The following is a 72089-nucleotide window of genomic DNA, read 5'->3' as shown; positions in this document are numbered from 1 at the left end:
CATTTTAACGTTGAGAGCTTTGGAGGTTTTTGAGGTTTGTTTTTCCTAGCATCCTTGGTATGGGCTATTGGATTTTAAAACAAGAAATAACACGTTCACTATACAATTCAAGATGTTCTCAATCACATGAAATAAAGAGATTTCCACATGAAATAGCAACTACCTATAAATATCATGAAAGATGGTGACTAGACAAAGACTCAAGACACTAGAAGACTTGTTGTGTAGCCCGACCAAGCTTGTTGTGTAGCCCGACCAAGCTTGTAGCAGCTTACAAGATTCTCTAAATAGCAATGATACTAGCCACAAAGGCCTTTGATACAGGACCAAAACTCGTCGGCTGTAGAAAATGATAGAGAGATATTTGTAGAAAGACCGACCCATAGTCTAGAGGTCTCCACACAGACGATGATATAGATACTGTGACAGATGTAACTCAATCAAGATATAGTTGCACTAGAACACTATGAAGATGACTGGTAACTGAGCAACAACAACGCCAACACACACAGCCTAGAGTAAGTGATGAACACACAGTCACTCCACTAATATGTAATTAGACAAAATCGCCCAACATCGATATGTCTCTAGATTGCTTCCAAGAGTTGTGCGTCCCGACTCTCATGGGAGCCACAAGCTCATACACCACCCGAGAGCAACTCATCCAAATCTTGGAGAAGTTGCCTCATCACATGGAAGTTTGCATGGAGTGCCATGTAGAGCCACCACTCTAAAACCTTAGAGAAAGCACAATCTCCTACGAGGTTTACCACAAACACTACCATGTGCCTCCATTTTGGCCTCAATCTTTGCATCCTATTTTTAGGATTCTTCCATTTTGGCACATATCTTAGTGTGCATGTTTTTAAATTCCTCCCTGACCAGCCCATGGATGGCTTCATCTCATCAAAAAATTGTTTCAAATCTGGCCTTAGTGCATCTTGTAGGATGGGATCCAGGGTTCCAACCCTTCCCTTTTGAAACTTTTACACCTCTCTCTCAAGTGCTTTGAGCCTAGGATGTTGCTCCTCAATGTCTTCTTATGATTTCATTGTCTTTCCTTGTGGCTTCCAATGCATCCATGAGCCTGTCCATCTTATCATGCACATCAGAATGCACTTTTCATCATGGTAGTCCCTCTCACTGCAATAGTGGGGCATCCAGTCATATTCTTCCAAATATTTAATGGTTCCATTCTATTTTGCACACCATATCATCCTACAATAGACTACCCCCAAGTGTAGAATTGTGAGAAAAATGAAAATGTATCTGGTGGTTTTTTCCTTCAAAGAGAAAAAGATTAAGAGAAACTGCTAGTTTCTATGTATAGTTTATCCTTCTAATTGTGGTGAAAGGATTGTAGACATCAATCCATCTGCAAGAATGCTAACTATCCATCATTGGAGGTCTTTGTGATATATACGGATGCATCTAATCTTGGCATGTTTAAATTAAAAGATGGATCTCTCTATAGGAGATCTCAAACATATATTGAAAGTCTTTTAATACTTCATGAGTCTATTCATATCTTAATTTGGAATCTTTGATCTTGAGACTGCATTTGTTTTAGAGTTTGATGATCTAGCTCACCTTTCATATTTCTTCATAGATTCATCCATGTTTATGGTGACATCTCAATAGAAAAATATTTTTGTGATTTTTTGGAGAGGTCACTGTCATAGTGACATATTTTTTACTATGTTTTATGCTTGTATCCTCATTGGCATTTTGATGAAACATGCCTATGCATTATGTCTCTACATTTTGTAAAAGAGTAGACACTACCCTTAACCTTTGTGAAAGGCAAGTAGTAAAACCCTCTTTCCTTATTTTACCATCACTCAAGAGGATTTCCCTCAGGGACGTACAAAGAAGGCGTTGCTATCCTCTTGGATAAGTGGGCATATGGTATCAAGAGAAATCCCAAGCATGTTTGTGGAAGCTAAGTATATCCTTATGCAAATCACTTGATCATTGTGTGAGGATGATGCATATAGAATTCAAGGAGATCAAGCAAATTCATAGAGTCAATCAACCTATACTTTACGTATGTAGTGTGTTGTGTCAAATTAACACCATTTCTTCTATTATCCAAAACTGTGTAATAAGCTTAAGAAAAAGGCTTCTCCCATAGCTTATGACTAGATGATAGTGTAGTGTATTTCATCTATTTTGTATTGAGGGAGTATTGATATTTGTACATCAAGATCATTGGAGTATGGTGATATACATCAATGTGATTGGAGGATGTATTTGTTAAATAGGATTTGGATTGGGTGATTGGAGTATGTTGATCTACATCAATGTGATTGGAGGATGTATTTCTTGGATAGGATTTGGATTGGGTGATGAGGGCTTGGTAGCCTGTAAAATAGGTGGTACCTATGTGGTTTGTGTGGATCATATTGTAGCCTTTCATTTGATAAGGTGCATAGCTAATATGAGATCTTCATGTGTTCGCTCTATCTTGTTGTGTGGTCCTCCATATTCTTCTCTCCTTCTCCCACCTTGCGAACTCTTCTCCATTTGTGCATTCTCTCTTATTTTGTAACACTGACTTAGAACTCTCATACAACTTTTTGCTCTACAAGTACCTTTCTTATTACGTCCACTCTTTGAGTATATTGACACATGATGTTTGGAAATTGGTTGCCATAATGTCCCTTCTGTTTACATGCCCTACATAGTACTACAGTATTAGGTATATTTGGATTGCTCCTCCCTTGCTATGTTATGTGCTTTATTTTAGATATTCATATCCATAGCCAAGGACTAGAATCTCTCATGAATATTCTACTAAAAATTTGTGATCATATTCTTAAAATTCATCAAAAAATTTATCCAATGAGAGGATAGGATAATATTTCCAAGCTTTGCACATAATGGGATTAACAATTTTTTATGAGCGAGATAGGTGTTGGCACTAGAGTTATTGTCTTGCTTCGATCACCAACTCCCATGGTGAGATTATAATGTCGTTGTTTTTGATTGCTCTAGCAATCACATCAATGAGTATTTAAGGATTATCTCTTCAAATTAAAATAAAAAATTGCTTTTTTAATCCCTTAATAAAAAGATCTAGTTGTAGCCACTATAATTTACAATTCCATGTGGCATCTTCATATTATCTTGGCACGTGTAAATTAAAACATGGATCTCTTTATAGGAAATCTCAAACATATGTTAAAAGTCATATCTTAATGGGGAAACTTTAATCATGAGAGTGCATTTGTTTTAGAGTTTGATGATCGAATCTTTCATTTTTCTTCATAGGCTCCTCAATAGAAAAATGTTACTAGGATCTTTTAGAGAGGTCACTATCATATTAACACATTTTTAAACTATATTTTATGCTTGTATCTTCATGGGCATTTTGATGCAACATGCCTATGTATTATTTCTCTACATTTTGTAAAGGAGTAGACACTGCCCTTAACCTTTGTGAAAGCAAGCGGTAAGATCCTCCTTCCTTATTTACTTCTGCCATCACTAAAGATGATTTTGCCCATGGCGATACAAAGGAGGTGTTTCTATCCTCTTTTGATAAGTGGGCATACAATATGAAGAGAAATCCCAAGCATGTTTGTGGAAGCTATGTTGAGAATTGTGGTGCCATAAGCACATATGTAGAGGCAAAGGTATGAATAAAGGGCATACTGTTGTATGGCATGGAGGAGATATCCCACATGTAAGGAAGCACATGGATGTATGTGCCCACTCTTATAAAAGCAAGGTTCATATGAAATAATGTGAATCAAGTACTTTGCACTCACTCAAGATTCTTTTTATGAGTCCAAGCTAGTCTGGCTTGGAACCTAATTGACTTGAGTTATAAGTCATGAGCACTCTCTTCATCCTATTTGTCCATAGGTTTCATCTGCTGTAGACTAGTTTATATGCTCACATAGATCTTTAGGTATTCCTCTTGCTAGTAAGAGAGCTCGATCCGTGCTAGTGTTTTCACATGGTATCAACAGAGCTTAGGTCTAACTCTCCCATATTAGTTTTAGATTGAGAGTTCCTTTGAGTGTTCTTCATGAGACTTCACTTCCATTTCCTTAAGAGAAATTTGTCTATGTTTTTGAAAGATTTCCATTGAAAGATATTTCATTCTTAATAGCAAGATAGTTAGCATCCTATCCTACTTTCACTGAGAGTTTGTTCATGAGAGATTTCCTTTTAGTGAGAGAGGTGATAGCGGAATGGGGTGAGTGTGTGTGTGTGTGTGTGTGTGTGTGTGTGTGTGTGTGTGTGTGTGTGTGTGAGAGAGAGAGAGAGAGAGAGGAGTGCACTAGAGGTAGCTAACTTTACAGTAGCACACTAGTACACTGTGTTGTATTGAACATGAGCATGAATATATACATGAGAACCCCTTAGGGTTAGGGTCAGGGTTTGCCCCTAATGCCCTATGTAGATAGTGCAATTTACACTATCCTCAACACCCCCTCTTAAATTACACTGGGTAAGTAGAGGGTGCGTGTACAAGACCTATTTGTGGATTTCGTTGGTCCATGAGGTAGCATCCAAAACTAAAAAGAAATCGAAGGAGTATGTGCATGTGCGAGCACAGTGACTACGTAGCAGAAGCATGTACAATGAGCACAACTTACTAGATCTTGTACATAACTGCATTTCCCCGTCTTAAGTTGTAGGTCAACCTTCACCTTTGGGAATAAAAGCCAAAAGATAGGCTGAAGGGAAGAGAAGGGAAATCTGCAAAAAGTAAAGTCCGGCTAGATCAAAGACTGGTTGATTAAAAGACGACTACATGAAGAACGGTGTGTATGGCTGCATCAAACATGTCAAAGCTGAACATGTCATAAGTCGATGTAGACTGTGCAGGTGCTCTGTAGAAGAGGCATCTGGATATGATGCTAGTCGATGTAGCTGTGAATAAGGAATCCGACAAGTTGTGACATACAAGGGTGTAACCAACCCAAGAGAACTGACAACAACGTGCAAGGTATGCTACAGTAGAACTATGATCTTTGTCGAAAAAGACCGCATAGTCGATATGGACAGAGTGATCCAGGGGCTACAAAGAAGCTGGGGCCATAGGTGCAAGTATGATACTCTGCTTTGGTGGAAAAGAGGCCCAAAAAACTGATAAGGCATAGGAACCTGTCCAACCTCTATGCTCAACTGTCATGAGCTGAAGGTGATTTGATATGTGCTTGGCTACACATCTGCTAGCATGGGATGTAGCATCTATCTCATAGGCTCAAGGTGGAGCTGACCGTGGAAAGGCCTAGAAGCATGAAATACAACAGAAAAGGCCTAAGATGTCCCTAAGGAATATGAGGTGCCGAATGCTGATGTAGGGACTGATCTGAAATCCTGAATCCAACCACTAATCTGCATCAAGTATGGACAATATACTACAGCCATAAGTGCATGATGAAAGACTGAGTCTCCCCAGGTTGCGCTATGGCTGAACCTGATGATGTCCACTATACTGGGACAGGGTTGCACTGATGCATAAATGTCCTCGTACTAAGGAATGATCTGTTGATCTAAGGTGGTGATAACTGGATCTAAACATGATGCAATGTGGCATGACTGAGCAGATGCTGTAGTATCCTAAACACTGATATGCTCATCACTGCTAGTGGACACTATGTCTAAAGTAAGCTCTATGTTAGGGGTGAAAGCATCAATGGATGCTGGAATGGAATAACCTGAAGAGTTGAATGCACTATGCCATGTGAGAGCCTCATACCGAGGACTTACCTGCTATAAAACTGCATGATCATAGCTGAACTCCTGCTATGTATCTGAATCTGGTAGGGTAGTAGATGGAGTCGGATCCATGCATAAAGGTGATGGCTGTACATCACTGGAAGCAGACTGTGCTACTATGGATTGCAGTGCCTCATATCGAGGGCTTGCTGTCAAGGGGGCCTTGTGTTGAGGACACACTGTCAAATGTGCATGATCAGAATCTATGGGTTGACCCATGCTAATGTGTGAAGCATCTGCATCCGATCTATCAAGACCAATGAGGCATGAGTCATCATCGTACACTGGTACATACCCTTTGGCAATGATCATAGAAGACTCTCTTTCCACTCACGGATCTCATCCTGAGTCATGATTGGTATATCATTAACTGAGTGATGTGGGTAACTCCATGCTGGAGGTGGTCTGGTGCTCTGTACTAGAGGCTTACCCATGTACCGACGAGAGTGTCTACCCATGAGAACACTATATGAAGGTTGCCACTGGGGGCTTACGCTGGGGGCTTACGCTGCATCTGTCAAAACCAAGTCATGTGGAAGAATTACGTGTATGCCAAGGATCAATCCTGTAATAAAATATGAACACTACGTGTCTGGAGTAGCCAAGAGGCTGTACAAGGCTGATGTGTATGTGTGCGGGAACCAATGCCAAAAATAGTCAACAAATGTGACTGTACATGGGTGGCATGTGTGTGTGAGAAGTATGCAATCGTCTTGAATCCGAGGAAGATCTCTGCCCAGTGTCACTATGTACAGAATTGCCAAATGCCAAGAGTACTAAACTGGTGTCAGATGTGTGAATGTGTACGCCGATGATAGAACCGCTGATGGGACTGATGCCACTGGGAACTAATCAGGTAATGTAGCAATGGCTTGCTTGGCTTTTGTGGTGTTTAATCTCTTCTAAAGATGTGCTAGTCTAATCTAGACTACACGTTGAGGCATAAAATGTAGCAAATGAATTTTATCTTGATTCAGTTTTATGTGCTGGGTGGCTGCAATGGATCAGGTGGTTTCGATGATGAGGATTAATGATGTTGACATGTGGAAGAATCAAATTGCAGATCTGATGTGCTCAACACATGGATCATGATTTGGCGGTCATTTTTTCTTTTTATAGCACCTCCAAATTCCACCTGGTTCAAAAGTTATGGGCATTTGAAATTTTCACCACACTATGGGTCAAAAAATGATGATGTGGACGGAGGGTGATGTGGCAGCAGTTGTCACATGCTGCTTACAACTGTGCCTGTGTGGCACTGTGTGTTCATATGCAGATGTAATGCATGCCTATGAAGAGGCAACTGTGCCTAGCTGGTGGCACTTATGAGGTGTTACTTCTTATGTGGCACATGTGGGTGGCTTTGCTGACATGGCACCCGTGGATAAGCTGCCACTTGGATGCTGACAAGGCATGCTGGCACATGGCATGCTGATGTGGATCTGCTGATTGTGCTGTCCGCTGCTGACTTGGCACTTGTGGACAGGTGTGCCACGTGGGACAAGACTCCCCACTTACAAAGCCAAGGTTAGCTGGACCCTAACCTGAGCATGGGCTTATCTGCCACGTGTCACAGAAGGGCTTAGAGAGAGAAATGTAGAGAGCTCTTTTGTGCAGAGCGATGGCGATGGCGAGGAGACATCGCAGCGGCGGGACGGTCATGGTCATGCAGACTTGGCGGCGAATTGTAAAGGCGATGCCGACGACACGGCTGTGGCATTGTGATGAAGATGAAGAACGTATTTGGAACTTGCTTAGCATGCGCAGCCATCCGTGGCTTGCCGTGGAACAGCCTCGCTATGCTGAACAGCAGTATAGTGCACCTGCCTCGATCCTAAAAGATCTAGAAAAGCTTCTTTCTTGAGGTCGGTCGTCTCAGGCTGTGCGCCGCTCCTTTAGTTGCTCATCGTTGTAGATAGGAAGCTTGCTTGTTGCAGGTTGATTCGATGCTTGTCTCACTTTGTCGGGGTAGTCGGCTGTTGCTTTGAAGCGTCGTTGTTGGCCACTGCAAACAGTTCGTTGCTAGCCGCCTGTGGCTAGCTGCTTTGCTTGGAGCTGTTGCTTGCCAATCCCTTTGTGGACTGGGCGCCCGCTCCTCTGCATAGAGTTTGAGCTCTGGTCGGCTAACTGAAGGATGCGCTCATGGGAAACGACCCGTGGAGCAAAGTCTGATCGAGCTGAAGTTGTAGAAGCTGGCTGGTATACTCGGTGTCGGCCACCATTGTAAAAGCGGCACTGCTGTCTATTGTGCTGATGTACCAATCGTTTGTGGCTGTCTAGCTCTGCTTTGCACCGAGGAGCAAAAGAGAAAAAGGTGCATGGAAGCGAATTAAGGAGTTGCAACGCTGTGAAACAATTCGTTGAGTGCTCCAGCGGCCGCTGTGACTTTTGTTGAAGACCGTCGAAGATGTTGTTGCAGCTCGTTTTGCTTGGGGCTTCGAAAGAGAAGCTCATGCATCAATGTATGGATGAGGGAGTGGCCTTGACTAGGAGCAGAGGACCAAAAAACCAGGACGTAAACTCGAAATGGCTTCTAATGTATCATGAAATGAGCTTTCTCTAAAAACTGAAACCTGTCTCAAAGAATATGAGAGACCTTAGAGAGACCTACTCCAATCTCTCAAAACTCATGAAATGAACCTTGAAAATGAATCTCTCACACAATGAACAGCATGACTAAAAAGAGATATCTTGCTCTCAATAGCTCCCAATGAGAAGCTTTTTGAAGCAAATCGTAGAGAGAAGGAGCTCTACACGAAGAGCTAGAGATTGTGATGAAGGTGCCTCACGGGGAGGGCTTTGTTGCCTTGACTCGAGTAAGGACTTTTGCTATCTCACTCTATAAAATCATTGTGGATCTTGGGGCAAGAGTAAATATCCTAGCTAAATAACTCTATGATGAGTGGGGTTTGTCGCCCATGAGGGTGGCCCCGTTCAGCATAAGAGTGGCTCAATCATGCCAAAATGAAACCCTTGGGAATTGTAGTTGATGTATTGCCAAGATTGCCAAAGGAAGGCATACCTTGCAATTTACTATACTAGATCTTCCCAAAGGATTGATGGCATACCAAACTCTATTAACCATGGATAAGAGGAGCATAAGTGGTCCATGATTGAAGAGATGATAGGCTCACCATCCAAAGTAGTGACACCACTATCGAGATAAATTTGGGAACAAGAGAAATTAAATGAAAATTAAATATACTATACATGATAACACATCTTCTACCATAGGCACTAAGCAAGCATCCCTTCTAGTAACAAAGGAGCTCAAGCCAATAGAGGGTGACACCCAAAGTGACATCAACAATTGGATACAAATGATAATTATAAGACCATACATCCAAGGTTGCTAGAGGTAAATGCACAAATGATACAACTAAAACTACCAATTTGGGATGAACCAAAAGAGCTAAAAATCCCAATATTCATGATGACGATCATTGAATGGGAAGTTATCATGAAGAAACAATAGGGGAAGTCTATAGTGCAAACTTTCATTGGTACTTGGATATAGAAGAAAATAATGCTAGGTTATGCATATTAAAATGACTTAACAATTAATCAAAAAGAGTGCAAACAAGGATGGTGACTTATACTTGATTAGCCCTAATAGTAAGAAACACCACCAAATTTGGATTGGGACCCAAAGGGACTTAAAGCATCCACATTGTAAAAGACCCATTGTTGGGAACCCAACATCAATAGAAAATGGATCGCCTATGACAAATAGCAAGATATTCTATAAATTCAAGCCAAATGTAAGGAAGAAGATCGTCAACACAAAAAATTTGACAAATGAAAGGATTATGAACATGAAAACACTCCTACACCCAAGACAAATACAAACACGAATACTAAATATCTAAACCCATGGACAATAAAAGTCAACCAAGTACCTCACATTCTAACATAGATCTAAGAGAGCTACTTCATTATTTCAAAAACTTAACATAAGGCAGCACACCTAAAGCTATGCCTAAATCAATGAAAGAGTCTTAGGTTACTTGGGGAGCCCCCCAATATATGGAGTCTCTTCAAAGAAAAGAAAATTAAAACTTACATGGAATATGAGGAAGGAAACTTTGGTGAGAAGATCCCTCAAGATGAAAAAATGATTTAGAAGCATTGCTGGCGGAATAGAATGACTATCTAGCCCAAAGAAAGGAAAGGTATCTCCCAAAAGTAGAATTACACACCATACCATTTAGGGAACATGCCCACCCTAACATATGAAGATCCTACCAAACAAACCCAAGGTATTGCAGTTGTAAGAAAATAATAATGCGTTTGTGCTCAACAGATAACAGGATCTCGTATGCAAGAGAGAAAACAAGATAGTATGGAGAATCAAAAATTTGATTACTGTAGAACTGATACAATAGATGGCGCTGCCTCCCAACCATGCACTCCTGTGAAAGAAGCTTCGATGGCATGCTGGAAACAGTAGAAGACAGAGGCTAGATGCTAAGGAATCAGGATTGCTATAGCCAGTGATGAAATGGGCTTCACGGGCTTGCTCTTATATAGCCACTAGTCGTAGTCGGTTAGGCTCAATTGGGTGGCCGATCCAGTTCGCCCAAAACGGTCGACTGGGGGTCAATCCCGAAATAGGCCACCGACCATACGATAGAACTGGTGTGCAAAACAGAGCAACTTACCTACGGTTTCCGTTCGGCCCAGAGCCATTCGGGATCATCTGAGGCTCCAAACGGGCCCCGCAACCCAAGAGTGGGCTGCCCCCGAAAATGCTCCATCTACCCTCAATGCGGTCAGTCAAGGGATGCCTTCCCGCACTTGCATGTAGCCTAGTTGGCAGTGTGCCAACTCTATCTAAAGTCGTCCAGCCATCAGGCCACACATGGCCCCCATCTCGTGTCCAAACCAGGACCTACCGGATAACCGAGCTACCCAAATGCCTTCTCCTCATATGGGGGGGTTACAAGTAGAGTTAGCTGGTTCCCACGTAGTTACAAGAGAGTGGAACATTGATATCTAACACCCCCCCTCAATGTCCACCCGCAAGTGAACTTACTTTTTCGGCCCAATGCCAAGTCGATGAAGATGCCTCTCCAGCAAGTCTCTTCCAAGAGCCTTCGTGAAGATGTCCACAGCATTCTTTGTAGTCGGACAGTACACCAAGTCGACCTCTCCATCCATGATGAGCTCACGTACAAAGTGATATTGAATCTCAATGTGTTTTGTGCAAGCGTGGAACAACGGGTTCTTTGCAATCGCCATGCAACTCTGATTGTCACATGATAACTACGTAGGCTTGTTCTGCACTGCACCCATGTCCCCCAAAATCCTCCTCAACCACACTGCCTCGCAAGAAGCAAAGCATGCAGATTTGTACTCGGCCTCGATAGAAGAAAGAACAACTGTGGGTTGCTTCTTGCTGACCCATGACACAACTCCAGATCCAAGTGAGAAGCAGTACCCTGTCATTGATCTCCTGCTGTCCACGTCTCCTACCCAATCCCATGTGTTGCACAAGTAGATCAAGCTGCCCACAAGTCTTCTATACTTCGCTTCATCCACCAGTGGTGATGAATCCTTGCTTGAGAGCTTCACGTTAACCTCCATAGGGGTACCAACTGTCTTGCACTCAGCCATGCCAAATGCCTTCAGTATCTCTCCAGCATACTTCAGCTGTGAAATGAAGATCTGTTTCGGCTCTTGCCAAACTTCAATCCCCAAACAGAAATGCATCAGTCCGAGGTTTGTCATTTCAAACTCTCTTCCTAGCAAATGCTTCGTCTGCGAGATCTTCTCTTCATGGTTCTCTGTTATGACAAGGTCGTCCACATAAAGGACCACAATCATACACCTGCCTCCTTCTCTGAAGATATACAAATTTGCATCAGATGGGCTCGTCCTGAACCTGTTTTTTATAAAGTAGGCATCAATTCGCTGGTACCACGCTCGTGGGGCCTGTTTTAGCCCATAAGTGCCTTTTTCAATTTGTATACTTTACCCTCTGAACCGGGGATGTCAAAACCAGGTGGTTGTTCCACGTATACCTCCTCCTTGAGATCTCCATTCAGAAAGGCGGATTTCACATCCATCTGAAACACGGGCCAACTTCCCTGGGCAGCTAAAGCCAAAACACTGTGAATTGTGGTTAGTCAAGCTGTGGGAGCAAAAGTATCTTGATAATCAAAACCATGTACCTGTGCAAATCCTTTTGCCATGAGCCGAGCCTTATATTTATCCAACGTGCCATCGGACTTGTACTTGGTCTTGTACACCCACTTGGTTCCGATTACCTTACGTTTTGGTGTCAATCCACCAGGTCCCAAGTGTTGTTCTTCATTATGGAGCCATACTCTGACTGCATAGCCTCCATCCACCTATCATCACCCTGTGCCTCTTCAAGATACTTGGGTTCATCAGTATGAATCACTTCTGTCATCAAAGCATAGTTGACCAAGTGTTCCTGCGCCCTTCTTTGCTCCTCTAATCTCTTGGACCGGCGGTGTTTGGATGGTTCCTCCTCAATGGTTGGAGGTTCTCTGCCATCCAAAAGCTGCTTTACCCACTTCGGGAATGGCCGTTGCCGTTGTGGTTCTGCAGGCTCTTCTTAATCTTCTTTGTCTTGAATCCTCCCAAGCACCGTTGGGGGAGTTCGGTCTACTATTGGTGGCAGTACTAGATGGATATCCTGGTCCTGGTTGTCTGGGAAGGAAGCATCCTCCTCCAATTGATGCGGCTGTTCTGAGAAGACCACATCGCGACTTACAATTACCTTCTTGGTAACAGGGTTATAGAGACGGTAACCCTTCGCCTCTTCACTGTAGCCCAAGAAAATACACTTCCGGCTCTTCGGTTCCCATTTGGTCCTGGTAGCATCAGGGACATGCACAAAACAGTCACATCCAAAAACTCTGAAATGTGCATCTGAAGGTTTCTTATTAGAAAAGGCTTGCAGTGGAGTCATCCCACCGTTCACATCCTTCGTGTAGCTACGATTGAGGATTTAAACTACAGTGTTACATGCTTTAGCCCAGAAAGTCTTTAGCAAATCTTTCCCTTTCATCATACTCCAGCCCATTTCGCAAATGACATGAATCTTGCATTCTGCTACTCCATTTTGTTGTGATGTATGTGGCGGGGGTCTCTACCTCTTGATCTCGTGACTTTTGCAGTAATTTTTGAATTCAGTCGATGTGAACTCTCCACCTCTGTCTGATCTCAGCTTCTTCACCTTCCTCCTTGATTCTTTCTCGACCATTACATGCCATTCCTTGAACCTACTGAAAGCCTCAGCTTTCGTCTTCAAGAAGTATATCCATATCCTTCTACTGTAGTCGTCGATCAGCATCATGAAGTAGTAGGAACCACCCAAAGCTTCCGTCTCCATCTTTCCATAGAGGTCCGTGTGAACGAGCTCTAGAGGAGCCTTTGCCCTACTGGCCTCTTTAAGAAAGGGCTGCCAATGCTGCTTGCCCATCATGCAAACTTCACATACATCGGGCAGATCTAAAATTTCTGGTAGGTCTACAATCATTCCACTTTTATGCATCTCCTTCAAAGAACTAAGGTTTAGATGACCAAACCTCTCATGCCATAGCTTAGTGTTCTTCACATCCGCTCGAGCACTGAAAGCTGAGAGTTTGTAAATGTTGTTGCGCTGTGTACCTTTACCAATGACCTTTCCTTGAAGATCCAGGATCTGTGCACCATTCTTATCGAATTGGACTTTGAGGTCCTGATCCGTGATCGCAAAAACGCACAACAAGTTCCTCTTGATATTTGGCACATAAATAACATCGAACAACTGTTTTACAACTCCATCTGACTTGAGAGCAATCGTACCTTTTCCTTTTGCTGGACATTTTGCATCATTGCCGACTGCTACCATGATGTCATTCCCTACCTGCTGTAGAGAGGTATACCAATCCTTCTGACTGGTCATGTGGCACAATGTACCACTGTCAATGATCCAAGGTTCATCCGCAAGTACATGAACTGCCTCCGTCCAAATGGGCCCCGCAACCCGAGAGTGGGCTACCTCGGGAAATGCTCCATCTACCCTCAGTGTGGTTAGTCAAGGGATGCCTTCCCGCACTTGCATGTAGCCTAGTTGGCGGTGTGCCAACTCTATCTAAAGCCGTCCAGCCATCATGCTACACATGGCCCCCATCTGGTGTCCAAACTAGGACCTACCAGATAACCGAGCTACTCAAATGCCTTCTCCTCATATGGGGGGCTTACAAGTATAGTTAGCTGGTTCCCACATAGTTACAAGAGAGTGGAGCATTGATATCTAACAGCAGTATGTTGTATGAGGAGCTAGACAAATTGTTGGATGCTAGTCTCATTTATGAAATCCACTGGGTATCCACAATCGTCAGTGTGACATATAAGAAAAATAGAATATGCACAAATCAAAAAATATAAATTCCACCATGATCAAAGACCACTTTCCCCTACCACTAACAAAAACAATTTTGGAAAGGGTAGTAGGATTAGTAGTTTACAGCTTCTTAGATGGGTTCAATGGATACAATCAAGTGTATGGGTAACGTACATAACCTTTAATGCATTCCTCAACAAGTTCCTACAATTCTTGCTAGATGATTTATGTATACTTTCAAATAAAATCAATTGCTTGGAATGCCTTCAAAAAGTATCATTAAAATGCACAGAGTATATCTAGGACGCATAGTCTCTAGACATTGGATTGCTTTCAAGAAGTATCACTTGAAATGCCTTCAATAAGTATCAATAAACTGCATAGAGTACATCCCCTTAAAATATCTAAAGTATCGATTGTTGGTCACACATACAATGTTAAGGCATAAACAAGGGTTGTTTATGGATCCTTGCAAAGATACCTCGGGGTGCGAGGAGTTGCAATAGCCTTCCTATGTAGATGCAATGGTTGGAACCGCATCACACACTAGAACGACTCATACCCTTTGATACATGGACAAAGGCAATTGTAATCATTCAGTATTTAGAGAGATGCAATTGATTTTTCTTGACTATTCTATTGCTTCTTTGTGTATTGCAATTCATTTAAGTTTGCGTGATCATACAACATAGTTACGTAATTAGATATGTATAGTCCATGACCCCATAGTGAGGCTATGTCTTCTATATGGACCCACTACATTTTGGCGACGACCACAACTCAATGCATTTCCAAATGCTAGGTGTCTCACCCAAACCATGCCGAACGAGGACTACTCGCACTGTGGCAATATTCAACATGTGATTTCATGGGACACAGAACCCATTCCTCATGCAATTGTACTTCACCTTTAGTGCTTGCAGCAAAACATTCATCGCATGCAATCAAATATTCATCAAGTCCAAACAAATCTGTTGCATTCAGGATATGGAGAAGTTCCCCTGATGCACAAATTGCAATGCTTGTTGATCTGTGCCATATGTCATGAGATATGGTTGTTGAGCAACATCAACATGGAAAACCCCAGCAGGATGCATGTGCACACATTCATAATGATCAGCAGATCCATTGGTCCTACATTGGTGCAGAGGACGACATGACTACCACAGAGATGCCATTAGAACTTTGAGGAGGATGCTCCTGCACTGGAGGACCCTGATCAGCACCAAGAAGACCAGGATGGAACCGCAACGAGCACACCTTCATGATCTTGAAGGAGATCAATATCTTGTCCTCTAGTTCAAAAGAAGACACTACGTTGCACATCATTGAGTGCACCAAGTTCTCCAAGGAAACCGTTGTCGATCATTCACCAACTTTTTGCAACTCAACCTCCAACGGTACTAGTGAATCTCGGTTGTGGTTGCGATAGCAGGAGCCCAAGTGAAGTATACAAAGTTTGCGAGGAGATCAAAAGATGACAATGTCTATGCATTGAATTTCCAGGTGCGGTAATTCCAACATGAAAGGAAATAGTTTTTGAGTCAACTCTAGAAGGAAAGGCATCAAGATGGCTAGTGGCAAAGTATGCAGTGGAGCACTTCCCAACATATGATGAGATCAAGGAAGAATTCTTGAGGCATTATTGCAAGGAAAATACAATTCTGTAAACTCTAGAGGGATTGCAATGCCTCAATCCATAGGATCAAGACATGGAGGATTATGTGGCCCACTTTAGACAACACAGGTACAATAGCTACTTGTGGAGGGGTAAGTGTGCCAAGTAAGAGGCTGTGTGCCACATGGGAGATGATGTGACTACGATGTGGATGCTAATGTGGCAAGTGACATGGATGTTGATGTGGCATGGATGATGATGTGGATGCTAACATGGAAGTGTGATGTGATAGTGATGACATGGTAGATAGGGTGCCACATGGTGCAGGTGGGTAAGGTTGTGTGGACACATAGCAAAAGTTTGACCAAAGACCTAGCTTATCCTGATGTGCTTAAAACCTTGGATGGTTTGACAATGTGCAGTTCTGAGGGCAGCGGCAATCAATCGTTTTGATTTATCAATAGAAATGCTGTGTGCAGTTGGAATAAACCGTTGAATTGGCCAGCAGGGAGCAAAAATTGTTTTGGATCATAGCACCGCATGTTGCTCCACTGCTTGCCTTGGAGTTGTTGTGAATCATCGCGTAAGGCTATCAATTAACCTTCTTAACAAACACATTGCGCTAATGGGATCCTATTAATGAATGGATGAAAGAATCAGAATTATCCAACATATGCAAGTGCTCGACAATTCGTTTGCCGAGGACGGACTCTTGTGAAGCAAGTAGCTAAGCAAAACATTATCTAGAAACGCATCACAAATCCGTAGCCTCAAAGCATAGAAGGTCCTCAAATTCTCATTTGGAGTGAAACCAATCAAGCAGAAAATCTCAAAGCTTTTGAACAAATGATAGTTATGAAGAAGATGTTAAATCTCGTTGCCACGTCTGTTCAGTTCTGAAGAAGATGTTAAATCTTGTTGCCACCTACTAAATTTGCCTTTGTGTTGCACTGTGCATGTTGCCTACTGCTGCTTGTTAAAGCTTTGCATGGTCATTGATGCACTCGAGGAGGGCTCAATCTTGTTGTCATATGAAGTCTGTTGTAGAGTAGGAGCCTATAGTCCCTCCACCTTTGATAGCCACTCAGTCACCTAAACATAGGGTTTCTCTCTCAAAGTTCCCTCAAACAGACCTCTCTAAAACAATGGAAGCAAATCTTTCTCACAAAATGATCTAAAATCTCTCTCACAAGGAATCGAATAGAAATCATCATTAAGAAGCCTCAAAAAGAGATGAACGAAATAAGATCTCTAACAATCACTCAAGAGAAACAATGGAAATCTTGTGGGGTTAAAGGCCCCTGTGCTTGACTAACCTCGGTTATGTACACTATACTCAACACACACACACACACACACACACACACACACATATATACATATACACACACACACATACAGATTAGGGTGGTTGTGCACCCACCAAAACTTGTGTCTCTTGGGCTCCCTCTCCCTCTCAATTTTCGTTGTTTCCTCTCAACTGGTATCAGAGCTTTGGGATTCTTGGTCTCCTTCTTGAGCACGATGAAGAGATCGCATGAGCTTTCTGGTCAGCCATTCATGAGGCAATGAGCCAGGAGCAGCAGTTCTAGAATCGACAATGATATCCAAAGTTTGAGGTGGAATTTTGACCTGAAGTCTTGAATAATGTTGTAGAACACTTTAAGAGCTACATTTTTTCTTTTAACTTTGTCTCAAGCTCCCTATCAAAAGATATAGCTTTTGCAAAAACAAGCGCTAGAGAGGAGAAACGACACCTTTGTTCTCCGAGTGTCGGATCCAGAGATTGAGACCACCATTTGCAGTGCCATCAGTCCCATTGCATCCATGATGGTCTCAAACCTCTACCTACAAAGTTGCTTGCCATTTCAAGGTGGATTGACAGAGTTTTGAATCTCTATCTCAATGTTTTCTCTACTTCAACATTTTTCAACCCATGTGTTGGAATTCGAGTTTGAAGCAACCATTCGCAGATCTGTCAATTTTGGTGGACTCAAGGGGTCCTAAAACTTCTATGTTGCTCATCATTTGCATTCTAGTGGTGTTTACAAATAGATCGGTTTGCTAAAATGTTTTTTGGTCCGCGTATTGGACCCAGTGATTGGGACCACGGTTTCCAAAAACCCTCTATTCCATTGCATTTTGAAGGCCTAAAAACCCCTACCTATCAGCTCTTTTGTAATTTTATGGAGCTTTGAAGAATTTTTGTTTCTTTGAGACGTCGAATCGTCTGTTTCTCTGTCAAAAATTCATTCAAGGTTCAAACCTTTGATTTTTTAACATGTGGCATTTTTATTGAGCCTTAGGCTTCTAAGGTTTCATTTATAGGTCGATTGCAAGCTTTGACTTGGGTTTACTTCACATTTCGGGTGATTTTTTGAAGTATTCTTTGAGTTGCAAAATGCACAGGTCATGCCATGGATATCGTGTATGCAAAGATTGCAGAGATTGCAATGGTTTTGAGGCATTTTTCAATTTATTTGACAATAACGATTTATGTCATCTATGACGAGACATTGGGCATACCTTATGCAGATCACTCTAGTGCAGTTTGAGCCATGTGCACTCATTTGTGTTTTGTATTGGGTTGCATTGGATGGTTTACAGGCCATTTGGATGCATTATGGTCCTTGTTGGATGTGTTGATAGGCCTAGATTGCCTTCTGGGATGCTATATTGATGGATGTTTAGCACACGAATGCTATTTTATGCTGACGGATAGCTATGACATATTGCAGTGGATGACATGTCGTGCTATGATCTCTTGGATGAGATTTTGTTGATGCATATACTCATGGACAATGTTGTCTCTGTGCCAACATGGACTTAGGTAGAACAGAATGTGTGTATAGAGTAGCAGCAAAGCTCTGCTTGTACTTGCATAAGGCTAGAAATAATCCCTCTTAGAAATCCAACTTGCATGTTCTACATGCAAGTTCTACATACAATTCCTACATGCAACTCCTACATGCGAGTTCTACATGCAAGTTATACATACAATTCCTACATGTAACTCCTACATGCGAGTTCTACATGCGAGTTCTACATGTGAGTTCTACATGCGAGTTCTACATGTAACTCCTACATGCAACTCCTACATGTGAGTTCTACATGCGAGTTCTACATGCAAGTTCTACATGCGACTCCTACATGCGACTCCTACATGCGAGTTCTACATGCAACTCCTACATGGGAGTTCTACATGCAACTTCTATATGCAAGTTCTACATGTAGAGAGAGAATGTCTTACAATTCCTACATGCATAGAGAGAAGCTCTCCAACTTGTATAAATACCCCATAATGGAATGAAGCCCACACTCTTTGGGGCATTGTATTGAGTTCTACTTTGGTATTCCAAGCAATTGTCTCAAGTGTCCATGCTTCCTTGCACTCCACATCCAAAAGCATGTCCTAACTTGCAATTCCTCCTCCCCTCTCCTCCAACCTTGCAACCCATCCTCTCCCTCTCCTCCTCCCTCCTTCTTCTCCCTCTCCTCCTCCCTCTTCCTCCTCCTCCTCCCTCCTCCTCCCTTCTCCTCCTCCCTCCTCTTCCTCCTTCTCCTCCTCCCTCCTCTCTCTTATTTCCCCCATGCTCTTATACCTTCTTCCTCTCCCACTCCTATGCTCCCCCTAAACCCTTAGTTCCTCAACCCTTAATCTCCATGATCTATAAAGGAGATGAGTTCTCCACCATGTATCCTCCTCTAAACCTTGGAACCTCTCTCTAAACTCTAGAACCTCATTCTAAACTCTGGAACCTCTCTCTAAACCTTGGAACCTCCTTCTAAACTTTGGACCTCCTTCTAAACCTTGGAACTCCTTCTAACCCTACAACCTACTTCTAACCCTTAAACTCCTCCTAAACCCTGCAACCCCCAACGAAGATGAATGCCTTCATTACCTCAAGCATGATGATACATGTTCCTTTTACACATGCATGCACTATGTTTGCTTGCCACACTTAAGCCTACATCTCTCACCAGAACACGACTCGAGGTCCTAAGCTACACATATACTACAAACGACAACCCCGATATATCTGTAGGTGACAAAAAGCCTCGGAACCCTGCATACTAAGAAAACCCTACTCTTCCCGTGGAAGCCGTGGAAATGAGCCAACATTTGGCACCACTATCGAGGAGACTAGCATCTCAAGTAACAAGTAAACATATGTAGGTATGTGTAAAAAACAAACTACTTCGAACTTTCATGAACATATCACTCAAGGGCTAGGAGAGCTAAAAATTTTCCAACTCAAGTTAATAATAATAATAATTTCCTAGCTGAAACTCTTCATTACCGGTTTAGGAAAATGCATGTTTTCTAAAAAAATAGCACCTTAAGGAATAAATTACACCATGTGATGGTTGTCAAAGTGTAGAGCTTGAAATTTTGAACATTTCTTCTTTTTACAGAAGCACATTCTGACACAACCACCAAAAGTTATGGGCAATCGATGATTAAAGGTTCTAAATGCCATAACCCAAATTAAAACCACCTCCCTAGTCAAACTTGGACAAATTCAAAGGTGCACATGTGTTTGACTAAATCCACAGCTCCCCCTCCTTCCCTATAAAAGAGCACCAATCCCTCTCATACTTTTCTTTCACATCTTGCCTCCATCCTCTTCCCCATTCCAAGCCATGGTAAGTTACTTCAAGCTATAAAAGACACTCCTCCCTCTCCATCCTCTTCCCTATAAAAGACACTCCTCCCTCTCCATCGACTACCACCTTACTCCCATCCTCACATGGTAAGTTACTTCGAGCCCATCTCACAGCGATAACCTAGCCATCCACCCACTGTCCATTGGTCCTCAACAATCCCATTACATCGAGAAAGACTTGGAGAGCGTACAGGTGACCATCTCTTTCTCCCTTTGGATTTCTGTCCAAGTTTTCCGTCCATCAAGTTTTTTTTTTCCTTTTTTCTTTTTTCCCCTCCCCTCCTCCATCTCGCCCTCCACCCTCCCCTCCATCTTCACCACCCCTTTTCCCCCCTCCCTCCCTCCATCCCCCCCCCCCTTCCATCTCCTCCACCCCCCTCCACCACCACCCCTTTCTTCATCTTCCCCTCCACCCCCTCCATCTCCTCCACCAACCCCCCCTCCATCTCCCCCTCCATCCTCCCCTCCATCTCCACCACCCCTTTTCTCCCCTCCCTCCCTCCATTCCCCCCACCCCCTTCCATCTCCTCCACCCCCTCTACTACCACCCTTTCTTCCCCCCCCCCACCCCGTCCCTCCCTCCATTTCCCCCCCCATCCCCCCACCCCCCCACCCTCCCTCCATTTCCCCCCCCCTTCCTCTCCCTCCACCACCTCTCTCTCTCTCTCTCTCTCTCTCTCTCTCTCTCTTCTCTCTCTCTCTTCCCCCCCCCCTCTCTCTCTCTCTCTCTCTCTCTCTCTCTCTCTCTCTCTCTCTCTCTCTCTCTTTCCCCCTCTCTCTTTCTCTCTCTCTCTCTTTCCCTCTCTCTCTCACTCTCTATCTCTCTCTTTCCCCTCCCTCTTCTCTCTCTATCTCGCTCCCTCTCTCTCTCTCTCTACCCTCTGCTTGCACTCCCTAATCTAATGCAGCTTCAAGCCCTACTATACTAAAGGGCTTTAAGCTCTTGCCTTAAGGGCAAGGCAGCCTGCAAGCGCCCATGGTGATGCTTGCAGGGCCACCCAAGGCGGCGCAGCGCCCGCCATGCTAGCGACGACGCTCACCATCGCCATGTGCCCCGCCACCTCCTCCCCTCGCTACTGTGCTCACCACGCCTCCACCTCATGCCCCGTGACCCACATCCTCACCCTCCCCTCCACCTACCGCTGCGCCCTCTACCACCCGCCTGCCGACCTCACCACTCCCTCCACCCTCCCCTCCCCCCTCCCCTCTATGCGACCCCCCCCTCGGCTGCCGTGCGACACGCCCCCTAATGAATTTTTTAATTTTTAAAAATTATTTGTTTTAAAAAACCCTAACTTAACCCTTAATCTAACCTAGGTTAGGTTAGTCTTAGTTAGATTTACCCTAGGTTAGTTCAACTAACCTTTAGTTAGTAACTAACTGTAGTAAATAAAACTAATTAGGTTAACTTAGTTAATCTAACTGGAATTAACTTAGTTCAAACCCCTCAGTTGGACTTAAAGTCCATTCACACCACCCTTAAGACCCCCCCCAAAAAAAGCAAAATTTACCCCTACTTTAATCCCTCGTAACTCATCCATTTGGGACCCAAACTAGACCCCGTTTGAATCAAGATTTCACACATGGAAACATCATGCTATGAGGTATTTTGCCAGCCCATTGCACACCATTTCGGCATCCCAAGCACTCGCTCATTCGTGCCCCTGTGCAGGCCTCGTTTTGCACAAATTCGCTCGTATCTTCACACCGTGACCTCCAATTGATGATCCGTCTGCACGACACATTTCCCTACACATATAGGACAATCTTAGGCACATTATTAACATGACAATCCCTACACAAACTAACACCACTCTAACCCTCCCAACAAAACTACATCAACACCTGCACTTGCGACAGAGACACCCTTTGCAAATCTCGCCCAATCTGCATATAGCTATGTTTCAGCCAATGCCTCTGACTCCAACGCTCACCAAATCTGCATACAACTTCGCTGTAACCACTGCCCCCGACAATCCTCTACCCCTAATCCCCCCGTGAGATTCAATCAATTCCTTTAACTCCTCCACGCCACAACATGGCTGGATGCCGTTGCAACAATGATGGGGATATTGACCTTGATGCAAAGACTGACAATTTCTTTAATCGAAGAAATAATAGCACTCAAGGCAGACACCCCTTGGGAAAATTGGAACTTCCCAAATATAATGGTAGGGGAGATCTAGCCCGATTTCTCCAGCATTTTGATGCCGCATGCTGAGCAAGTGGAGATCAATCCCATGAAACCAAGGTGGCTTGGTTTCCCATGGCCTTAACTGATGAAACGTTTGAATAGTACCTAGACCTTCTAGTGGAAGAGCTTGCCACATGGGACTTGCTTCAAATAGAATTTAAAAGATGCTTTCAAACGGACGGGCTACAAGATGATCCCGCTCTCCAACTCAGCAAGATCGAATAAGGCCATTGAGAAGACATACGCATGTACCTGAGTAAGATGAAAAGATTAATCGCCAAATGTGACCCATGCCCTGATATAAAGTACCTCACGGCCTGGTTCGTTGCAGGATTAAGAAAGAAAATTCGAAAGGATATGAAAAAGATAAGCACCTATGAAACGTTCAGTGCTACTCATGCGGCAGCCATTGACATCAAGGATGGCATGACCGACTCAGACACTAGCAGTGATGATGGTAGATCTAGTACACGAGATAAGCACTCAAAAAAGGGCAAATCAAAGTCCACTTCCAACATCAAATGAAGATTGCCTCGAGGCCATGACCATAAAGCTGAAAGAAGACATGATGCAGGCCATGGAACAAAAACTTCACTTGTCTCAGCCGCCAACTCAAACACGTTAGACTTAAATTCACAAATCTAAGATTTGTAGGAGTTGGCCGTTTATAGCTCTTACTGAAGCGATGGTGAGGGTTAGGGGTACCTATAGCTTTTCCCATACCTCATGGGAGATGAAGTTGTGGCTCACTCTTGGATCTACGACTGCTTTGATGTGCATTCACGGAACCTGTAGTTGAACAAATAACCTAGCTAGCTCTACTACTAGTTTATCCGTTAGTTGCATCTGTTTAGTCATTGCCTTAGGTAGTGTCATTTGTTTATGCTGTCGGAGCTTAACGTTATGGGTTCTGGCTTGCTCAATGGCCTGGTGTTTCATTCTGGCCACCTCGGCTTTGAGTTCTTTTTCTCTATGCATGGCTTGAAGGGTGGAGAGAGTGAGTGGGCCGTAGTATCTTTTTAATTTGATCCCGTCAAGGTAGCCATCCAATTTTATCCCATCAAGGGTGGCTATTCGACATGACCCTTGGGGATGATCTCGGCCACACAATAGGGACCCATGCCTCGATACTTTAGCTTGTGTTTATTATTACGGACACTGATAGGAGTGCCAAATCTCCCTCTGATGGATCCTTATTCTTGAGGTTGTGATTGAACCAATTTTTATGCTAAGCCTTTTCTACCCAAAGAGAGTAGGTTGCACGCAACCTTGTCTCTTCTAACCTTTCAAGGTCAACTAGCCATTCTACTAATGCATTCTCATCAAGTCTTTCCTTAACAGTAAGATGAAGGCTAGGCACTACATACTCCATTGGCATCACCGCCTCCACCCCGAAGGCTAGGCTAAAGGGGGTACAGTGCATGGCCACTTTGTAGGAGGTTCTGTAGGCCCATAGCACTGCTATGAGCTTATGCTCCCAGTCGGTACAATTAGCTTCTACTGTACAAGTGATGATCTTATAGCATGTTTTATTGGAGCTCTCAGCCAAGTCATTTGCCCTAGGGTAGTATGGCGTTGACTTCCTATGTATGATCATAAACTCACTAGTCAAGATTGCTATTGTTTTGTTGAGGAAGTGAGTTCCTCGATCGCTAACTAACTCCAATGGACATCCGAACCGCATGATGATTTGTTCATATAAGAATTTGGCAGTGGATCTTGCATCGACCTTCAATGTGGCTCTCCCTTCTGCCCACTTGGTGAAGTAATCGGTGGCCATGATGATGTATTTGGCCCCGGTTCCCTTAGCTGCTGGGCTTATTCCAATGAAATCGATGCCCCACTTCTCGAAGGGTTGATTGGTCAGGATTCCGATCAAGGGCATCATGTGGGATTTGGATACATTGGCAAGGGTCACATTGTTTGATGAATTCAGTTGTGTCTCCGAAGAGTGTCGACCACCAAAGACCAACTTGTAGCACTTTATGTGCTGTAACATCAACGGGCAAAATGACCTCCTGTGATTCTTGAGTGGGCTTCTTCAAGCACATCGATGAATTCATGTTCGCACACACATCTTCGCAAGACGCCATCCGTGCCCTTATGGTATAGTTGGCCTACTATCAATTGATATGGCGATGCGTCCTAAATGAGTTTGTAGGCTCTATCTTTCTTAAGGGCCTGGCCGAGGGGTAATCCATTTGCCAAGTAGTGGCTGATTTTGATGGCCCATTCGGGGATGATGTCGAGGAAGAAGAGAGAAGCGTTCGAGTGATCATCTTCTACTCCCATTGGGGCTTCACCATTTGGGATCCTCGATAGGTGGTCGGCTAGGGCATGGTTTTTTTCTTTACATACAGCAACTATGAAGTCAAACTCTAAAAGGATTAACATCCACTTGGTGATGCGTCCAGTCATGCAAGGTTTGTTGACCAAGTATAGCAATGCTTGGTGGTCCACAAAGAAGACAAACTTGTTAGCCAACAAGTAGTGCCTGAACTTCTTGTCTACATAGACCATGGCGAGACCTTCCCTCTCATTTGTGGTGTATTTTTCCTCGGCATCGTTTAGTTGGCGGCTTGCAAAGTATACCGGGTAATCCAGATTATGCTCCTCAGGTTGGGCTAACACACACTTGAGCCTCACACTGATACAAACAAGTGGTTTCTCTCGAGATGAAGTGACTTCTTCAGGAGGACGAGGTTCCATGGCGTCAACACGAGGCAATGAGTAGGGGCAATTGTGCGTAGGCGACTGTAAATGGTTTTGAGGGCAAAAGGGCAACTACAAATGATGCTGCAGAGAATGTAAGGTATGGCTGCTGAGGCGGAACTGAGCAACGGGTAGAGAAAATAAGCAGCATGGGCTGCTAAAATTGTAGCAAATGAAGAAAGATGTGGTGCAATTATGGGATAGAATGAGTAGTAGAAATGGTAGACTATTTGGCAGTGTGGGTAGGAAACATGGATAGTAGGAGGGAGCGCAATTTAGAAGAGATTCATGGCAGGCAGATGGCATAGCAAATCATGGGAACTCGGGGAGCAATTAGAGCGACAAAGGGCTAGAGCGAAGCTTGTGTACATGATGGCAAAAGTGGCGACAATCCCAAGGGTTGGTACTGCATGTTGTATGGCCCTAGTGTAGTACAAATCAGTGTGTACAGTCCGTACAGACTGTACACACTGTTTGCAGCGGGCTAGAGAAGTTAGAGGTGAGGCTACTAAGGTGGCTGATGGCAAGGCAAAAGAAACAGCCGTTGGCGAGGCATTTCGGGCTAAAGAAGGGGTAGTTGATGGCGAGGTAGATCAGCTCCAAGCCAGCTCCGAAGGTGAGGCTAAGGAGTGGAAGGGAGCTCAATCATGGAGGAGAGAGGAGATAAAAATGATGAATTATTTTCACTAGAAACTTTCTCAGAAGCAGCTTGGGCTAAACAACAAAAAAAAGTTTCTCTGATAGACTATGGTCCTACTCACATTTGCTCCAGAGGAGATACATCACTTTATTACACTGAAACAATGAAAGTTGAATATGCTAGAGGATGTAATTGAGAAAGGCACGAGAAAGATGGGATCAAGAAGGACTACTATAGGGGCAAGTTGACATATTGAATCAAGATGTATGGCCATTTTATGTAAAAATTAAGAAAACAGCTTGAAAGTTTGGTGACAGCTCAACCTTAACACTGTAGGTAAAACTCAAAGTCATAGGTGTGAGTTCCAATCCAAGTTTGTTTTAGCACATAAGCTATTATGGTCAATAATCAAAACCCAAAAATACCTTATCAATGCTTTAGAATATAATCCTAGGAAGTGGCTAAGATTTATTTATTTTTTGGAACAAACAGTCGAATATATTACAAAGGGGGGTCAGCCCTGCAAAAAGAAAGAGACCCAGATACAAGAGGAACAAAAAGTGGCCACTACAAAAGGGCTAGCCGCCTGAGCCTACGCTGAGTATTAGACACCCTCTTATCCATCCATAAGATGGAAGCTTACATCTCTAAGTGCTTGATAAATAACTGGATCTTGGTTGAACACCTGGCAATTGAAGTCATTCAAGTACCTGTGAGCTCCTGCTGCAACAGTCATGGCCTTGAAACCTATGGGGACTTTGTGCTGAAAGACTAGATGAGATTCCTAGCTTCCCACATGGCTAAAAACACTATGGCTCTAATGTAAGGCCATGTGGCTACTACGAGAGTCACCAAAGTGGCTAAGTTAACAAGACATAAAAGTGTCCTATGACATTTTTTTGTCCTTCTACCAAACTAGTGTTAAAAGCATTGAAGATAGAAGCACAAAAAAGAATATTATTAATTTTTGAAGGGGGAGGAACAAATTAATAGGGTTTTTTAAATAAAAATTCTCAAGGGGAACATATTGGGATAAGAGATAAGCTTTCAATGCTCATGTAGAATTTTCAAAAGAGATCGACATAGATAATGAAGTAGATTTTAAAAAGAGTAGGAGAAAGCATAGGTATACTATTAGAGATCGATGTAGATAATGAATTAGATTTTAAAAAAGGCTAGGAGAAAGCATTAGTACACTAGTATATCTCATATAATGAAGCTCTTTGCATTTTTTTACTTGATGGAAACAAGCCAAAATATGAAATTATGTCCATGTACAAATGTTTTTCTTTCCATTCTTGTCTACGTGCTCCCACATACATTCTCATAAAGTTATAATCACCTTACACACTACTTATTCTTACACCCAACAACTCCATTTAAGCTCCTCTATTCATAAAAAAATGAGGTCCCCCTCATGTTATGATTGGTATTTAGCCCCTCCAATATTTATGCAATATACGTTCATCTTGCCTACACCTAACATTTTGATCAATGCCCATGTGTCTCTTTGCAAAGAGGATCATCATATGCGTTCTTTTTTAGAATTGGATTTTGTTGACTTTTAGGTTTTCTCAAAACATTAAACACAATCACATTAAGTAACATCATGGTAATAAAAAACCAAACAATAATCCATTAGAAATTAGTAAAAACCATACTACTTTATGTAATCTTCTTATCGATAACATGATTCTTAATAGTAAGGGAGTACCACTTCTGTCCCATGATGGAATGGCATAAAGTCTGTTCCCTTGCAAGTCATTTTCTTTAACTTATGCTTTGGTTGCATGAATGATTACTTTGCTTCAGCTCTTTAGGATCACCATTGATGAAATTTTAAAGCTTTGCAATTTGTCAAGCTCCCATGTAATGAATATATTATGTGATGCATCTTTATGAGACATTATAGAATTTGTGAAATCAACATCTAGCCTTTGCTGGTACTATAAGGCACACTTATTTCTAGTACTTTGCTTGTAAAAATGATTGATGCTTGTATTTCTTTTTGCGAAGTGAATTGTTGTGGGTTCCACAAAAGTGATGGATGTTTATATTTCTTTTTCAAAGTGAAATTTTGTGGTTTCCAAGGATGCATTGTTAAATCTTAACACTTCTTCTTGACAAGCATGGGTCAGCTAAAAGTTACATCACGATAATAGAATCTTTAATTCATAACCAGTCTTCTCTTTGTACACGAATCCTCCTAAGTCATATTTTGTTTGTGTGGTCTCCAACGCCTAGAGGGTTTTTGTCAATAAGATGATTCATCCTCCGTGAAGAAGCACCACTTCACCCTTACGAAATGCCACACCATTCTTATAATGCGTCATTGACACTCAATGTTCTTTTGGGTAAGGGTTTAAGTCACCATTTTCACAATTGCTTTACTTGGTTCAATTAATTGGCTCATGTGGATGATCACTTTATGATTTTATAGAATCTAGAAGCCATTTTGCCTACATTATATCCAACATCACATCCATGTCATTGCCTTAAGAAGGTCCATAAAGGTGTGGGTGCTTAAATGCACAAATAATACATGTACACACTAAAAGATTAGGTGGTTAGCCATGCAAAACTTTACATTTGACAAAGAAAATGTAGGTTAGTCAATGTGGTTACAAGGAAACCATAATGTGTCTTCAAACAATCAAAGATGGTCACAAAGGAGGAGTGTGAACTTAATCATTTTGGAAGCAAGGGTCTTTCTTGAGTTTTAAATGTTAAACTATTATTAATGAGCTCATAGACAATGGGAAGGTGCTTGGCGAGAGAATTATTAAAATCATGAAATGTCCATTGAGCTTTTTCATGGTCATCATGTACACGCAATGGGGACATCTTGGTAATCTTGGCACTATGTTAAAGTTGTGTTGCAAGCTTCTTTAGTGTAGAACATAGGGATTGAAGGCTTTTAGACCTTCGAGCTTCCATTCGTTATGTCGTAGGAGTTGTCATTTGGGGGGAGAAACACAACCATGCATTTGGTGAGAGAAATACAACCATGCAGTAGGAACCCTTTCATGAGGAGTATTCACGAAAAGTAGAGGTTTAATGTCAAATGAATGGCAAATTTTGAAAATCAACCTTCATATTTGAAAATATAAGGTTTTAAACTTGCAAATTTCAAGGGTGCCCACATGAAACACTCCAGTGAGCCAATCAAAACAATCAAGAATGATGGTGGGCACTGAGTGCTTTGCACATCACTTGCCAAAATTTGAAGCCTAGAGCCGATGTGGTCTGGGTGCTACCCATGGATGGGCACCTATTATTTACGCGAGTGGCTTGCTTTCCTGCAACTGCCCATGAATGGGCAGCCAATGTTGGTTGGCCATTGATGGGCACCCATTATTTGAGCTAGTGGCTTGCTTTGACAACCCGCCCATCGGAGCTTTTAGCGGTCTCTAAGGCTTAGTGCACAGATTTAAAGAAATACGAAACTGGTGCTGGTTTTTCAAGTCTGGCACAGGTTTCGAAGGTATTTTGAAGCGCCATTGGAGCTGGGATGTGCCCCTCCATTTTTTGGGTGGCCATTTTTGAAACCAGAGTGCCATTCCTTGCCCAACCAATAAGGAGATGATATCTGGAACTAGCTTGGTACAGATTTTGATCTACCAGCCAATCAAAAGATGCTAGCTCCTTGCGAGGAGTTGGACCTTGATTTCAACACCTCCGTCCCTTATTAAATTGCTTGACTCTTCTTCACCATTTCAACGTGTGAATGAAATCTCCTTGTGGCACTAGAGGCGCATTAGTTGCTCGTGTGCACTAACCCTAAAGGCCCATTTTTGGAGAGAGAGAGAGAGAGAGAGAGAGAGAGTCTCTGATGCATTCAATGAGAGGCAATCTTTGGTTGTTGGAGTGGACGAAGTGGCAACGTGGCTAATCTTGTGAGGCCAGCGAGGGAAGAAGTTGAAAGGGGGATTTGGCTGTTGGGAACACGATCGGATCTCTCTTTTGGCGCCAGAATTGGACCAGAACTGAGAAGAGGTTTTCCCAAATTCCCTGGTTCGTGCGAAAATCTCACACAAGTCAAGGCAAGGCAGCTAGAGTCCAAGCCAATTAATAATGGATTTGGCGGCTGGTCGACACCAAATGGATAAAAGGTCACTCGTTCTTCCAAAACCGGCAATCGTGACTTCTCTTTCTTTTGTTTCTGCATATAAAACTGCACGATATCAGACATATTTTATATTCTTATGTGTATTTTGCGTGCGGCCTAAAAATGATAATGCCTCACAGCGCACAGTCACACTCGCCCTCGCAAATCCCCCTCATTATTATGACATCGCCCCTGCCGCAAAATCATTTTATTCAGCCTGCGCCTTTTCCTTCTCTGCAAAAAAACACGGACCAGCATGATTGGAGGAGCCTGCAACTGCGCAACATATAAAACATAGTCTATTAGAATTTAGAGACATCATACATGGTCTCGGACATATTAAGATTCTAGGCATCTACCAAAATAGAGGTGGTCTTGATTGCACGCTATGCTAGTAGCTGATCGGTTTCAGAGGTCTACCCAAGCAAAAGCAATGGTTTAGAGGAGCTCCCTCCATCTGCCATTGGCGCTAGACCAGCACCACTAGCAATGAAAATTTGCATCCCTCTCACTCCAACATGCTTATGACCACCATATTCCCCGGCATTGGACTGTTGGGCCGGCTCTGTGGATTTTGCCAATTCTAGCCCAGCATTCCACTACCCAAGCTCTGCGATTGGTGCACGGACTTTTAGCTTATTTCCTAGTGGCTGGAACAACCTGCAACAACAGCCATGTCTGGTCATCATTACGCACTACTTGGAAGCACACGAGCTCTCATGGGGACCTAGGTGCCTTTTCAATGCTAGAGTACTAGCATTTGCAAGAGCATAGGGAGCGGCTCTTAGGTTTATGTAAATTTACAAATAGTGAGTTTGTCATGGTAATCACTAGACTAAAAAATGGATTGCCTTCTCCATTTGACATGGTCTCTGGCCTCTCTTTAGCTCATATTTCACTCAATGCTATCAGAGATAGAGTGCTCCATCTAACTCATGTTGTGTGTGTGTGTGTGTGTTTTTCCGCAAGATGTCTTCCTTTCTATGAAGATATTGAAAAATGGATGGCCTTTTGATGCTTATCTATTAAGAAAGGGTTTTTCCTTGCACTTATGCTCAATGTAGGTTAGGGATATGTATCACCACGCCTTATCTTATGGTCTTGTCTCCTCCTTGTCTCCTTATGAGTCCATCTTATCTAAATGCGTGGTGTGGGTTTCTTTTCATAACTATATTCTCTAGATTACATTCGCTTGATAAAGTTGCATGTTCCATGGGGAAAATTATCACAATCCCTCTTATGGCTTACACCCTATGCTTTGTCAAAAGAGTACAAATACTTTTGGCCAAAGCAAAAGAGCTATTGGATCACATCGGTGTGTCTGTGTCGCGTAGTACCATTTTCTCATTGAAGGTAAGGTTAGAGGGAAAGGGCCTTGAAAGCCCTTTCCTGGAAGGAAAGCCTTGGGAAGGCTGCGAGTGCCTGGCAGGCTATGAGTCGCCTTTTTTGGTGGCTTCCAATTTGGAAAGGGTAGCCAAGGCCCTTTCTCGGCCATCAAGGGCCAGAGGGAGTAGGTCGGCGTAGTAATTACTACAAATTTGGTGGCATGAATGGCTTAAAGCATGGTATTTATTATGGTGATGACGTGTGAACAACGGACGTGCGTGGAAGCAGGGGCATCTGATGTGTTGATGGCGGGAGCATGCATGGCTAGTTAGACAGAAGCAGACTATCATGTGGCACTAGCGCGGTTGGTCCTCATGTAGCATGCTAGTGTGGCGCAATTGGTCCGAACTGTGTGCACGCAATGTGGCAGGACAAGTGGCTAGGCGGGGTGAAGGACAAATTGATGTATGTGTGTGTGTGTGCCTATGGGCTAGGAGTCCTATGCAAGGAGTATGTGAGTGTAGGTGTGCTAGAAGGTTCTAGTGACTTGGCAGTTAGGTATGTCAGGTTGGTGTGATGTGTGGATTTGGAGTGATCATAGGAGGTGACTGATTGAGATAATCATGGAGATAATTGTGGATCTGGGATCTACCAACATGGAGGTAGTTGCCTATATATGTAACCACTCATGAATAAAGAAGTGTTCATTGTGATTCATCTTTGTCTCATTGTTCACTCTATGAACCAACACGGGGTAGAGGGAGAGAGGAGTTTGAGCTCTGCCCTAGTCTGCATAGGATATATGATGTGGCATAGCGAAGTTTGACATGGCGGCGCAAGGCAGATACTTGAGTTCTGACAATGTGTCAGTGCGAGGCACGTGTTGAAAGGTAAATGTGTCACGAGTCATTTTCTTAGTTTGGAATTGCTGATGTGTCGTTTGCTAGTGGTTCCAGTGGTGTTTTTACCATGCTTTGATGGCTTTCACCCTTCATTCGACTTGGAAGGGTCCTTGATCCAACGGTGGAGATCACTCTTCCAGTGACCTTAGTCCTCGACAGTTTAGATGCTTCTCTAACATACGATTTAATTGTTATCAAAGAAGTCACTTTGAGAGAAAATGTTGTCCTCAATCTATCATCAAAGGGGAGTAAAGCTATTGGACCACGATGATGTGCATTTGTCATGTGTTACCATTAGGTCATTGAAGGTAAGGTTCCTATCCTTCCCTGACACTTGTTTTATTTGTTTTTAAAAGAGTCAATTTGCAAGAAAATGTTTTTCTACCAGATCAGATTAAATGATTCCAAGGTGTACTTCAGAGACTGGTGGGCAGGAAGAATAGATAGACTCACCAAAGAGACTTTCAAGCTGATCAGAAGAAAGAGAGTCCATGAGGATGTTCCACTTTTAAGAAAGGCAGATGGCTCTTGTGTTTCATCTACAGCTAAATTATAAGGGAGAAGGCTTTTTTACCATTGCAGAATTGAGGGAGGGAGCAACCTGGCAGATGGCAAGACACTAGGAGAGGATGGTTTGCCCATTGAGTTTTATAAGACTTTCTCGGATTTGGTTGGTCCCTACCTTCTGTTACTGTGGCAAGAAAGTCTTATGAAGGATGCCCTCCCCTATCATGTCAATGGGGGAATAATCAAACTTATCCCAAAAGAGGGCCCCAAAGATGAGCTAAAAAATTGGAGGCCCTTAACAATGCAAACTATAGTTATAAGATCTTTGCAAAGGCTTTAGCCCTTAGAATCCAAAGTAAGATCTTCCTGAACAGAAGGGTTTTAGAATAGGGCGGCATCTCCTTGAAGCCATTGTAAATATCTGGGAAGGATGTGAGTATGCTAAGGAGACCACACAAGATATATGCTTTCTTAAAGTTGATTTTGATAAAGCATATGATAGGCTAGAATGGGATTTTTTAATACAATCCTTGCAAGACATGGGGCTTGGTCCATTTTTTGTCTCAAGTGTTAAACTCCTACTCACCAATGCTTCAGCTGAATCTTTCTTCTTGAAAAGATCAATCAGACAAGGATGTCCTTTAGCCCTTTTGCTCTTTGCTATAGCAACAGATGCTCTTAGCTGGCTTCTCAGAAGTCAAATTTGGGAAGGTAACCTCCAGGGGATTGAGATAATGAATGGTAAACAATTAGTTTGTAAGCAATTTGCAAATGACACCACACTTACCCCAAGGAATAATGAATAGGATGTCAGATGTGTGATGGATTGTCTTAATACTTTTTCTCCATGATTAATCACTAAAAAACAGGCTATGACACTTTAAGTGGCAAGGATCGATTGGTTTTGCAGGATTTGGGATGTCTCTGAATAAAAAAGGGCACGGTTTTTAGGCTGTTGGGTATCCCCATGGGTTTTGAAATAACAATGAAACAAAGGCGGGAGTGGTTCTTCGATATATTTCAAAAAAAAAAAAGACAAGTGGAGGGGTTTTCAGGCCAACTTGGTAGGGAGGAGATTAGTTCTAAACCATTGCATCTACCCTATTTCTTTTTTTAATCTTTCTTATTGGCCTCCATCTAGATTTGGATTAAACAGATTTATCAAAATGTGTAGATCCTTTCTGTGGGGTAGCAGCAACAAGATTTCCAAGGTAAGATGGAGCTATTGCATTAAACCTAGGGAAGAAGGGGAGCTAGGAGTTATAGATATTTCAGTTGCTGTGGCCAAAAAGCTCTCTGCTACTCCTTTTAAACCCAGGGTGTGACTGAGCTCGCTCTTGCTAAGAAATATGAAACACATCAGACCCTACAGGGCTCCTGAGTGGAAGAACTACCCTCTAATTTCAGTTGTCTTCAATCCTGAACCCTACAAAACCAAAGGGAGCTCACTGTGGAAATCCATTTGGGGTGCCTTTGAGGATATAAAAGCTTTTCTACAATTCTCTAGCAAAGGTGCTTTCATGGCCATTGATTCAGTTTGGGTTTCAACAATTTTCAAGAACTCTCTATCGGCTAATGAGCAATTTAATATGGCATATTCTTTGTTTGAGAAGGGATTACAATCTTGGCGTCAGCTATGGAACAAAGACCTTTTCAGATGGAAAACATGGCATGAGATCAGAAAGGAGTTTTCTCTCTCCAATCAAAACTAGGGCCTTATCTTGAGAGATCTTGAGTAGATTGGAACTATGGCAAGGAGATGTTAGATGGAAGGGTGGCTCTGTTCTAGTCATACATAAAGAATTCAGTTGGGTAGGATGCTCTTCTATTCTTCCCATACCAACTCCAATTGCTGATATGGATGACCTTTCAGAACCCTTAATGCTAGATGGAATCTCAAGGATAGTAGACATGATTGGTATGCTAGGTTTGACAAACTATGGACCGAGAAGATGTCTTGTCTTGCTTGGCTTATTCTTCATAAAGCAGTATGGACAAATGCTAGAGGACTCAGAATAGGGAAGGGCTATGGGAAATGTAAAAGATGCATCGGATGTCTGGAGGATATCTTTCATCTATTTGTAGCTTGCTCTCACGCCAGAAGAGTTTGGAAATTCATATAGATAGAGTGCGGAGAAGCAATTAATTGGAAAGGTATTTTGCTGGGAGATGCATGCAAGACCCCTTGGTTCCAAATAAGGGCACATGCTCTATAGTTCATATGGATCTCTAGAAATAATTTTAGTTTAATCATAAATGTATATGTATTGATGCCTTGTTTGTCGGATAGGAAAAAAGAAGTGTTGACTTTCATATAGGGGCCTACAATTTGGAACACGCAAGGTTGAATGCTGACATTGCAAAGCGCAAGAGTTGGTGTTTTATTTCTGATGAACATACCAAGCTCTTTCATTTTCTGTAGAGAAGACCTCCCACAACGATCCTAGCTCTGCTACTATTGGTTGGACCCTCTACTCAGAACCCTTCTGCCCAAAGTTATGATGATGTTGCTCCCTCCTTTCAGCTTCATGCTTCTGAAGACATGTCTATTGACCCTACTCAAGGTGTTCCTACTATTGATACTGCTAATTGTGTTCCTACTGCTGATCCTATTGCAAAGAGAAGGCCACAATGAAGAGGCCACTAGCTTCTCCTTTCAAGTTCGTGCTGTTTCATTCAACAAATATTGAGGATCTTGTTTTATTTACTACTACTAGTCTTTTTGTAAGAGGTTAGATCACCTCAGTGCTATTGATGAACTTTGATGATGTGCAAAGGTTACTCGAGATAATATAATATCTTCTTTTTTGCCCAAAAAAAGAAAAAAAGAAAATGTTATTCTCAATTTATCGTCAAAAAGGTACATTGCGAGAGGTTGTCCTCATGTGGAGTAGGAGCTAAAGGCCACAATAGCCTAATGCAAAAGACGACAACAACCGACTCCTTAAGCTCTCAATGGTGAGTGATAGACCTTCAATGGCTCCCCACCTCGACCTCAATGAGCCTTTTGACGAACTTCAAACACACCTCAAGGAGCTTCATAGACAACCATCAACGGCCCATGCTGCACGTTCACAGCAACATTGAGCACCCGACTGATGACCAGCGTCTCCTCACAGCCACGACCGACTAGCAGTGAGCCCTCGACTCCTCAACAAGACCAGTAGCTATGCCCAAAAATGATGCCTCCTCCACATGACCTCGACCCGTAGCTCTCAGCTCCTCCAATGCAAATGACCCCTTTTCCTACATGCTATGCCTCGACCTCCAAGCTGCATCCGCAACTAAGCTCTTGCCAATGATCCACGCACCTCAACCTCCCTTCTCAACAAACGGGTAGCCCCAACAGACCGGTCGACCTTCTTCTCCACAAACTCGAGGGGCTGCATAACGTCCATGGCTTCTTAGCGCCCACGGCTCCAAAAGCTCTGCTTCTTCATCTTCATCACATCGCTTCTCATCTTCATCAGCGTCGCCATTTGATCTTTGCCTTTCCCAAGGTTCTCACACCTTAGGGAAAAGCCACGTGGCGGGATAAGGCCTTCTCTTCCTTCTAAGAGAACAAAGCTACAGCAAGAAGGACCCTGCATAATGTTTCTATGGGATTTGGGTCTGAGATCAAAGCCACTAGATTATGACTCTATTGCTTGTTTGTAAACCCTTGTTCTGGATGGTAATTAGAGAAAGATATTTGGCCTTGGACTCCTCTCCTTTGATTGATGCCTATATGTTTGATGTTAGGAAAATGAACAAATAGCTTGATCCCAAGGCAAACAAATGCATTCTTTTATTTCCTTCCATAAGTGACACCTCGGACTTTATCTCTCTCTTTCACCTGCTATGCAAAACAAAATGTGAAGTGTACTAAAGATGTGGCTTAGAACCTTCATAGTGATAATTGGTTCAACAATGAGTCTAGTTGGAATAATCTATATCTTCCAAAGGCCGATAATAGGTTCCAACTTACAAAGAGCATAGTTCGTTCTTAGAATCTTAGGGGCATTGCGAACCTTTTATAAAGATTGGCTTGTATTCATTACACTTTGCATGGTAAGTTTTGGAAAAACTTAATTTTATGGTGCTTGAGAAAGTTGATCTTTTGGAAATGATCACCTAATGTTTGAGAAAAATTCCTGATGAAGATTAGTGTTTGTAGTGCTCAATCTAGTTTCATTACAAAGACACATAAGCTTGATGTGAGTATAGACCATAGTTATGTATCACCCATTCCTTTTTTCTAGCAAAAAAAACAACACCACATTCCTTGCCTTAATTTATAGTGGAGGTTGAACTGTATGTTATCATTTAATAAAGGCATCAAAATTTTGGTGATACGGGAGCATTTTAGCCATAGGTTAAGGTTATGTGACCTCCACGAGCTACTCACTCACTATTACAACATGTTCCTAGCCATGGCATTGTGCTACTATGCATGAGCAATGAGCATTGATCAATAACTCAAGTTCCCACACATGGGTCAATTGTGTAAATTCGAGGTGAATATAATACAAATACGTCACAGGCTTCTCAATCAGCTTCTAAATTATTTGGCTAATACTAAGGGTTTTAATGCTTCAAAGAATAGGAAGCTCACACAAAAGTCTTGCTTTTGCTCGATGGCTCAACTCTACAAAAGGGAACTTGCTAGATTGTGAAATTATTGCCCAAGAGTGTCAAGTAAAACTTAATTTTATGGTGCTTGAGAAAGTTGATCTTTTGAAAATGATCACCTAATGTTTGAGAAAAATTCATGATGAACATTGGTGTTTGTAGTGCTCAATCTAGTTTCATTTACAAAGACACATAGGCTTGATGTGAGTATAGACCATAGTGGTGTATCACCCATTCCTTTTTTCTAGCAAAAAAAACAACACCACATTCCTTGCGTTAATTTATAGTGGAGGTTGAACTACACTTTATCATTTAATAAAGGCATCAAAATTTTGGTGATATGGGAGCATTTTAGCCATAGGTTAAGGTTATGTGACCTCCACGAACTACTCACTCACTATTACAACATGTTCCTAGCCATGGCATGTGCTACTACGCATGAGCAATGAGCATTGATCAATAACTCAAGTTCCCACACATGGGTCAATTGTGTAAATTCAAGGTGAATATAATACAAATACGTCATTTAAAGTGAATGAAGCACAACCGATTATAGGATAACACTTCCTTGGCATTGTCTAGCCTGATGTAGCAAGGCATAATCATTGCAAGGCATAATCATTGCCTTAGGTAGCGAGACATAATCATTGCAACACTACAATTAATATGTGAAAAAGAGTGTAACGATTACAGGGACAATTCTTTCATTCTAAGGCATGCCCTAAGGTTAGTGGTGCTAGTGAAGTGTTGGCTAGCGAATTAAGTAGAGTGATTTAATTTTGGCCTAGAGTGTGAGCTCTTATCATTAATATGTGAAAATAGTGCAACAACTACGTAGAAAATTCTTTTGCTCTAAAGCTTATCTTAAGACTAGATGGTAGTTAGTGTCATGTTATCACTTGGAGTAGAGTGATTCAAATTCAGCCGAGTGTGGGCTCACATCATTAGTATGTTGAAAAATGTGTAGGGACAATTCTTTCTCTTTGTCCTAAGACTAGTGATTTTAGTGATGTGTTGGATAGCAAATGAAGGTGTCATGTTTCGATCTCTTGGAGTCAACTTCAGCCTAGAGTGTGGGCTCTTATCATTAATATTTTGAAAAGAGTAGCAACTACAGGGATGAATCTTTTGCTTTAAGGCAAGTGCTAAGACTAATGATGCTAGGGGTGTTGGCTAGTAATTCAGAGTGTCTCATTTCAAATGCTTGAAGTAGAGTGATTCACTTTAGCGTAGAGTGTGGGTTCTTATCTTTAAACCAAGCATAACGTGGGCTCGGCTCTTACCATTAAACCAAACACTTGACAACACAGCCATTCTTTAGCTACTGCTGCCACCTCAAGCTTTGCACTCTTTATCATGCACAAATTGTTTGATAGTAGATGTACTGGCTAAGCACTTATGCATGTAGATGTAGTGGTTAAGCACTTATGCATGTTTTGGTGAATAATTGCTTGTTCAAAATTTGCGTCTTTAGTGTCCCCTTATGGTTGGTCTTCATAGCCTTGATGTTCCACATTTATGACTAGTTGACTCTTCTAAGTTTGGATAGCAGAGGATTTGACCCCTCACCATCCAAAATCGAAGGCATCCAAGCTTCAGAAAGTCAAGGATGCTGCAAGAATGACAAATGGGCTATTTATTGTGAAGGCAAGCCCTTGATATGCTTGGACTTCAAATCCAAATCGAAAGACCCTTAGTCTCCTAAGTGATGTGTGTAAGGAGGTTTTTTGGACAACTTAGTCCTTAACTGATGTGCCCAACGAGGTTTTCATTTTCTGCTTGGTGGTATAGTCCTGTAGGTCTTCTTTAGGCGTCTGGAGGATGTTAACATGGTATGATGATGATGATCTCTCGCTCTCTTTTGTCTTTGTTGCTTAGAGAAATGAAAAGCCAAAAGGTGGTGCAAATGAGTAGATGTGAAGACATGCTTTGAGGAGAGCTAGAGGGGCATATTTTGCAATGATGAAATTGAGAGCTAGAGGGGGCGTGTTTCAATTATGAAAAGAGAGGTGTAATGATGAAATTGAGAGCGATGGGGAGGGAATGCTATAGCATACATGCTAGCATAGAGAGGTGGAGAGGATCCAAGAGAAAGAGCCAAAGAGAGAGAGAGAGAGAGAGAGAGAGAGAGAGAGAGACATGTGTGGATGAAAGAGGGGAGTTGTAAAGCTGAGAAGAATGAAGAGATAGAGGTGTAAAACTAAAAAGGGTGAGCTGTTAAAAAAAGGGGAAATGACAATCCCCCTCAAAGCAACCGTGCACCAACGCGCACAAACGAGAAAGGGCGCCGGCGAGGGCCGTTCCCAAATAGTTCCGACGACAGGGAAAGGGCGCCGACGCGGCCGTTCACAAATCGCCGGTAAAATGATATAAGATTGGGGGAGCGGCGCCGCCCTTTCAACAAGTAGCCGTTGCCGGATGCGAAAGAACGACGGAGAATCTTGCGACCCCACGGCGTTTCTGTGGTGCAATACATTCCGTCTTCGTCGTCCCCGTCGAGGTCATCTTCTTCAATTGTGCTGTTTCTTCATGCTGCTGCCGCAGCAGCAGCTTGAGCTTGAGCTTGAGCTTGAGAGCTTCAAGCTGCTGCTGCTTGGTGGCTATGGTGTCCGTCGATTCTCCCTTCATCTCTTCTTCTTCTTCTTCTTCTTCTTCTTCTTCCCAGCAAGCTCCTCATCCTCCTCCCCCGGCTCCTCGTAAACCCCTCAGTCGTGATATCTCCTCCCGCTACAAATCCCCTGCTTCTTCCTCCCGTCGCTCCCCCTCCCCTTCCCCCCTCGATCGCCTCCTCCGTTCCCCCGATGCTTCCTCCTCCTCCTCCTCCTCCCCGCTCCCCCTCCGTTCCTCCTCCTCTGAACGCCGTCGCCCCCCCCACAATTCCCCCCTCCTTTCCTCCTCCTCCCCCGCATTGCCCCCCAAACGCTCCTCCTCCTCTCGCTCCGACCTCCTTTGGCCCTCCACTCGTAGCATGTACTCCTCCATGCAGTCCGATTCTTCCTCTCCCCGCTCCAACAGCCCCGCCCCCAGTCGGGGAAAATCCAGCACCAGCCTCTCCTCCGATCATACCTTGAAGCCCTCGGCCAATGTGGCTCACAGGCCCGCAGATCAACGCAAGCAGACTCCGGAGCGTAAAGGGACGCCGTTACGGCGTCCCGCGATGGAGCAAGCGGAGAATGCCAGACCCCCTGAGAACCGTCACCCGATGCCGGAGCAGCATCGATGGAATAATGTGAAGGGTTATGGAGGAGTGATGAGCAGGTCCGTAGATCTCACAGCGGACAGGGACAGACACAGCAGCAGAACTCCTTCTTTGTTGTTGCAAAGCAAGTTTGCTTCGAGTAATGCCAGGGCGCCTCGGCCGATGGCGAATTCTGGCCTTTTTTCTCAATCGATCAACGAAGGGGCTGCTTCTTCGGTTCTTCGCACCGCCGCTCGCAAGCTGAACCTAGAAAGCAGAGCTAAGGGCAGGGATTCTCCAATCACGTCCAGAAGAGCAACTCCTACTAGGGATGCGGTTCGAAACACGGCTTCACCTCAGAGTGAGCAGCCTGTGCGCGAATCGCAGGAGCAAGAAGCGGAGCTAGCAAGTGCTGCATTGGCCGATGCCGTCGCAGATGCCTTCAATTCGAGCTCGATGAGTAGGGGAAATCGGGCCAACGGAACTGCTGTGAAGACTACGCGAGGTGCGACTGTGCCTGCAAGGTTTTTGCTAGATTCTACAGGTAGGTCACGGACCCCTTCGGATGCCAGCAGATTGCGGCTCTCAATGCCGGAGTCTGAATACTCGATTGCAGCTGGTGGCCGGATAGTCAGTCGCCAGAGATTAATCCCATCATCAGAAACTAAAGCGTTTGCAACGCCTTCTCCATGGTCCGGATTGCCTCCCCATGTCGCCTCGGCGTTTAAATCTTCGCAGCCACCTCTCTCGCCTGTCAAAGTGCCTTCTACTTCTCCTTTGAGGAGATTGCCCAGTCCCATAAGATCTAGGGGGTCATCAACTTTGTCCTCGCCAGCGAGCAGTTTCTCAAGTAATCGTTCAGGTGGAGCTGCAGCCATGCTTAATTTTGGAGCGGAGGCTCGGAGAGGAAAGAAAACACTTACTCAAGTAGAAGAAGCGTACTTGCACCGCATACTTCACAACCGATTACTGCAGTGGCGTTTTGTCAATGCTCGAGCCGAGTTTGCAGCAGGGACACAGAGACAAGCAGGAGAGGTAAATTCAAAACACGGCTTTGATCGATCCACTGGTTGATGTATGGGTAAGGCAATTCTTTTGACTCTAGCACCCTCCCGTTAATGGAATTTTAGCTTGGTGAGCAAGGCAATTCTTTTGACTCTAGCACCCTCCCGTTAATGGAATTTTAGCTTGGTGAGCTAAGGGCCTGAAGGCTCACTGCCTTGGTCCATTGGTTGATGTATGGGTAAGGCAGCTCTTTTGACTCCAGCACACGCAAGTCCCACATGCCTGGTCTGTTAGGGCCATGGTATCTTCTGTGCCCTTAACATAATAGTAAAGGGAGCCCCCGCCCCCCCTCGCCTGTCAGCCTCCTCCCTGCTCCCTCTTTAAGCTTGACCTTTTCCTTTCGTTTCAATTTCCCTTTCGTCTCACACTAGGAACAGAAGCTTAGTCTTGTTTTCCTTTCTCCCTTCTGACATGTGGATCGCTCAGTGTTTTGGCCTTTAAACGGGTGACCTAAACTGGTATGTCAAGCTTATAATCATTATATTTAACTGCCAGCAACCGTCAACCTAGCCACATGTTCTCTTTGACCACCTGGATGATTCGGTCTTTTGCATGCTAAAACATTGCAATTAACTGGCAGGTTAAGCCTAGGAAACATTAAATTCAACTGCTAGCAAGTCACAATGTTGGTTTATCATAATGTATTTAAAGCTGCGACTTCAAAGGCACATCTTATGGGTCTGAATCCCTAAGGGACCTATGGGTATCTAGTGTGGTAGTGGCTGCTGAAGTGAAGACGACCTAATTTGAGACCAAGGCTGGTACACAACATGGGTGCCGAAATTTTAAAGCTCTCCAGGGCACTGATGTTGTGCAAGACTCCTGGAAGATTTTCCTGGCATACAGCTGGAGAAAAAAACCAGCAACTGGCCGGGTGTTTGCAGTTATTAACAAGTTGAGTCATCGGCTAAATAACTGCTTGGCCAGTCAATCTCTGTCCGTTTTCTTTGCCAGTAAATCTCTGTCCGTTTTCTTTTATGGTTGCTATCTTAGATCTACTGCTGCATGTAAAACACTGCAATCATTGCCTGCAGTGATGTCGATTGTTGCAGACCACTTGTGAAATTATGCCTTATTTAAACTAAATCTTTGCTCCATCACTTGTTTATAGTTCACCCCTATGAAACTCATTTCCCTCTGTCTGCTCTATTTTCTTTCAGAAATTGTTGTTTAGTGTATGGGCGAAGACGACAGAGCTACGAAAGTCAGTTACAACAAAAAGGATCAAGCTGCAGCAAGCTCGCCAGACACACAAGCTCAACTCTATTCTTAGAGGCCAAGTAATTTTTCTGGCCATTACATAATTATGTTTGTCCTTGATTGGATTTGTTACTGTTGTTCTTTTTTTAGGTCCAAAGAAGCAACTCTGTTTAATCCAATTTGCATGGATATCAGTCCTAAATGCCAAGCGCCCATGGAGGCAAAATACAATGTCCTGTCAATTTTCAGTTGAGAAGCGAATGTAAGAGTACTACAACTTTCAGTGCAGTCAATAGGTCTGCCCATTTGATGGATTGGGGGAATTTGGTTGTCACATTGGACACTTGCTATATTGACGATGCATGACACTGGAACCTCGCTGTCAGTGCCTTCCCGCTTGAGAGCTCTCCAAGCCTGTCCTGGCTATGTGCTTGTGGATCTAAGATCGCCTTTGGAATGCTTTTGTTCTAGATGTTTGCCTTTGGCTCTCCCTCTCCCAGCATGTGCAAGCTTCTCTGTCCCCCCCCACCCCCCGCCCCCCTCCCACACATTGTTACGCCCAAGTCAAGGTAACATGACCTCGGAAGGGTCAGTTGACATTTTCCTTTGAAGGATCAATGTTTGTATTATATTTGTTTGGGCTACATGTAAATGATAAAAAAGGAATAAAGGTCAAGGTCCTTGGTGAGGGTGACATGGCACTAGACTAGGTGGATCTAAGGCTAAGGGACCTAAATGCATGAAATGTGCCAAGGGGCAAATTGTTTTAATGATATCCCAAGAGAGGGGTAAATGATGCATTAAGGAAGGACCCTAAAATGAAGACATGTGGCATACTAGATCCTTCTAGGGAATTTTGGGGCTCGTTGGGAATAAGCAAGCTGAAGCTTTCACGCAATCTGATTGATTTTTTCTGAGAGCTTGCTACTACCGAGGTTGGCTGGGAGGAAAATGCAAGTGCTTGTGCCCGTGATTTGACATAACAAGTTAGGAATAAACAAGTTTTAGTGTTAGACACACCCCCCCCTGTATCTGTTTATGGAGCATGCCCCTCTCTCTCCCACATCCCCCTACCGTATCACATGTCCCTCCTTCGTTTATGGTTTTGACGCCACTTCATGTCTCTCCTTTTGTCACCTCTCTCTCTCACACACACACACACACACACACACACAAACACACTTTTTTATATATAGTGAAATCTTATATTTCTCTGTGGGAAACCTCAAAACGAGGTGAAAACCCACCAATAAGTACAAAGATAAAATTTACAAGCAAGCCTTAGAGAGAAAAACTCATGAGGCGACCGAGATAAAATTTACATATCAGTTGGAGGAGGATCTAACAAAACATCCTCCAGTTTCAGATTACTGACTTGCAAAAAGTGATGTGTAACGGAGTGACATCACCGTCAATAAAACAAAGCTGCTTTTTCCCCTTGTGATTCTTCTTAATATAAGCTGACAACCTGAATTTTTGAACCATAGGATCAAAAACCTGTCTCAACCAAGGATGAAAAGAGTCCAAAGTGAAAGTATTATCTGCAGTGTGAGCAGAAATAGACTTTAAATTTTCCTTTATTGGTATTTGAGCTGCATCCACAATCTCAGACATGGGAGTTGTATCTGATAAATCATGACACATCATGACAGCTTCACCCTGTGCATCAACCTTTGATGGAACATGTGCATCATCTTGAGTGATGCCCTCCCCATCAAGGGAATGGATCCTGAAGAGAAGAGGTCTGATCCTGCTCAACAGTAGGCTGATCCTGAACTTCTAAAACAGCACAGGGATTAACCTGAGGGCAAATGGATGTTGAAGCTTCTTCAACCTGTTTCCAAACCTTAATTGGTTTGGAAGATTGCTTGGCTACCTGTAGCCCAGAAGTTGCTGGAACTGCAGGAGGAGAAACTAAAAAATCTAGCTGCAGTTGAAGGGCAGTCCCTCGCAAAATGACCAAGTTGTCTGCATTTGTAACAAGCATTTGGAAAAGAAGCAAATTGTAGACGTATCTGAAAAGGCTGTGCCAAACCTAGATCTACATCTAAGAAAGCAGGAATATATCCCACATCTTACAAACCCGAACATCTCTTCAAGTGAGCAAAAAATCGCTTTAAGGAATAAAAAGCACACTACCAAGAAGGGCCGCCAGGGAGTGAATATGTGGAAGAAAAGGAACTGGCAAGTCCTTCAGAGAGACCCACACTGGGCAGTGACGGAGCAGAGACTATGCAGGATCAAAAAGAGGATCCCAGGGCATTACCATCGCAAAGTGTCCTGCACCACGAACTCCTCCCATGCCCACCAGTTGAAAAACTCTCTCTATATCTGTACAGTGAGCAAAGTAAAATCCTTTTCCCAAAAATATAAATGAAGTGATTTTACTAGCACCAACTACAGAAGAAGACCAAGCCTGCAGGGCTGCAACTGACATCACTTTGCCCATAAAATATAAACAAACCCCCAACTGCTGAGGCTGAGAGAGGCTGGAAAGAATATGTTGGGGGGATAGGGCACGAGAAAGAGAAGATCCCGAAGAAGGATTTAATTGAAAAAACTTTGCACATAAACGATCAAGGAGATCTTTATGAGAAGCCGAAGATGGAAAAGCCGAAAAATAGCACTTTGGAGATTTGTCAAGAGGGGCATAAGCTGGAGAGGATCCATGTCTTTTCCGATTGTGAAAACGAACAACCGATTCTAGAGTCGATGAAGAAGGGGCGGAGGCTATACTTGTGGAATTAAAAAGTACAGGCAGTGCTACAAAAAGGAAAGACGTAACAAGGACATGCTCGGAAGGAACAATTGAAGGGGCAGACGGCGTCGAATCTGGGAACGAGGTAATAGCCAACGGTAAGGGCTGCGGGATAGAACCAAACGAAGATGGAACTGAAGCAGATGAATGCGGAAGTGAAATGGACGACGAAGGCTTGACGTGAACAGATTGAGCGGCGTGAACAGCATGAACTGAAAGAGCAGTGTGAACAGATTGGGCGGATAAAGGTACGGCAGGAACATGCGGTATGGCGGGAGGTGGAGACGAGGGAGAGATGTTGAGCTCCATCACACACACCACACACACACACACACACACACGAGAGAGAGAGAGAGAGAGAGAGAGAGAGAGAGAGAGAGAGAGAGAGATGTTACTCCACCATAACCTAGCATTTAGTATTTTTCTGACTACGACATTGGTGGAGAAATGACCTCTTGCTACTCCTTGTGCTTTGTCCATCGTTATCTCCCTTCATCCGCAACCTTGGATCATGGGAGACACACATGCACACTGCGCTCATCACGTCGTTAGTGCTTCTCAAGGGAATCTTTTACAATTTCAACTGTTCATACTTGAAAAGTCAATGTAGTATTTCAGCTTTGAAATGTCCATATTTGTCTTCACAATACTTCTCTAGCATCAAGGTCGTAATCAACCACTCAATGCCAAATGTTATTCTTCCTGATTTTTCTTTATCTCAATTCACCTTGCAGTCGGCTTTCCTCTCGGATGAGCACCCATGAATTAGTTAGATTAAAACGCACATTGATTTTGAGCTACGGTTTGTCTACACTGTTCTTCTTACGCTTACAGCCATGTTGCATTTAAGCCTTTCCTTCAACCTAGGTACCTTCATCCCTGCTTCTTTTTTCAATCTTCTTCTTCTTGAATTTTCTTCACCTCAATTCACTTCGCCTTTATCCACTTTGCGGTTGGCTTTCCTCTAGGATGAGTACCCATTAGTTTTGAGCTAAGGTAAGATTACAAAATTTAAAAATCCATTGTCCTTTTGCTCTTGGCAAATTTATAAAGTGCATGTCTACTATGCATACTAATTATATTGAGTGTTACTATTAGGCATGCCCTTTTAATATCTACATAAATTCTTAGAATTAGGTAGCAGCATGACCTCAAAGCAAAAGTACATGCAAATTCTCATCTTGTCCTTGCTGCATTCTTACTTGCATTTATATTCTCTTATCTATAAGGAGTAAAATACTTTGATGACAGAAGTATTTTGTGATTTCAACAAGTTTTGAACTTTGAATGTTGTAATTTGGGCTTTGCCTTGATGAGCTTGATGGTTTTTAATCTTGATGTTTGTTTTGGGCATGTTCTTTTATTCTTGGCACATATGTGGGTTACGGTCTACATAAATTCTTAGAATTAGTAGCTGACCTCTACAAGCAAAAGTATGTGCAAATTCTCATTTTGTCCTTGCTGCAGATTCTTATTTGCATTTATGATCTCTGATCTATAATGAGTAAAATAGTTTGATGACATAAGTATTTGTGCTTTCAACGAGTTTGAACTTTGACTGTTGTAATTTGGGCTTCGCATGATGGACCTGATTGTTTTTAATCTTGTGGTTAAAAATTGCAATGGTTGTTTTTTTCCTACTTGGTTTAGTTGGGAGTGTTCCTTTACAGTCTTCAATGTTGATGAACTACAATAATTTTCAATTTAATTGGGATGTTCAGATATTAAAGCTGGATGATTGGTCAAGTCTCCATTCAGGTCATAGCCATGCTTTGTCTGGGGTTGTTGAAGCATTGGAAGCTGCTGTTCTAAGAGTACCTGTAAACGAAGGAGTAAGGGTATGCAGACATACAATTAACAAGTTCAAAATTCCATTGCCATGCCTTTTGTGACATCTTGCTTCAACGTTCATTCGACTTTGGTTACTTTTACCTTATAGATCTTTGTGTATTGATTGTTTTTTAATGTAGGCTGATACTCGGTCGGTGAAAGAGGCAATGACCTCTGCAGTTGATGTTGTTTCTGCGGTGCAAACTTCAGTCACTAGTTTATTGCCCAAGGTATTACTTAAATTGTCACTTGTTTAGTAGGCATGTCGATTATTTTAAGCCGGTTTTCGAGTACTTTTGCGTGTCCCGCATGACCATGGTGGTTTGGTATCTCCAACTTGAACTAAGTTCTAACAAGGGCAAACTTGCCCTGTTTTCCCTTTTTGACCAAGCAACAAATCTGAATTTGTAAGATTGGATACATTCTTGTCTTCCAAAGGTATATTTACCAAGCAAACTAGGTATCAAATGTTGGGAAGACAATTCATTTATATCATTTCGAATTATCTGTTTGTTAGACCTAAGACAAATTTGTTGATTAAATGAAGACGACAACACTTCACTGTGCACAATAATGGTCTTACAGCATCATGAATATCATGTAAAATCTATGTGTGCCCATGGGCATTTTGGTGATCTTGACCATCAGTTGGCTCATCCTCTGCATGAGTTAATGCATGTGAGACAATGAAGGATGTAAGACTATGCCCCCCAAACCTACTACATAAAATCTATGTGTGCCCATGGGCATTTTGGTGATCTTGACCATCAGTTGGCTCATCCTCTGCATGAGTTAATGCATGTGAGACAATGAAGGATGTAAGACTATGCCCCCCAAACCTACTACACGTAGAGACATTTGGGGGTAGAGCAAGACAGCATTGTGTGCCCTATGTGGAGACATTTGCAGTTAGTATGCCATGTCTATTGCATTAGGTGCAGCAGATGTGAAGTATCGTACCCCATTAGGTGGGTTGCACAGTCATCTTGATTGCCATTTGTCTATATTCGACACGAGGTAATGCATTAGGGGGACTGTCCCGGGACGCCCACAGCCAGCCTCATGTGCCCTCCTGGTAAACCTTCCACGTGTGGAGACATTTGCAAGTGCTGTGCACATGAGTCACCCACTTCAAGTGCATCACATGGGAGGCACCATAGACAGCCACAGTCATGTCCTCATTCTGCCAAGGGTGCAACATGTGGAGACCTTTGCTGTAGCAAAGGCTAGGAGGGGGCTTGACGAAGTCAAGACTGACGGCCCAATTGATAAAATTGGGTATGTTTTGGTGGAGTTATTTATATTCTTCAGTTGAAGCTTTGCTAGGGATGCCATCTTGTACATTGGGGTTAATCCCGTATACAATAGTATGTTTTGATAATCGCTGTAAAAATCTGATTGTGGAGGTGATTTTGGTACATGTGCCTTGATGCCAACAGTTATTTATTTCAGCTACAATCTGCAGATGTACGTATCATAGTCTGACCAGTTCTGATAAGTAGTTTGCTCAAGCTTATACAAGGGTTGTACCAAGTTTCATTTTAGCTAGCTCAGGGTTGACCTGATTTCCATGCAAAACCCCCTTTCTGCCTTATCAACATGATAACATCTAATTCTCTGAAATTTTGGATGCTACCTATCATGATCTCTTCTCACACTCCATGTAATGGGCAAGAAGACCTCTCTCTCTCTCTCTCTCTCTCTCTCTCTCTCTCTCTCTCTCTCTCACCTATTACTGACGGAGCAGAAGCGTGAACTCTAAATGAAAGGAACATGCAACACATGCGTTGAAGGTGAGACCGACCCCCCCCCACCCCCCCTCCCCCCCAACCACCACCACCCCCAAAGAGAGTATGTCTGTTTCAAGATCTTGCCTAAAGGATGAGTTACAACTGTTTGCTGAAAGGCTGAAATAATAGCTGTTTGTCAAAAGGCTGAAAGAATAACTATTGCTGAAGGATTGCTCTTTCCTCTAGCAGGAAGATGGAGAACGGCATTACTTACCTTTGCTCCATCTTCCCTGTGCTTGGGCCAGGCTGCCTAGGGCTGATTCCATGCTGTTGACTGAAGGTTTAATTGTTGTACAGGCTGATCCCAAATGAGGGGTTGGGGCCCAGCCTTTTATGGGTTTTGACCATGTTGGTCAAAATGTCCACGTTGACAAAAAAAGTCGTCGTGTTAACTTTTGACCAGAAAGGTCACCTCTGCGTTTTCGACCTGCTTTGTCATCCTGCTAACTTCTGTATTGCTTGGCTGCTGCTGTACCTGCTGTACTTGTGGGCACTGTCCAGTGCTGCCAGCACAAGCAGCCATGCCATGGGTTGTGAAAGCCCATGACACTCCATGGAATCATATTCATGCTTTTAGTTGGAATTGATTGAATCTAGGAGCCGAAATGGCAAAAAGGGCCAGAAATTGAGGGTTATTTCTTGGACTGTTTCCCATGTGCAGCCCATCGCATTCTACTATTGTGAGTCCAGCCCATGACTCATTGTTTCCCAAACAAGTACATCTTGTTTATTGTTTTGCATTTGTCCTAGAATTCATTGATCGGATTGTCTAGCTGAACCTCTTGCTATGCTATTCTTCAATGAACTATGAGTCAAGATTGCCTTTGTTTCATTTGTAGGTAATATTTCCATGGTCGGCAAGGGTGTCATCTTGCAATGCAAGAACATCAATTTGTTCTACTGGATGCATGCGGGGGTGGAGGAACCAAGAACCGGTTGATACAATCAATCCAGAGCAAAGCACGATAAAGTGTAGAGGACAACTATGTAGATAGACCACCTACTTAACCCCAATAAACCAAAACCACCCCCGTCGAAAGAAAGAAACAGGCTACCAACACGGTTCAGGGGCTCACTACTTTCAAGAACCGGTTGATACAATCAATCCAGAACAAAGCACGATAAAGTGCAGAGGACGACTATGTAGATAGACCACCTACTTAACCCCAATAAACCAAAACCACCCTCGTCGAAAGAAAGAAACAGGCTACCAACATGGTTCAGGGGCTCACTACTTCCAAGAAAACGTCATCACGTAGTGTCATAGATTCAGGATACCTGTGTTGTAGAAGAGAGCTGGGATTGAGAGGCTAGAGAGGATCAGGGTCGCATTGCTCGGGTAGGAATGTAACTATGTCCTGAAATAGGCCAAAGAAGAGCAAGAGCAAAAAGAGAAGGAGGAATCTGATTGAGCATTGCTCCTATCACTGATTGAGAATCTTATTTTGCGTCCTTGCATGCATCTTTCAGGTAAGGTTGTAAGTTAGTGGTACATGTGATGTGTATTCTTGAATGTGTCTTTCAAGTGAAGTTGTCACTTGGTGGCACAATTGGTGGCACAAGTGCATGCATCTTTTAGGTGAAGCCTGTTGGAAAGGTCACCTCCCCATCTGTAAGCCCCCAAATGAGGAGAGTGTGGGGGAGGGAGACCTAGGGCAGAAGATGCCCAGAGAAGAGAGGGGGGGGGGCTGCCACATGGGCAGCACCTCACAAGAAGGCTGCAAAGGACGGAATTTGTGGAAGGAGCAGAAGGCAGGGACAGCAAGCCCTAGATCTGACCTGGCAGGGCGCGATGACGTCAGCAGCAGTATGGTTCAGTACAGCGCTGCACACGTGGCTGGAGAAGAGCCTGGCAGAGGGCAGAACCAGCAGCAGCAGGGTGAACAGGCGCTGACATGGCTGGGGCCTGGGGGAGCAGCAAATGGGGCTGACAGTGGGCAGTGGCATGCCTTATATAGGTTGGGTCCTTGCCTAGATTGGAGGGCCAAAAGCCCTAGAAGTGTGGGCCAAAGGGCCCTAGTTTTGGAGCCCTTAAAGGGCTGGTTTTGGGGCAGACTGGTCGGTCCAAACAGACCAGCCAGTCGGCCCATTTAGGGCTGGCTGGTTGGTTACTTCAAGGGGCCCTTGGGGCCTATAAAAACAGAGGCCACAGGCCTCATTTCATTATCCAGCAGCCAGCAGTTCCAGGGCAGAAAGGAGCAGCAGGAAGCCTACACTCTGGGCCTATCTACAGGAGGTGAGAGAGTGCAACAGGTGCTGCAGACTTAGCTCTAGGGAGAGGCTGGACCTTGGCTGTCTTCTAGGGCAGCAAGGTGCTGAGATCATCATACCTTCTGGAGCAGGTTGGAGCAGTGGAACATGGACCTGTGTGCTGCAGAAAAAGCTTGGCAGGGGCTGCCCACCTAGGCTGATTCACAGGCAGTAAGGTGGAGAAGAACACACTGGACGGAAAGTCTACTTACGCTTGAGGTGGAGTACGCGGGCTCGAGTCTAGAGATAGCCGGTGGATAGGAGAAGGACCTTGTGGTTAGATCAGAGGACCACACCATTGGTGGGACTCTGGATCTATCTCTTTTGTATTGTGTCCATAGTTTTCGACGGAAATATATAAGTTTTGGTGTCTTCTATATCTGGCTGGTTCATTGTCTATTGATGAGTCTGCACATTAAGTAAAGAAGTTTGCGATTCCACATCCCACACGCACACTGTGTGAGCTCCTGGGCATTACTATAAGTCTTCCGCTGTGTGTACCCTCTGTTGGGTAATTTCTAACAAAGCCGTCATTGGGTCACACAAGTGGTGGGCAGGTTTGCAGATAAGCCAATTACAAGTGGGAGTAGTTTCTTAGTGACTTCTCGACCCTGTTTCTACTATCACTTTACTTGGACCTTATGGAGACCTAGCTCTTTGAATTGTCTCAAGGCCTAGTAAGACGGTCAACAATCATGCCACAATTGATTCACATAGGTGGCCATGCAGCTACAGAAGGAGAAGCATGAGTTATGATGAAATTGAACAAACACTTTGTGGTATTCAGTTTCAGGCCAACAGATTATGACATTTCTTAGGAGCTTGCTCATAATTTTGAGCTCATGAGGAAGGGCTAGGTCTGCGATCGTTAAGGAAAAATGATGAATTGCCAGATGCAAAGACATGTGCCTAGCACAACAAAGAAAACTGTTTTTTCTATTGTCATGTGCAAGGCCTCAAGAAGTAGGACGTGAAGATGGAGCTGGAGAAGTCGTCAGCCTGTGCAGGTACGGATTCCGTACAGTCGTATGGACTGTACGGACGACGGCGAGCAGAGTACGGACGACGGCGCAAAGTACGGACGTACGGACGACGGCGAGCAGAGTACGGATAGCAGGAACGGATGCTAGATCTGTCGTGACAGCAGATTTACGCAGATCTGGCGCTATAGCAGAGAGTTGCGCAGATCTGGCGCTCAGATCTGTGGCTGATCTGCACAGATCTGAAGCGCAGATCTGGCGCAGAGATTTGGAGCGCAATGGCGGGACAGAACGAGGTCAGATCCTCGGAGAAGGGGCGGCCAGCAGAAGCGTAGAAGAGGGTGGTGCAGAGGTAGAGGTGCCACGAGAGGCTGAAGAGAGAGATGCCGGAGGGAGAGGTAAACTGAAAGGAGAAGACGAAGCTATGGCTGCAGCAGAGTGAGAGGAGAGGAGAGGGGATCTACATGCTCTGATACCATGTTGGAATATGGAAGAAAGAACTAGAACTAGAACTAGAACTAGAAAGGAAATGACAAGACTGAAAGACAAGAAATACCTTGAGAAGAGTGTAGACAAGACACAAGCTAGACTGATTCATTACAATGATGTGACCCATTGAATATATGGGCCAAAGTACAAGACATAAAGCAAGAGTGCTTATGGGATAATTGTAGAAGTGCCACATGGCACACACTCAAGACATAAAGACTAGACTTAGACTTAGACTTAGATTTAGACAAATGTAGACTAGGAAATAGTACACTTAGTGTGCACTTATCTCCAACAAATGCATGGTTCTTGATGACATTTTGATCTTCTCCAAGGTCCCCCTTAGCATGCTTATCATTTGAGACAAGTCTTATAGCTTTTGAAGAATAATAATCAATTGCACAGTAATGCTAAGAAGTCTAGTTTCTTTATGCAATAGGTGCAAATTTTGGATCGGCCCTTCCAGTTGTCCTTTGTGTCCACCTCCCCTAATGTGCATAGTTTGCATTTCCTCTTCTCTCTAGCATGACCTCAAAAAGCAAAAGTACATGCAAATTGTGGCACACACTCAAGACATAAAGACTAGACTTAGACTTAGACTTAGATTTAGACAAATGTAGACTAGGAAATAGTACACTTAGTGTGCACTTATCTCCAACAAATGCATGGTTCTTGATGACATTTTGATCTTCTCCAAGGTCCCCCTTAGCATGCTTATCATTTGAGACAAGTCTTATAGCTTTTGAAGAATAATAATCAATTGCACAGTAATGCTAAGAAGTCTAGTTTCTTTATGCAATAGGTGCAAATTTTGGATCGGCCCTTCCAGTTGTCCTTTGTGTCCACCTCCCCTAATGTGCATAGTTTGCATTTCCTCTTCTCTCTAGCATGACCTCAAAAAGCAAAAGTACATGCAAATTCTCATCTTGTCCTTGCGCACTCTTACTTGCATTTATATTCTCTTATCTATAAGGAGTAAAATACTTTGATGACATAAGTATTTTGTGATTTCAACAAGTTTTGAACTTTGAATGTTGTAATTTGGGCTTTGCCTTGATGAGCTTGATGGTTTGTAATCTTGATGTTTGTTTTGGGCATGTTCTTTTATTCTTAGCACGTATGTGATGCCATGGTGATGTGTTGGCTAGCAAACGCTTTGTGGTATTCAGTTTCAGGCCAACAGATTGCGACATTGCTTAGGAGCTTGCTCATAATTTTGAGCTCATGAGTAAGGGCTAGGTCTGCAATCGTCAAGGAAAAATGATGAATTGCCAGATGCAAAGACATGTGCCTAGCACAACAAAGAAAACTGTTTTTTCTATTGACCCATGTAGTTTCTACTACCCTTTCTTTGAGCGACCGAATTCTTCGAGTTGTCCATTACGCCAATTGATTCACATAGGTGGTCTCTTCAGCCTTGGTGTAGATTTCCACGAAATCAAGGCAAAGTACGAGTTTATAGGCATGTCCCTTGGTTTAACTGAAGGGGGGCCAACAACAGTCAAAGAATGATGTTGCAAGTCTTCATGAACCTCACTAGCAAATGCATGGTTCTTGATGACATTTTGATCTTCTCCAAGGTCCCCCTTAGCATGCTTATCATTTGAGACAAGTCTTATAGCTTTTGAAGAACAATAATCAATTGCACAGTAATGCTAAGAAGTCTAGTTTCTTTATGCAATAGGTGCAAATTTTGGATCGGCCCTTCCAGTTGTCCTTTGTGTCCACCTTCTCTAATGTGCATAGTTTGCATTTCTTCTTCTCTCTATTGCCCTCCTTGCCTCAACTCTCAACTGATGGGATGATATCTACGACTGCTTTCCTATGACAATCGTGAAAGCATGTGAGACACCTTTATTCTCCAAGTATCTTTGTCGGACAATCACTCCATCCCATGACATTGTCAAAAAGTGAGAGAGATGGGGAACTCCTACCCACCACCCAACAAAAAAGAGGTCCATGTCATATGGAGCTGGAGTAGATTCAACTGTATGATACGATTGATCTCATCTTGTTATATGTAGGAAGATGATACGTATCTCTACACTACATTGTAAAGGCAAAGTCAGTCTATCGTGATACCTTGGCTAGAGAACCATTGGGATACACATGCATAGGAAACTGTACTGACTCCTCTGCTTGCTAGTCTCATAGATGACTCCAAAGCTAGTCTCAATAGTCTCTAGCTCTATAAAATATAGTCCATACTTGGTCCAAATAAGTCACTGCTTGAAAGATGGCCTCTGATGGCATTCGAATCACCTTGGATCCCATAATCACCTACAGACTCTCAAATCTTCTCCAATTAATTATTAAATGATCACTTCCCTCGAAAGGTGCTTTATACATGGGCGTTAGTTTAGGGTTGTACAATCTCCACTTACTCTACTCCCCTCGGCATGTGATGAAACTAACTCTGTGCAAGGCTCCCTTGTCATGTGCATTTGTGCCTTGCTAGAAGCCCTAGAGTAGACAACAGATGCAAGTGTTAGAAATATAAAAGTTCGCAGAAAACAAAGGAGGTCAAAAATTGGAGAGCTGACCTTTTGAGTTACCGTTGACTTTTGACTTTTTAGTCAAAATTGACTATTGGATGACCTCGTTAATGGTCGGTTAACCAACCGACCAGGGTCGGCTAGTTCTACCCTAAAAACATATAAAAAGGAGGGGCTTCCTATTTATCTGGACATCATGATTCACTCTTCCTCTGAATTTGGTCCAGTAGTCCATCAGGAACAGGTGCCTCTACTGCAGTGACATGACCCTGCAGGATCTAACCTATCACTAACCTGGGAACTCGTCCTTAATCCAACCAAAATCATGCGTAGGTTCCTCAATCCTCCCGACCACCTTCGAGCATGTGGGCTACAGCTTGACTCATCCCTAGGGCCGTATCTAACCCAGGCGTCCCATACCACTTGAGCCCGTCCAGAGACCTTCAATACACCACTTATGATCCGCCATGTAGATGGCCTAAGTCTTCGAGGGTCCAAGCCCGTTGCTATCCCTTGACCCACATTAGCCTGCTATCCAATCCTAGGTACACAATGCACATGACATACTCCTCTTCCTCTAAGAACTCACTCTTGAATTCACCAAAAAGCTCAAAAACTCTCTATGAACATGGTAAAATCTTGGTACCTAAGGGTCAATGAGTTTGTCAACCCCAAGTTTGTAAATCCCAATCTTGAATGCACATGGACATGGTAAAATCTTGGTACCTAAGGGTCAATGAGTTTGTCAACCCCAAGTATTGAATTTCGCATTGGTATACGTGGAAAACTATTTATCATGTTGAATATCCTTGAATCCAAAATCTAAGGTTGACGTCAAGGAAATCATTGTTCTAGCAACCCAATCAATTGAACCCTGCGAGGTCAATTTTTGGGTTGCAGTGTCTGTCAACTCTAATTCGCGAATTACTTGGTATTCATACATGAAGTCCAGCAACTGAATACCCTTGTAATTCCAATTCTTGGGTTGAATACATGACAGGCTTTCCATCGCAAGACTATTAGGTATCCATCTTTCCAACTATCTTGCTTCAAAAGAAGCATTCTCTCCATCCATGAAAAATAATATGTGTCCAATCTCGAACACCCAGAGACAACAATCAGGAAAAACTAGTAGACCGTTTGCTCTTTACTCCTGATGGAAGAATTTTCATGTAACTATCATTGGGAAAAATCTTGACCAAAGACATGGTCCCATGATCCATCCTCTAGGTTCCCATACTTGAGGATAATCAATAGAACCTGGTGGCTATATTCAGTCAATTGTACAATATAGTCAACTATCGTAGGAATAACAGCCTATGTGATCCAAAGATTACGGAAATATGCAATCCGAAATCTCTCAAAACAAGATCCACTATTGGACATCTTGTAGAAAACTTCTGCACAGTAAAATTGCTCCTATCTATGGATCTTCCGGTACTTAGGATCTATAATCTTGGAACGCCGTGTTCCAATCAAGGCACTGATAGACCATCATCATAATAGATGTGGTAAGCCCCCCTGAGATTGTGTCTAACTATGGAGCTTTAGGGTTGAACCCAATGATACACGGCTTCTCTCAGGGTAAAGAATCTTAGTTAGTCCTAATAACCTTGCCGCTAATTCAATTCATCCTACTTGTGCTTCACCCTAGAGGCTTTTGGGTATTGCTTCACCACATCAGAGAATCTTAGATGTTACATACCTTAGTGTCCCATACCACCAAGGTATACTGTAAGTGAAAATCTTAGTGGACAATAAGAGTGAAGCAGGTTAGCCAATCCCTCTTCAACTCAACCCCATCCCAGATTGAGTCAGGTTGGCAAATCCGTTCTCAGTCCTTATCCTAATGTGATTATTGCATCCCTTGTGTCACCATAGCCATACCAATAGGTTTGGGAAAAAACAAGCAAGTACTATCCCTTGAAGACTCCTGAATCCTGTCTAACCATGACCTCGGTCTAAAAAGTGAGAATCTGAATGATCTCCCCTCTTGACATGAGTCAAAGAAGGAACACAAAACAAGACTCCTCCTAGTTCAATCAATGAGAAGCTTCATATGCCCATAGGGTAATGCGAAGAAAGATCATGGCTCACAATCACATTAAGATCAAATTCCAAATAGAAACCAAATAGGAATCTATCCACCAGGATTCTAGGAAGGGATTTTCATTGCCTTTGTTAATTCCAGTTTCATATGTAACAAATACTCAGACATCATCAATGTACCATATATCAATGTACCAGGATTTCAGGAAGGGATATTCAATTACCTTTCTTAATTCAGGTTTCATATGTAACAAATACTCAGACATCATCAATGTACCATATATCTAAAAAAATTCAAGATATATGAAAGAAAGTACATGTTATATAATTTGGAAAAACTATCAAATTATAAATGCCAACTTAGTTACGAATCGAAAACCAAACCAAACCAATCAAAATCTGTTCAGTTTTCAGTCCTTCGGTTTCATATGTAAAAATACTCAGACATCATCAATGTACAATATATCAAAAAAAATTCAAGATATATGAACGAAAGTACATGTTATATAATTTGAAAAAACTATCAAATTATAAATGCCAACTTAGTTACGAATTGAAAACCAAACCAATCAAAATCCGTTCAATTTTCAGCCCTTCGAGCAGATCAGCATGGATTTTCTCACAAGCCTTCCTCCCAATATTTCCAAGAACACCATGTGTTTGACCATTGTGGATAGGTTTAGTAAAATTTTCGCGCCCATCCCATGCAAAGGTACCATTGACACACGACACATCACGCTGTCATCCGATGGTATTCAATGCGCAGTATGCCATATGCCATTGTGTGCCAGTTTTGGAGGGCTCTCTTCAACAGCTGTTGGCACAAGCTTACTTTTTCAAGCAGCTTCCACATTCAGTTCGATGCCATACATAAATTTATAATTGGTTGGCCTTCGATGTTCTGAAGCACATTCACAGACCCTATGGGAGCGGTTTCTTCCATTGGTTTAGGGAATCCTGAACGATGCCGAGGCAGATTTTGGCAAAAGGTTGAAGTCCCTTCTCACCGTGACTTTTGAGAAGGTGTATGAAGCCGATCGCATCAGCGAGCCGTATGAGCAGACCATGGACTCCGTCAAACACAGCATTGCAATGGCACAAGGGTGACAGGGCCCTATCAGACGTAAGCCAACAAACACAGGTGTGATGTGGGCTACAAAGAGGGGCATAAGGTTTATCTTCGGATCATGGCCTTTGGACTTCTGAAGAAGATTCATAGACCCTATGGGAGCAGTTTCTTCCAGTGGTTTAGGAGATCCTGAATGACGCCGAGGTAGATTTTGGCAAAAGGTTCAACTCCCTTCTCACTTGGACTTTTGAGGGGTATGAAGCCGATTGCATCAGCGAGTAGAATGAGCAGACCATGGACTCCATCAAAGAAAGCATTGCGGCACAAGAGTCCTATCAGACGCAAGCCCACAGACACAGGCCTGATGTGGGCGACAAAGAGGGGTAGTGGATTTACCTTCGGATCATGAAGAAGCGAATCAAGTAGCTTTGGAAGAAGTGCCTGAAAGTCTCACATCAAAGTTTTGGACCTTATCGAATTGTTAAAGTCATCAAGTATGTCTCCATAAAGTGGCGTTACCTATGACATGGACCATGCACCCAGTCTAACATGTGACGTGGCTCAAGCCAGCCATATGTGGGCTTGGCATTGACAGTGGTCCCAGATGTGGGGCAGCACGAGATTGTCGACGAAGCAGAGGTGGTCAGGCCAGTGCAGATTTTGCTTCATCGATTCAAGAAGGGTATGGGTATCCGTAAGTGCTTGTACGTAGTTAAGTTCAAGAATAGAAGCTCCCGCAAGGCACCCTGGGTTGAAGAGGATTTCTTTGTGGATTATTCTCACCTCCTTTCAGCATATAAGCAGGTTTTTCATCTACCCTAGTTCTAATTTCAGTAGAAGGGGATGTCATGGGCCTTTGCAGCCCATGGCATATCTACCTTGCTATAAGCCCCACAACAGACAACAGATGCAGGAGCTACAGAAGTCAGCAGAGTACAAAGCAGGTCAAAAAATGCAGAGTTGACTTTTTTAGTCAACGTTTATGTTTGACTTTCCAGTCAATGCTGACTTCTGACAGATCTCTTCAACGGTCGGCGTTGATCAGCTGACTAGGTCGGGGAATTCTACCCCAAAGACATATAAAAGGAGGGGTTTCCTAGTCGTTTGGGCATCAGTCTTTCTCCAGATTTGGTGCAGAACTACATTAGCCACAGGCGCCTCCAATGCAGCCTGGGCTTCTGATTCAGCAGTGCACAGTGAGCAGATCAGCAGTGCCATCTTGCATCTACAAGGAGGAGGAACAATCATCAAGAGTTGTCATTCCAGCCTATGGCAAAGTATTCTTTCAGCCTTTTGGCTAGATATAACTACAGAAATACTCTGTTTGGAAGGGGGGGCTATTGGAGGCTGTCTCCACCAGGGGGGAGCAGCAAATGGCAGCTAGTAGGGCATGCAAGGGGCTCACAGTACCAAGTGGCATGACAGAACTAGTGCGTGGAGTGTAAGCAGACAACAGAAAGAGATTTGAGTTTGAAAGTTGTTGTTCTGCAGATAAGGCCGAAAGGGAAGGAGTCAGTGAGTACCTGCAGTTAGGCAACTACAAGAAGAGGGCTTGGGCTGTCAGGGCTATTTTTCACAGGGCGGGGCTGCAGAGTAAGCCTAGGCAGCAACAAGGGCTGTCAGGGAGGGCAGATAGAAGCCAGTTATGCCTTTGACATGAATGCGTGCACATCTCCATAAAGGTAGGTAAGTTGTCTTGCACAAGACTGGCTGGGAATGAGTGTCTTGCAAGTCTATTTTGACGGTGCCTATGGAGATTTTTAAACCCCTCTGTCATCGTATGATGAAACTAGAGGCAAATACCAAAGCCTAACTACCCTATTCTTATTAACCAATGCATTTCACATGCCAGAAGGTAGTTTCCTTTCCAGAATGCGTCTTAAGACTCGGTATTACCCCCCTCTTCAGGTTGAACTTCGTATCCTTCGTGAGTGTTACCAAAGATGTACGACTGTCTGTCATGGGTCTGCGTATGTATTATATATTGGTGATGTAAAGAGCAGACACAATAATGATCACCCATTTCCACTGCCAGATTTTCCAAACATGTGTGTATATCAGAGTTTAATACAAATTCAAAAATAGCTTGGCATTTTATGGTACAGCTATTTTCTGACTAGACAAAAAGTGTTGAATAGCTTTATGTAAAGCCAAACTTTACTGTGTACTAATTATGATGCTACATCGCTCATCTCAGCTGGATAAAACAAATAAGCTTGTGTCTGAGCTTGCTCAAGTAGCTGCTCAAGAGAGGACCTTATTGGAAGAATGTGGGGATCTGCTTCTGATTGCTTCAACGCTTGAGGTATGTTCTGTTGTTATCATTTCAGTCCATCTTTAGCTGCAAGGGAAATATATAGGGCTTTACTCCTGCATAACATGCATGTGCCCCCACGTATTTTGAAAGCAGGTTGAAGAATGCAGCTTGAGAACACATCTTGTGCAGTTTGAACAGGATCGAGCGCGTGTTTTAGGGCAGTTACTGACTTGCAGTGGTACTGATTCTGGCTCTGTACCTGTAAGTGTCCCATGAATCGTGAATTCTTTGAAGATACAAGGCTTGAAGTGAGCATCACATGTATGGTTTTGATTGGTCCTGGAAGAAAAATTTAGCAAAAGCAAATAAGCTTCGCCAGGGGTGCTGCCGCCTTACAGCTCGATTTGTTGATCGCATTGAGGTGATGTATGATAGTATTGCAGATGGTCTTCAGCAAGTCTGGATTTTGTCTGCCTTCACAGTTTCCTTGTCGATAAACATACACTACCCCTTCCAAGGGGCGTTATTGAAATGTCATAAACATCCCATACGCAAAGTACTCCAATAAATTGTACACAAAAAACAGTAGTTCATGTTGCTTACTGTCTGCTGTTGTGAATGATTATGTATCGGCTTTGCCTAAGCTCAAATTTTTTAGAGCTTTTGCAGTGACACTGCCAAATTAAATACGGCTCCCTTTACCTCCAAAGAGTATTTGAACCAAACCTGTTTATGCTATTATTCCCCTGTAAAAGGTCTTATTTCTTGAATTTCAACCTAGCTTTGGCTTGGCATCAGGACTTTCAAAGAGGATAAATAACCTAAGCAGGAGCTCCTAGGCACCATCTGCTGCTGTATATTAGGTGGCAATTGGTGCTTTTAAAGGCATAATGCCAGCTTAGTATCCTCTCCTCTTTCAGTTAAACCTCGTATGAAATGTTTTTTTTGGGGTGGGATGATTACATAAAGATAAGGGATTTTACATAAGCAGCAAGGGTTGTGAAAAGCCCTAATAGAGAGAGAGAGAGAGAGAGAGAGAGAGAGAGAGAGAGAGAGAGAGCCCTAATGGTGAGAGAGATGTGAGACTGTGCTTTTAAAGGCATAATGCCAGCTTAATATCCTCTCCTCTTTCAGTTAAACCTCGTATGAAATGTTTTTTTTGGGGTGGGATTACATAAAGAGAAGGGATTACATAAGCAGCAAGGGTTGTGAAAAGCCCTAATGGAGAGAGAGAGAGAGAGAGAGAGAGAGAGAGAGAGAGAGGCCATTTTGAAACCATTTAAAAATAGTACAGCCAACAAAGAATTTTAAAAATAGAAAAAAATTGTGAAAATTCACAGCAATTGAGTACATCACCAATCACATTCGATATGATCGCCTCATTGTAAAATCTAAAAAAGGTAATAATTAACCAATTACAATTCATACTTTAAAAAAAAAGGTGTTGGTTTTTTGGTAGCATTAAGAGATTATTGACGGTAGATGTGACGAAACGCAAGTGGTCCATAAGAGCCTTGCAACTATCAAGCAATATGGTATGTCGTTAGAGGTACGATTGTAAGACGTACCACATTATATGCATCGTAGTGGCCATGCCCGGGTAGTAAATGAAGTGACAATAGCAAGCATGATAGAGGCCATGTAGGAATTGATTTGACAAGCATGGTAGAGGCCATGGCCTTTTTTTAAACACCTTGCATGAACTCCAATGCTTTGTTTCATTGTTTGGACTAAATTGAGCATGAAAATATTCATCCTTGCATCCTTGCCGACATTCTAAACCCCTAGAGTGAATGTGGAGGACCACTCATGGAGGAACTTCTTATGTTTCTTGTAATGAGCAACATCAAATGCTAAAGAAACAAATAATATTATTTTTCGCCAGCCTCACTAAACATATTTCTATCTACAAGAAAAGTAAGTAGCTACATTGCATTATAGGAAAGTGATTGGACTATACCATGACATCCCTCGGATATCTTCCTTAAAGAAAGATTTTGTTTTATACCCACACAACCCTTGTGACTTGCAAAGACTTAGAATTTGACTCTTGCAAGGCTTCTTGATTTCACACATTGAAAGCCCATTATTTGCTTTTGCTTTGGTCTAAATTGGTTTTTGGTCCTACCACTCTCTCGATACAATTGCCAAGCATGTTGTGCATGGTGCAATGGAAGGTGTGAATGGTACATGTTTTCTTCTAACTTGGATTTTACATTTTTTAGACAATATGCAAGATACAATGACTGATTGAAGAGAATTGGCCAAATAAATCAACATAAATTCTCTCTCCTTACATGCCTTTCTAACAAGCTTCCCACCCATGGTGTTGTGATCCATGTCCCAAGCCCCCCCCGCCCCCCCCCCCCCCCCCCCCTCTCTCTCTCTCTTTGTGGCAACTACCTTGCCTTTCTTTTCTGGAATATGCAATAAACAGTGAGTAGCTTCATCACTAGATAACGAGGACACGAAGCTATGGCGGGGTCACCAACCAAAAATGCCTCTGGGGTCTTGACTCCCCTTAGCAAAATTTGTATGGCCTTGATTGAGAACGTGGATAGCCTCTAGACCACCAACGTGACATTGATGATATAGAACACACATGTTGATAAAACACTCAATGAAATCAAGAAGCAAGGAGGGCGTATGCTCTTAAGATGAGCCTTAATGACAAAATGCAAGCTATGGGACATAATTATAGCAACTAAGAGACATGCAAGGAACATTGGAAGGGGCACACAAGGCAATGGAAGAACTGAAATTTAAGAATGAGAAGCTAAAGAAGGAGACGGCAGCCTTGTAGACAATCATACAAGGAAACCATGTCGAGGTTACATAGCAAATCACCAAAGGGAAAGTCGATATGTTATAATGGAAGAATGTGGTTAAGACGGATGTGGCAACCCCCAAGAAAGAGATCATCTCTGAGGCTCTGGAGGAAGACAAGAGAAGGAGTAGTAAGGCCTTGAATGTCTTGGTTAGAGGCTTAATAGTCTGGAGATACCCCTATGTCAGATGCCAAAACCTTGTTCACCAAGATGGGAATAAACCTCACATGCGAGACAACATGGAGGGTTACCAAAGCCGAGCATCCAACAAGACCCTTTATAATGAAATTTCGGACAGCAATGGACAGGTCTACCCTCATGAGCATGAGGGCGCAACCTTGAAAGGGACAAGAATATACTTGGATGATGACCTCACATTGCTACAGTAGGAGCATCGGAGAGAGGGAATGGTGCGTGTTATGGCAGCAAGAGATGCAGGTAAATGGGCTGCCTAAAGAGATGGGAAAGTGATTATCAGAGAGAGCAATACGGGATGAAAGGGAAGAAAGCGAGGTGGGGGAGATGGACAGTACATGATGCTGTCAGACCCAAGAGATGAGGGCACAAAGGGGGATAAGAATAAGAGTGTGGAATTGCAATGGTACCCTTTGGTTTGATCCTGGGGAGACATGGTCTTCTACACCGAGACCCATTAATGCTCGGAAAGAGGGCTGGCTGATAGTGACAAGATATCTCTAGGAATTAGCCCACAGGAAGGAGATGAGAAGAGACACTGGGATATAGGGGTGGGGAGGTGTGCTTGTCCTTTTCACAGCACATATGAGACCACTCATATTTGTGATCCAGAGAGAGGAGCATGCACGACATATGTGGGTGTGAGTTCAGCTACTAGATACACGTCCGATTTTCATTGCAGTGTGTTACTTTCCCCTAGACACATCATCTTGCGCACGAGAAGTCACCACCACTGATGGGCATAGTCCACATGAGACCATTCATGATGACATCTTACTAGACAGGGGGACACTCTCCTCCTTGGTGACTTCAATGCACGTACTAAGAATAGACAGGTTGGCCTGCTAGATTTTGATGAGGATTCCCTCATAGTATTGGAGATGGATGCAACATAGCTGGGGATCGTGAGGTAGTCAGCAAATGCAGATGCACTAGTGACAACATATGAGAGGCATCTGCTTGAGTTGGGGGCTATCCATGATTTGATCATATGTAGAGATCTCCCGAGATGGCCATCATCTGGTGGGCTCACTTGTTTTCCGCCTCCTTCTCCACTCATCAGTGCCGACCACTCATACCTTGCCTTCCGTATATCGGCCACCATGCCAGCCATGAAGAGGACCCCCTTACCACCCACTCGTGTTCAAATCCATGAAGAGGACCCCCTTACCACCCACTCGTGTTCAGATCCATTTTGACCGTGCTCTTGACCCAGTGTACATGAGCCACCTGGCTTGTGAACTTCCAGCCTTACTTGGAGATGGTATAGACCTTGCACATCCATCAGATACCCTTGTCTAAGTGATACAAGATGTTGCCACGAGATCCTTTCCCATGACTCGATCTGCACGTGCCCCAGATGGGAAGATGCCCCAAAACCCTTCGTATGACGATAAGTGCAGAGAGATGAGAGACCACCTCACAGAACGAGCACTGGGATATTTAACTTCACCAGAGGCACATCAGATCTCACGCCGAGTGACACGGTGTAAGAAGCGGGCTTTCCTCATACACAGGATGGATGAGGTGATCGGATCCTTTCGCGTAGGAGGTCCTACTACATGATGGGGGCTCTTGTTGGAGGGGAAGTCGCCCATCCCCATCACACCAGCAGTCTGGCATACATTTGCATGCTCTCTCTATGATGTCCCGGTCAAGCCACCACCTAATATGTCCTCTATGCCCAGACCCACTACGTGTCACTTGTTTATTGCATAGAATGTGGGGTCTGCCCTTCTCCGGCTTCATAACTGGAGATCACCAGATCACGAGGGACTATGCACTGAGCACTTGCGTATGGATAGGAGGTCTTGACCTCGGTTCTAGCACAGCTGTTCAACCATGCTGTATGCCATGGCTTCCCGCCTACTTGGAGCATCACATTAGACCTTAGTACCTCAAGGATATGAGAGTCTCACACGCACTGAGGATCGCCATCGGTTAGCTGCTACAAATCTCATCACATCAACTGAGGATTGAGGTAGGGAGAGCTGTAGGCATACCCAAAGAGCAGAGGATCTGTAGACTATGCCGGATGGGGGAGGTCGAGATAGAGAAGAGCAAATAATGATCCTCGCCTTTGGTATCGGATGACATCCCTTCACCTCGCCCTCTTCCCTCCTTCCCCCCCTCCTCTGTCTCCCTCTCCCCCCCTTCTTCGCCCCCCCCTCTTGTTATCACCCTTGTACCCACCCCCCTCCTCCTCACCCCATCGGGTTGCCCATTGTGGTGGCAGGCTCACCCTACTCTTGCTTCTCACGAGCTTCTTCTGGATCTGGCCCTGACCCCCCACTCTTGAGAAAGGGCAAGGTTGAGCCCTCTTTCCAGGCCTCCTTAGCAACCAAGCTCCCCTCATTTGCAGGACACTACCTCCTCAAAGGTATCATGGGGAGGGTATCGCCCTCTCAGCCTCGAGCTCCATGACTATGTGCTAGGCTTCCTCTACGGAGAGATTTACGGAGGTTGGGACTATGGAACTACTTGGATATCCCAGACTTGTATCCCATGTCTCTGGAGTGAAAATTCAGAGATTCCCTAGGTAGTCTTTTGTTGATAGCTAGATTCTTTCACATTGTACTTACCATCCTCATCTCCTTTCAAAAGCTCTTTCGTATGGTGTTTTTCAAGCATTAATAAAGTTTTCTTTTTTTTGAACATAAAGTCCATATTGTGAGAAGTTGCTAACGTGAGCATGATAATTTTAGAGTAATTTATGTTAATTTCTCTAAATGAATGGCAAACCATGAGCCTCCATGGCAATATTATTGCTTCCATAGTCAGTTATGATTGGTAAATTCCATTTTACAAATAGAATGAGTGGCTTCCTCTTTATCCATATCATAAGAAATGACAGTGTCAACAAAAGAATATACTAAAGAGCTACGAAAACAACAAAAGAACAAGAAGACTTGAGACACCCATAAAGTTTGACTTATGTTTAGAAAGGGAACACAATCCAATTTGAAAGCACAAATTATACTCTCATGATAACAATCATGCAACTAAAAGAGCTAGTATATTTTGAAGATATAGGTCAACAACCTGAACATCAGAAAGTAATAAATGAAGAAACGGATGCATTGTATAAAATAATAGCTGAGAATTATGTAATTTACTACTAGGCAAGGAGGCAATTGCAAACAAATGGGTTTAGAATCTAAGTACAATATATAGTAGCATTAAGAGACATAAAGCAAGACTTAGTTTTGTTGAACAATAGGGACAAGACTATGAAGAAATCTATGCTCCAACAGCCAAAATGGATTATGTTAGATATGTGGTTTGATTGGCAACCATTAGCAAATGGAATATGAATTGGCTAGATTTTGAGAATGTAGTTCTTAATGGATATTTGGATGAAGAAACTTACATGCAACAACCTCAGGGATATGTTGAAACTAAAAAATCAAATGAAGTATACAAACTAAAAAAGAGTCTCTATGGTTTAGCAAAGTTGACAAATATATATCTTGGATACGAAATTTTATGCAGATCAGATCATAAGATTGATTACAAAGTTCAAGGGGAAGAGATCACCATTGCAATGTTGCATGTATGTGATTTGATAGTTAGAGGAAGTAATCAAAACTTCATCAACAAGTTTGTAGCAAGATATTTTTTCAGACTTTGAAACGAAAGGTCTTAGACGCGTGCATCATTGTCTTGGCATAGAATTCTAGAGAGATCTAGAAAGCACCTTCATGAGTCAGTAAAATTATGTGGACAATCTATTGAAGAAATTCCATATGAAAGATTGCAAGATTATAGCTACATTTTTATGGTATAAAATTTGAGATTGATAAAAGAAGAAGAAAGCCTATAGTCAATGACAAACACTGTAGATGACTCATTGGTCCATCTTACAATCATTGGGCCAAATATGTGTTATTAAGTCACCACTCTAGCTCACTTTATGTCAAATCCAAAGAAAAAACATTGGCATACATAAAAAAAAGTGTTGAGACCCATTAGAGACACAGATGAGTTTGGAGAATATGTAGAAGAAGTCATACAAATTCATATGGATTGTGATAATGATTATGTTGGTGATCAATGAAAACAAAAGATCGATACAAGGATATGCATTTTTCTTAGGACATGGTGCTATTTCTTGGTTATGAAACAAAATATCAAAACTTTCTTTATCCTCGATAGAAGTAGAACATAGAGATCTCAAAAGGTGCATGCGAATTTCTTTGGCTAAAACAAGATTCTGAGAAACAAATTACTTTTATAAAACAAAGACAATTACCATTGTGGCAAAGACAATTACCATTGTGGCAAGGACAATTACCATTGTGGCAAAGAATATAGTATACCAATTTTTTTTCTAGAGAAAAGAACGTTCTATTAATGCTTGAAAAAAGCCAACTATACAAATCATGGAAAAAAGCGCTAGAAGAAGAAATTGGTTATCAGCTAGCCTTTTTTTAGGGAACCCAATTTACTGCCTAAGGAATCTTTGAAATAGGGGCTAATAACAAAGGTAATCACTATACATCTAGTGAACTATGAATGCCTTGCTTAGTAAGTATATAGAAGAGACCTATAGGCCAAGCCTTGCAAAAATGTGCCCGCCTCTTATTGTTCATTAGAGATTTTGACATTTGGTGCACAATGTGTAAAGAATGTCTTGCTACATGGAAACTAGGGTGGCTATTTGGGGGAAATGGTGGGTTTCCATCACCAACTATAGCAGAAAACCCAAATATTCCAAGTGATGTCTGTTGGATGACCTAATGAATGAAAGCCAACAAACATCTTTGATCTGAGTGAGGCAAGAGAATAGAGAGGGGCCAAAACCCATCCCTGGAGAGACAATGGTAACAACCTCAAATCTTGTAGTACATAGGGCATCTAGGGGATGTCCTGTGCCCGCCCACACTTAATACGTAGTCAGTGTGCAAAGAGACACTCTCATGGAACTGCTCGATTCATATCCTTAGAGAATGGGGGGGGTGGATCGGTTCAATGAATCCCTCCTCTGATATCCATAACTAAACGTCCTTGTAGAAGTTGAGCTTAATAGGAAGCTCATAGGGGCCAACAAGGTTCTTGTAGAAGTTGAGCTCAATAGGAAGCTCATAGTAGTAGTAAGAGATCCTTCCGGATAACCTAGTTAACATCGTGGTAGATGAGTGGAATAAAAGGGGTTCAATGCTATAATAAAAGGGGGGTAATGTGTCAATAGGGAGCCCTAGACTCTAAAACCATATCCAGGTACATTCATACTAACACCTCTGATCACGCCTTAGCTACTAAAGTCATTGATGAAGATAACTCTAGCCAAGGTAGCCTACGCTAAAGTCATCAATGATGATAATGCTAGCCATGGTAGCCTACATTGGCCTAAGGTGTAACGGCCATAGTTGCTAAAGTCATCGATGAAGATAACGCTAGCCATGGTAGCCTATGCTGGCCTAAGGTGTCAAGGCCATAGTCCTTGTCTCATAGTAGTATGTGATCACTTGGAATGCTTTGTTTGTTGAGCCCCACAATTGCTGAAACGTGTCCCAGAAATCACGTCGGGTGCAAGGGTCCCCAAGCCTTGCACCATAGCCGCATGGGTGCTACACAGTTCCCCAAAAAAATTCCTAGGAGGGGATGACTATGGAATGTCAACTGATCCCTTATATTCGAGGGTCCCCAAATAGCACTTATGCTTATGGGATTCCCCCCCCTTTCAAATGTACATGTGTCCTGTAGCTGCGAACCCCCACCAATAAACCATGCTTCACTAGGCCCAACCTAGGGTGAGGCCACCACCTCTAATTCCTCCTTGTGGACAAACCTTGAGGTACAACTGACCCCTCGGTGAGGCCACCACCTCTAATTACTCTTGTGGACAAACCTTGAGGTACAACTGATCAAACGAAAAGAGGTCTCCAACCAAATCAAGATAGGGTCAACCAAATAGCTATGTGAGACAAACCAAAGTGCACACAAGCAAACAATGACCAGTCAGCCCCATTAGTAGTCGTTGCCAAAGACCATAGGGAAAGCTTCCACATGAGCATACGGCACCATAGTAATGTTGAATCACATCATATAGTAAACTCACTACATGGATTGCTACAAATCCACCACCAAAGTTGCGTAACCACCACATGTCGCTGCTGTGACAGCTGCACCAAACAATTACACACAGTCCACATTTTGAAACTGCTCTGATACCATTGTTGAGCCATGCAGTTGCTGCCATGTGTCCCAAAATCCACACCGAGTGTAGGGGTCCCCAAGCCCTACCACATAGCTGCATGGATGCTACACAATCCCCCAAAATGTCTCAGGAGGGGATGACTGTGGGAGGGTGAGGCCTTATATTCATGGGTCCCCAAATACCACTTATGCTTATGGGATTTCCCCTCCTTTCAAATGTACACATGTCCTACCGCGAGCCTCCACCAATAAACCAGGATTCACTAGGCCCAACTGAGGGGTGAGGCCACCACCTCCAAGAGTGTTAAGATATAGAAGAGATGCCCAAACTTAGCCAAAAAATATAATGTGGGACCGACAGCTTAATGTGGATCTTCTGTCTGACAACGAGAACTTGTAGCCTCTCCCCTTGGGCCCAATCTACCTCTAATCAAACTGGAGGAATGCCATACTAAGAATTTAAAGCGAATAGAATTTTGGGGATCATGGAAATGAGAGTGAAAGGATTTCCCCTTGAGTTTAGCAAGTGCAGCATAACCTTGCTCATTTAGGCCTGGATCACTAATCACATCATAAAATCAGGCCAAAAAAATCCTAAAAATGAGAGTGACAAGACCATCGCTCGAGTGTAGCAAGTGCGATGTATCCCTTTCCTAGTCAAGCCTACATTGGGCTAGAGAAAAGAACCCCCATGTATATGTAGGATGCAACAACCTCCAACAGTAATCTATCCAACGTGAGCTACCCTCTATGCATGGCTGCTGATCCAAGAGGACCTCTAGTAAAGATGAGAGTAAGACCACATAATTGGAATCAAGGAAGAATTGAGTCAAGGAGCCGATGTGACAGTAGCCTAACCTCCTTGTGTCTTGCTAGAAAGTCTTAAGGTTGTCCATGTAGAGGCCAAATAGGGTTGGTAATTTAATGGGATAACATTGTTTGACCCCATTGGTGCTCATGATCTTCTCTGTCCACCTTGCACACAGCCAAAAACCTGGCTAAGGCCCTCTCATAGAGTGCCATGGCTACACAAATGATCTCCTAACCATACCCTAGATCATGTATCATCTCTACCTCCCTCGGAGTGAGATATCTTCAAGATATGTGTGTGAAATGGAGGCATGCCGAGTAGCTCAATGAAAGGATATGATCAAAGTGTATATAGTGATATGTATTGTGTGTGGGAAGTGTTGTGTTGTGTGTCGAAGGTAAGGGATGTATATACTAAAAAAGAGATGGGTGTGATCCACTCCTAGAGATGGTTGTGAGATAGATAAGTCATTAACATGCAAAGTTAAGGTAGGGGGTTCCAGGAGGTAGTCAACTATGCTAGGAGAACCCCTCCCCCCCCCTCAACTGAATCCCGGTAAGGAGGTCCAAAAAAACAAACCATTATAGATTACAAGATCATGCATCCTACCCATGTGCAAGAATGTATGCCCATAAGATGTGACTGCCTCACTTGTCTACAAAAACTCAAGAAATCCCTACATCATCTAAATCAACATTTGGCAATAAAATAAGTCATGAAGAAAATCCAAAGTTGATACCTAATACGTGCTTGTCCTTGCATTGGAGTTTCCTACAAGGAGCACTTCCCATGGCCTAAGAAATCCATGATGTCTAGGTATAGGGCAACATATGGTGGTCTTAGCCTCCTTGCATAGGTCTCTAGCAATTTGTGAAGTCTCAAGAGGGAAGTAGCATACTGCAACAATGAAGAGGTCCTATTGAGAGGGGCATCACATCAGATCCTTGTTATGCCTCTAGATGGAGATCTTCCCAATGAGAGATGATTTGTAGAGGACTACCACTCCTCTCGTCAATCCACACACTCCACCTATCTCCTAAGTCTTGCTCGGGCTTGATATGCTACCTCCCAAGTACATCCATTAACTATAGGCAAAGGGCACTCCGAGCTCTGGTGGATCTCTGTATAAAAAGTTATAACTTGTCCTTTGTAATACTATAAGAAATTCCTTGGATTTGACCATAAGCTACCATTATAGGTCCAAATAGTGTACGTTAGGGTCTCGATTCTTTGAATCTCTTACACCGCGCCTACCTATGTAGGGGAGTACATTAGGATGGTTGGAGTGTTTTTATCTACATCA

The 72089-nt window shown here is 43.1% G+C and overlaps 1 protein-coding gene across 1 annotated transcript; it reads left to right on the top strand.

The window, feature by feature from the left end:
• Positions 1–39804: 39804 nt before the first annotated feature.
• LOC147881114 (uncharacterized) lies at positions 39805–61534 on the top strand. The gene is made up of 6 exons (XM_087369798.1): positions 39805–41596; positions 42787–42906; positions 47306–47422; positions 47555–47644; positions 60734–60841; positions 60947–61534. Exons 1-6 carry the CDS (start codon positions 39986–39988, stop codon positions 61067–61069), a joined length of 2169 nt encoding a protein of 722 aa, XP_087225924.1. The 5' UTR covers positions 39805–39985; the 3' UTR covers positions 61070–61534.
• The last annotated feature ends 10555 nt before the right edge of the window (positions 61535–72089 follow it).

The sequence above is a fragment of the Dipteris shenzhenensis genome, chromosome 31 (assembly GCF_047967505.1).
Source record: "Dipteris shenzhenensis isolate YYH24624 ecotype China chromosome 31, Dip_SZ_1.0, whole genome shotgun sequence".
Taxonomy (NCBI): domain Eukaryota; kingdom Viridiplantae; phylum Streptophyta; class Polypodiopsida; order Gleicheniales; family Dipteridaceae; genus Dipteris; species Dipteris shenzhenensis.
This window is presented reverse-complemented; position numbering and strand designations above follow the sequence as displayed.

Excerpts from the sequence above, each read along its gene's own strand:
- LOC147881114 (XM_087369798.1), top strand. The coding sequence starts at position 39,986 with ATGGTGTCCGTCGATTCTCCCTTCATCTCTTCTTCTTCTTCTTCTTCT. Across the intron at positions 42,907-47,305 it reads ACTCTATTCTTAGAGGCCAA|ATATTAAAGCTGGATGATTG; the intron begins GTAATTTTTCTG and ends TGGGATGTTCAG. Across the intron at positions 47,645-60,733 it reads TCACTAGTTTATTGCCCAAG|CTGGATAAAACAAATAAGCT; the intron begins GTATTACTTAAA and ends CGCTCATCTCAG.